This window comes from Schistocerca piceifrons, chromosome 1 (assembly GCF_021461385.2).
Source record: "Schistocerca piceifrons isolate TAMUIC-IGC-003096 chromosome 1, iqSchPice1.1, whole genome shotgun sequence".
Taxonomy (NCBI): Eukaryota; Metazoa; Arthropoda; class Insecta; order Orthoptera; family Acrididae; genus Schistocerca; species Schistocerca piceifrons.
This window is the reverse complement of record NC_060138.1, coordinates 93,421,433-93,493,521: the sequence shown is the minus strand read 5'-3', so window position 1 is coordinate 93,493,521 and position 72,089 is coordinate 93,421,433.

Genomic DNA, 72,089 nt, shown 5'->3' with positions numbered 1-72,089 from the left:
CCTGTAGACCAACGTCTGTGCACTCTCATAGCCGAATGCTTCACAAATCTGGATACTGCGCTATCCGACCAGCTGGCCAAGTGGAGGCCCACAACGAGGTCCCAAAATTGTAAGTTTCTGACTGCACTGTTTCACAAGAGTAATCGGCATCTCCGTGTCCTTCACCGTTATCAATCAACATCTGACACTGATGACGCCCCTTATATACTTTACCAGGCCTGGTAACTATACTGCACATGAACAACACTAATGCGGTCAGGTGGCAGTTCTACTTTTCACCGACAACTGCAAATCTGTTCATTTACATACCCGCCGTTGGAGTACGCTTGTATGAAGTTAGATTTTCATCTGACAGTGTATTGTATGTGCTGAACTTTTCTGTCAGTCTATGTGTTAAATATATACAGCAAAATTGTGCTACCTTATTACCAGAAAAATATAGAAATTAAAAAGCATAAGAAGAGTGAAGTTAAAGAAAACCCACAGCTACAATATCCTCTGTGCCTCTTCTATTACAATGATGATTAACAGTCACGGAATTGGTCATGGTTGCAGACCATACAGTTCTCTGGATTTAGATCTTTGCAGCCACACTAAACTGCTGCAAGGTGATGCTGTGTCACACAGCAGCACTCCAATCTTCGCAGTATCATGTGGGTCTCTTTGTTTAAATTTGTTTTCTGTGCAGTTTAAGCAGTTGCGTACTGGAAATAAACATTTTACACCCATAATTGACCGACTCATGAGTATTCCACTTTGACTTACCATCATCATCTCTGTGCAAACTTAGTATATTGTGTGAGCTTTCCATTCATTGATACTTTGTTGAACTCCTCCTCAAGGTGTATCTGCTGCTGATTTTCGTCTTTCACGCATATCTTCTAAACGTATTTGATCTTCACTCTTTTGATAACAGGATATATTGCATTGTACTTCCGCATTGATATCCCTATATTCTTTATTGCAAAATTCATACGGGATGGCTCTTGATATTCTACCAGCCGCAGAGCTAAGTAACTTTCATCCTTCGGTGTCCTGACCAGTTCTGTACAAGTTCAACTAATCCACCAGCTTTCCATTTCGTGTAAATTACAATGAAGCACCACACATTCGGATGTCTGTGTTTCTCCGTTTCCCTATTATGTGGAGGTGGATGGGTAAGAGGCGTGTCTAGTAATGAAATACCACATTCCTTCATTTGGCTGAAGCGTTGTATATCTTTGACACTCGGAAAAAATTATACACAAGCTTAGCTGTGGTACTATCACTCCTGTCGCCATTCAGTCGTTTCCCAGGACCAGAGTTGTAATTTGTTGTTGACATTTACGCCTGCCATAGCTTGCGCTCGGTTGAGTCTGCCTTGTCTTAACTAGCAGCACACTAGTATAATTCGTACTAAACGTCGGCCGCGCGAGATTAGCCGAGCGGTCCAGGGCGCGGTAGTCATGGACTGTGCGGATGGTCCCGGCGGAGTTTCGAGTCCTCCCTCGGGCATGGGTGTGTGTGTCTGTACTTAGAATAATTTAGGTTGGGTAGCGTGTAAGCTTAGGGACTGATGACCTTAGCAGTTAAGTCCCATAAGATTTCAAAACTTTTTTTTTTTTAGCTAAATGTCGACGAGGCAGATCCCAACAATACCAGTATAGCCTCGACAAGTGTTCTAAGTTACCGAAGGCTCCTGTCGGCGTTAGAAGCGCGCTGCTCTGCATTCGTCTGAGGATGGATCTGCAGTTCTCGGCTCGCAGGTGAGGCACCAAAACACTGGCTATGAAGCCAACTATGGCATAGGAGATAGCATTGTCGCATGAACCAATGGCAAGCGACGGTAGCTTGCGCTTCATACTATCAGCTCTTAATAAACCTATGCCGAATTTCACTGCTTTTTTCTACTGATAATTTAATTTGTGTCATGAAATTCGTCTTTTCATCCCACTGGACTTCAAAATATCTGCAGACTTTACCACTAGGTGCCATTAATTTGAATTGTGACGTATTCTCTCTGAGGTGGTTTGTCTTTGACTAATATGTACGCACTTCTGTGTGCTGCTTTGCCCGAACACACCACTAACCCTCTCCTTCACGTACGACCGAGGGTCTTCAGATAGCAACATGAGGGCGTCATCTACCTACGCCACTACCCCATCGACAGTGTTCTTTCCGTTAAGGAGGCACAAAAGAGGTCCAGTAGTTAGGTAAATGGGAACAGGACCACATATAAGGCCTTGCGGGTAACCACATATGCAGCATTGTGGGTATCCTCTTGTTATCTTTCTAATTATTTAGAGTCATTCAAAGAGATGGACACAATTCAATTTATTTAAGTTTCATGAAGTACAAATTCTACATGAACATTATGTATACCAATGAAATGAGGAAGTTCCAAAGACTTTTTCTTTTATAACACAGGTTATAAATGTTCAGTGACTCTCCCTTTTCTGCATGACAAACATCTGAGCGGTAGCCAGGCTCGTCCACAGCTGAAAATGTGTTTCTTGTATTACGGAGTTAACCGCAACAGTGACACGGTTCCGCAGGTGGTACAGAGTTGATGGCAGAGATGGGACATAAACGGCTTCCTTAACATAGCCCCACAAGGAAAAGTCACAGTGCATGAGGTCAGATCTCGGTCGCAAGTCTAGTTTTCCCATACGATCTATTCATCGTAGAGGGAGGTATTGATTTAAAAATCCTCGGGTATCGTATAATAGTCTCCTTGACTATTGTAAAGACAGAATAGTAAACTGGCATGCAAGACATCTCAAGGTTATGAAGAAAAATCACTAACGGATGTCCTTAGGGCTCTATCTGTGGAACATTTTTCTGAAAAATTGCCTCTGAATCGCTGCTACAACTGGTAGAGGAAAGCGAACACGCCAGTGGAGTCGTTGATTATGCAGGCGATTTACTGACTATAGCTGCGGTTGAATCAAGAGCATATATAGAAAATAAATCGAATAACATATTAAAATAGACAAACAATTGGGATAAAAACAATAAAGGAACCACAGCAGCCAACAAAATAATCTACATAATGCTAAAAGACAAACTAAAAAGTTACCTTGTGATCAAACCAGATAACACTTCCATAACACATAACAGAATAACACCATACCTGGGCATACACGCTGAGGAATGACTAAAGTTCCGTAACCACAAGTAAATAGTTTCTACAAGGCCAAACGACTATTACACTAACTAGGCAGGGAAAGCTCAGAACACTTTCAGATTCACACATAAGTAATAGGCTATATTGAGTCACTGAGGTTGGGCTAGTCTTCTGAATGATTTATTAGTAGCCATCATCATCTTTCCGCAGTGTTAAAATGCTATTCCTTTAATTTGGTACAGCATGACATCGTCCAGACTGTACATAACTTAGGTGCGTGTACCAAATAAGTTTCTTGACAAACACTTCGGGCACACACAGCTCAAAACGTGCCTCCTGGATTAATTCTTATGAACAGAACTCCATTGATTAGAAAGTAGTATTGATGGGCACATGTTTGTTCCTGTTCTCATCTTCACCTGCTATAGAACTGGGTACCTATTCTGTTCGTGTGTGATGTCCATGGGAGTCCCACCAATGAAATTCCTAAACCTGACTTGCTTCACATACATTATAATGAAATTGATTTTGCTCAAGTCGTTATCACTGCCATGGGTTCAATCAACAGCTGCTCAAGACAACAGTGTTATCCTTTCCAAGCTCATAGTCCATCCTAAATCTGGACTTCTCCAATTGCAGTGACCAGTCGTCTAATGGCCTGTGCATAAACTTTGTTGTCATTAAAATCTCTGAGGTCTTGTGATTTGTGTAAACCTCGGTGGTCCCGTCAAACATGAAGCATGTAAATTTAGAGAAATCCTGTACCGATCAGTGGTTCTTCTAGTTCCATCATAAAATAAACCCTTTTCAACTAATTAAAAATTCTGCTATCGAGAAAATGATTGTGAGTTGAACTATGAAATCAGATTGTTCGTCTTCTTGTAAAATGTGAACTCCCAGGCCACTCCAAAATGTATCGGAAGACAGGCACATTTGTTTTTCTAACTTAGGGTGTTTCGGCATTGGAGCAGTCAGTAGCACGTCTTTCAGTACATCAAATCCTACTGTGCCTGTTCATTCTATTCCCAGGTCACGTTCTTCCCTGTTAACTGGCACATCTTTGAATATGTAATTGACTTCTCGATAAAACGTTTCTAGAATTTAGTCTGCACCAAAAACAAGCTAATTTGTCATATGGTGGGAAGTTAGGCTAAATCTGTAGTAGTCTGGAATTTACTGGGGCAGCGGGAAATCCCGCCTGATGAAATAACATGTCCCAGAAAACTCTTTGCTTCTGAGTTTAGATTTCAATAACTTCTCATCACACCGTGCTTCCCTAATGTTCGAAACAAACGACCCAATGTTGCTTTGTGTGCTCCCCATGATTCTTCCGTGATCAGCACGTCATCGTCGTAGTGTGTTACTTTCCATCTCAGTTCCTCTGGTATTACAGTATTTAGTCATCTGATATGTGATGTCGTCAGTCATACGATCACACCGCCGGCTGAGAGATTGATCCGCCGAATGTGATTCTCTCGATAAATGGAACAGAAGAACGGCCGTGTTAGGCAAAGAGTACACAGCCAGTCGCGGTACGTATGTTCGCAACGAGGCACCGCTAGGCCACTTCATGTGCTGCAGGAGAGTAGTGCAGTTGTGCCAGTCTACAGTTCGTTCGTATCCGCGCTCATTGGTCAGCCAGCGCTGATGTTAGTTCTCGTCCGCAGCTCAGTCATTGCTGCCATCAAGTTTTTGTAGCTCTGTTCCATGTTAGTCTTCAAATTCACCCTATTCGACATTCAAGATTACGAGACATTAATTCGTCACTGCAAGATTTGTGACTTGTAAATTATATCGTTCTACAGACGCTTAGTCTAGTCACGTCTTCTATAATTGTCAACCAACTGATCATGGACTACAGAAAAGTAACAAATACTTTCTTATTTTGTGTTCCTGCTAATTAATTGTGTTTTCCTGTTGTGGCTACCAAGCAGTCTTGGCATAGTAGAACCCACATTTCCACCTCCTTGGCTACCTCGATTCTGGTGGAAGATCGAGAGCCTTCATAAATAAATGTGGATGAAGTTACGTTTAAACCAAATGGCGGTTTTCGACATTGATAACAGCAGCCATACATAGAAAGGCATGCACAGTTCGCAAAGTGGATGCTGTTCCATCCACCAGTAACGTGCACGGTGGTTAGTGTATGCGAATACACTTACGAGAGGTAACCTTTGTTAGAGTTAATTGAATCTCTCTGGCTTCTGTGTCTCTGTCAACATTAAAGTGTTGATTTGTCCTGAATAGAGAACTAATCGGACCGACCTGTCCCATTTAGAGACACACAGATGACCGCTTCAGTAACACCCTGCCTGAGCACTGATGATATCTCATCCTCATCTTCCTCATAATAACCCAGAAGTATCAGGTATAGCCTCATGAAAAAAATTCAGCGTCCATTTACATTTTACAGTAGACGAAATTTCAGAAGGGTGTAGGGTGTTTCAGAGAATACCCACGTGGAGGAATTTGAAATAACCTTCAATTGGTTCCTCCCACTGGGTGACCCATGTGGGTTCGTATGTTACGATCACTTCACTTACCTTCTCCGTACCGCCCTTTTAAATTTGTTCACACATTTCCAGTCCAGATGCATTCACAAGATATTAAGGTCGGAGCATTTACCCGAAATTCTCACATATATAATCGTTGAACTCTAACCAAATATCGTTGCTTTCTACTTTTGCCATGGCAAATCTCTTAGTTAAATGTGTCACCACGTGGCACTGATTCAGGAAGTCCACACCCAGGATTTCCTCAACCGTTAGCGAGGGGACAATAAGAAAACCTGCGTGTAATACGTGAGACTGGTGCACAAATTCACTTCTAGCCTGTTTCTTTATCTGTTTGACCTCGTACCATGCATAGGTAAGGCAGGTCATTTTCTTTCCTTGTTAGTGTGCTGCAGGCAGATAATGATACAGCGTTTTCGAACCAAGGTCTAAATGAGCTAAATAACATGTGGCCTGAACTGAAATTGATACATGGACAAGCCAGACATAGCCAAAACCAAGATTCCATCCAACGGGTCAAACCAGCATGTACAGAATATGATAATGACGTGGATGCAAATAACTCAGTACATTGGACTGAGAGTTTTCGATTCGTCCAATTAATGAAACACCGTTCTTTTTCGAATTTAGCAATCACCATTCGAGGCAATGTTTGGTTGTGTTGTGTTCTGCCCACTCGTTTGATGTAGGATGTCTAAGAAAGCTGCTTTCTCGGATCCTTACCAGATATGAGTGACGGAGTACATCGAAAAAGTTCAAAGAAGGGCAGCACGTTTTTTATTATCGCGAAATATGGGAGACAGTGTCACAGAAATTATAATGCATTTGGGCTGGACATTGCTAAAAGAATGGCGTTGTTCGTTGCGACGGGATCTTCTCACGAAATTCCAAGCACCAACTTTCTCCTCAGAATGCGAAAATATTTTCTTGACACCGACCTACATAGGGGGAAACAATCAACACGATAAAATAAGGGAGATCAAAGCTCATACGGGATGATATAGGTGTTTGTTCCTTCCGCGCGCTGTACTAGATTGGATTAATAGAGGACTGTGAAGGTGGTTCGATGAACCCTCTGCCACGCACTTAAATGTGATTTCCAGAGTATCCATGCAGGTATAGATGGACTAATTGCCGGAATCAGCGCCTGCATTTCCGCCCGTGGAGGCTTCAACACGTACCAGTATGGGTGTTTGAACATAGATCGATACCTGGTACCACTGAGCTGATTATGTCACTGATCTGTAAATGTAGCAATTCCATGTACTCCATATGAACATTGTGGCGTGGCAGTTGAATATAGCCAAACGAATGCCTAAGTTTTAAATCAAACCTCCAAGAAATCGTTCACACGGTAAATCGTACAAAAATACCGTCGTTTCACCATCGGACAGACTCCCGTTTGATGGACATAGTAACAGGCATCCCTGGCGTACAGAAACAAGTGACGGATTTGAAATCAAATAAGTCACGATGTCCGGATGAAATCCCAATTCGGTTTTACAAAAAGTACACTACTGCATTTGCCCCTTGCCAAGCTTGCATTTATCGCGAATCTCTCAACCAGCAGAATGTCCTAAGTGACTGGATAAAAGCGTAGGTGACTCCTGTATGTAAGAAGGGTTAAAGAATGAACCAGCAGTATTACAGACCAATGTCCCTAAACTCGGTTTGCTGCAGACTCGAACACGTTCTCAGATCGAACATAATAAACTTTCTTGAAACTGAGAAGCTTATGTCCACGAATAATCACAATTTTAGAGAAAATCAATTGTGAGAAATTCTGCTTGCCCTTTGCGCTCATGACATACTGCGAACTGTGGATGAAGGGCAACAGGCAGATTCCATATTTCTAGTCTTCCGCAAAGCATTTGACACAGTGTCCCATTGCAGGCTGTCAAAGAATGTACGAGCATATGGAATAAGTTTACAGAAATATGAGTGGCTTGAAGACTTCTTAAATAATCGAACCCAGTATGTTGTCCTTGACGGCGAGTGTTCATCAGGGGCGAGTGCCCCAGGGAAGTGTGACAGGACCGCTGTTATTTTTTATATTGATTGATTTTCATTCTTTCTACTGGTTTTTATATTGATGTGCACGATGGGATGGGCATCAATCTGCGTTTGTATGCTGATTATGCTGTGGTGTGCAATCAGGTGTCGAAGTTGAGTAACTAAAGGAAGGTACAAGATGACTTTGAAAAAATTTCTAATTGGTGTGATGAATGGCAGACAGCTATAAATTTGGGAATGTGTAAGTTAATGCAGATGAGTAGAAAAACCAAACCTGTAATGTTCGGATACAGCATTAATAGTGTCCTTCTTGACACAATCGCTTCGTTTAATTACCTTTGCGTAACGTTAAGGCCTGCCGGTGTGGCCGGGCGGTTCTAGGCGCTTGAGTCTGGAACCGCGCGACCGCTACGGTTGCAGGTTCGAATCCTGCCTCGGGCATGTATGTGTGTGATGTTCTTAGTTTAGTTAGGTTTAATTAGTTCTAAGTTCTAGGGGACTGATGACCTCAGACGTTAAGTCCCATAGTGCTCAGAGCCATTTGAACCCATTTGGTAACGTTACAAAGCAATATACTCGTAAAATAGAACGAGCATGCAAGAACTGTAGTAGAGATGTTGAATGGTCGACTGTGGTTGTTTATTAGGGGGGGGGGGATTTAGGAAAATGTGAACCATCTCTAAAGGAGAACGCGTATAGATCATTAGGTGAGATATTCTTGATGCTGCTTGAGTATTTGCGATGCGTAGCAGGTCGGACTGAAGGACATCGAAGCAAGCTAGAGGCGGACTGCTAGATTTGTGGCCGGTCTGTGAGACCGAGCGGTTCTAGGCGCTACAGTCTGGAACCGGGTGACCGCTACTGTCGCAGGTTCGAATCCTGCCTCGGGCATGGATGTGTGTGATGTCCTTAGGTTAGTTAGGTTTAAGTAGTTCTAAGTTCTAAGGGACTGATGACCTCATAAGTTAAGTCCCATAGTGCTCAGAGCCATTCGAAATATTTTTTGATAGATTTGTTACCAATAGGTGCGAACAACACGTAAGGGTTACGGAAATGCTTCGGGAACTAAAATAGGAAATTGAATCCGTGGAAAAAGGAGACGTTCTTTCCCAAGAACACTATTGACAAAATTTAGAGAATCGGCATCTGAAGCTGACTGCCGTATGATTCTATTGCCGCCAACGCACATGGCACGCAAGGACCATGAAGATAAGATACGAGTAATCAGGGCTCATGCGGACGCATATAGACAGTTGTTTTCTTGTTTGTCTGTCTGCAAGTGGAACAGGAAAGGAAATGACTAATACTAGGACTGCGCATCCTAAGCCACGCAACGACATTAAAGGAAATGACTAGTAGTGGGACAGCACTCCCTCCACCACGCACCGTACGGTGCCTTGCAGAGTATCTATGTAGACGTAGATGTAAATTTATGCACTATTGTACCATTAAATCCTGAATGAATTGGAAAACACTAAAAATGTGTACTAAAATTTTTTTACAGCAGTGCATTTATAAACAAACTCCTAGGAGAGGCAGGGGCCGTACCTGGCCCACGGAACATACACATAAGTGTAGTGGCCGATGTATGCAGGGGCCAGCCCTAGATATACCACAGAAACCCCGAATTCGAGGAGTTCATCCACATTTGGAGCACCCTTTTCCTTCAGCATGAGAACACCACACCACACACGAGCGCAGTGACGCACTGGGTTCACTGTCGTCGGTTATTTTCAATACGGCCCCGACTTGGCCCCATCTCACTTTCATGTTGTTGTGGCCTTCAGACCGTAGACTGGTTTGATGCAGCTCTCCATGATACTCTATCCTGTGCAAGCTTCTTCATCTCCCAGTACCTACTGCAACCTACAGCCTTCTGAATCTGCTTAGTGTATTCATCTCTTGGTCTCCCTCTGTGATTTTCACCCTCCACGCTGCCCTCCAATACTAAATTACTGATATCTTGATTCCTCAGAATATGTCATACCAAGCGATCCCTTCTTCTAGTTAAGTTGTGCCGCGAATTTCTCTTCTCCCCAATTCTACTCAATACCTCCTCATTAGTTATGTGACCTACCCATCTAATCTTCAGCATTCTTCTCTACCACCACATTTCGGAAGTTTCTATTCTCGTCTTGTCTAAACTATTTATCGTCCATGTTTCACTTCCATACATGGCTACATTCCATACACATACTTTCAGAAACGACTTCTTGACACTTAAATCTATACTCGATGTTAACAAATTTCTCCTCTTCAGAAACGCTTTCCTTGCCATTGCCAATCTACATTTTATATCCTCCCTACTTCGACCATCATCAGTTATTTTGCTCCCCAAATAGCAAAACTCATTTACTACTTTAATTGTCTCATTTCCCAGTCTACTTCCCGCCCCATCACCCGATTTAATTCCACGACATTCCATTATCTTCGTTTTGCCTTTGTTCATGTTCATCTTATATCCTACTTTTTAGACACTGTCCATTCCGCTCAGCTGCTCTTCCAGGTCCTTTGCTGTCTCTGACAGAATTACAATGTCATCGGCGAACCTCAAAGTTTTTATTTCTTCTCACTTTGATCTGTAGTCAAAGCTCAAAGAACACCTTCATGGATCTCACTTTCATAATGATGAACAGGTGCAAGCACAGGTGGGATTGCGTCTACAGTGATCGTATCGACAAACTGGTCTCTAGCTGGCAGCAAAGTGTTGGTCACCAATGCGACTATGTTCAGAAATAAAATGCAGTAATGAAGAATAAAGTTGTAGAATGCTAATAAAGTAGATTTTCTTTAAAAAAGGCTTTGAGAGATTTCATGGTAGAAAATTTGGACACATTACTTTTCAGCAGGCCCTCGTACTTACTTCACAATTTTTAACTTAAGGAAGTACATCCAGAAGGTAACACCATCTCTGATCAATTAACACATTCGTAATGTTATTACCATTTTATTCCTCAATAACTAAAAATTGATATCTCTAGAATGATGCGTTATTATGATCTCTTGTGAGCTACTATGTACGTATACTGTGTCTGCTGGCACGATTTTCTTTTACTGTCACATTCGCCACTTGTTTAATATTACGCCGGCTGCATAGGAATGGCACCACATGACATTTAATAAATAAACGGATAAGAGTGTACAGTGAAATAAAGTTAAGACAAAGAACTGTTAGGATATGAACGTCGTCACTTACGTAGAACATCTTATTCCAGCAGCTATTACTTGGGAGCCTGCAAGTAGACAGAGCCTGACGTAGGTAATTAGCAGATGAGCAGGAACAGTTTTGTTTTCATTCATGCTCAAACAGCTATTCGTTACTTCACGTTTTTTTCGTTTCTGAAGCATGCAACCGACTTTAACGGCTATGTTTGTAAATAATTTATCAGATTTTAGTGCCTGATTATTTCTCTTTGTTCGTCGCTGAGTAGTTACCCATACAGACGATATGAAGACCCTGATGGCTGTGCTGCGAGCATTCTGAGCTGTTGATCACATAATTATGACGGCGAACCTCTGAGAACCTCGACCATGTAACCCAGCGTTTACAGAGACGACTGTGAGCTGCTAAGTGGGAATATTGCACAGCGGTACCATTCACAGCCCGGAGAGCTTTTCACAAACGCAAGAGAAAAGCAAGAAAACGTAGCCAAGATGCAAACAGGTCATTACGAGAACATAACCATTAAGATGCGAGGTGAATACGACGTCTTAGTCGAAGTATCATTTCTGCTTTTTCCAACTGTTTTTAGCAGACAAAACGAGCCTTTTAATGCCGCAGTAAATCTAACGCTAACGTCATTCTTAACGGAAGATATTAGATATGACCACGGCAACAACATCCCGCCGATGAAAGGAAAATTCACCGTTGGCGTCCTGGGCATGACATGTTGTCCACTAGAGCATAACCGAATTACGTATGTGATTCTATTTTAATGAACTACGCGAGAAAACACAGATACAGGCTGAAACAATTGTAGTTTATCTTGTGATGTAATCGATTGCCTAAGTAATAAAAGGTAACACGTCTACAGGAGACCTCAGCAATCCTTGAATTCCCGTATTCTCTCACTGTAATGATATTTCACTAAGAAGAGAGTTAATGAGACTCGCTTCTGTCTGAGAACTGTAAAAAGTTGGCCAATGTATCAAGGCTAGATTCCTTTGCGTGATGTAACCATTGCGGACAGCCGCCATTATAGAAATTTTCAATTCATATACCATTAGATTAATTGCGACCATTCATTTAGCAAAGTATTTGCGTTGACATACAGGGAAAAGTTTACTGTTCATTCGATAATATGCTTAACTGAACAGGTACGTTTGTGTTTTTATTTACCCATATGCAGACTCATGGTCACAACATTCTGATAGATCGCGAGGTTCGATGGTTAGTGGATGTATAGTAAAACATGCACCAACGGTCATATGATATTTCCTTTCGAAAAATTTTATTCTGTGCTGATGTTTTATTGGCTACAATCATTTAACGACTACTAGCCACTGTTTATCGAACATTCTGGACTAGTATGCGGTGTGATTCGGGGCTGTCTATGAAGCTCTATTAATGTATTGAATTAGATTCCACCTTCCGAACAAAACTGCAGCACCATCGCCGAGAATAACAAGAGACTTCCTCAGAAAAAGTATACGGCAACTCCGGCAAAATTTAAGTATATCTGCATGTGAATTTACTAGGAATAAAGCAAATGAAACAACGCTGAAAAACATTTGTAACGTGTGCTCTAATCAAAGAAAATATCTGATCACTTACTAGTACTGATATGTTTTGCAACACTGAATTTCTTCAGACGGGTGCATAGATATATTTTACATTGTGTCTCGGGAGTCGATTGTATGATGAATCTAACTGCCTGGCAGATTAACAATTTATCTCCCGTTGGAGCTGGAATCACGTCTCAACTGCTGACATACGAGACTTTCGGGCGAAGACACAAGGAATGATCGCATAACTATGTTGGCGAGACCATCGTCCATTAAAGGTGAGGGTCAGAGATGCAGCCTTGGTCGTAAATATCGTTTTAATCCATCAGTAAGTTTCATCAACAGTAATATTTCTGGTTTTATCGAAGCAGTGAAAAGTGACCGTCTCACCTCCCGGCTTCTCATAATTGCCCGCAACCTGCCGTTATGCATAAAAAAAGAAAGATAAATTTCTATCAGCCTGAGAATGCGGCATCTAGGTTGTTGGCGTACGAACTTTTTTGGTGCGAAAGTGCTTCTTGATATTAAGGCTTTCTTTAGGGTGTTTCTTGCGCCGTAATCTCTAAGGGCAGTATGAGGTTTGGCATTCGTTTCTAGAGATGAGTGGGTTCTGCGTTACACGGCACGTACATCTGAAGAATTCTGCGGGCTGGCAAGTGTCGCATAGAAAGCTGATTTACTTTGCTAATGTTATTGTTTATATTTGGACAAACAGCAATTTAATTTCAATTCAGTCGAATGTTCTAAACTGTGTTCAACCAAATAAAAATGTATTACATGCGTGTTAACTTGGGAATGAAGAGTTTCTCGTAGCGTAACCGAAGGAGAAATCCATTAGCATGCATGCGTTCTGTAATTAGGGACTCTACTACTCAAGCAGCGTCAGCAGAATGTCTTTGGTGACTTTGGATCAAAGGAGGAGATCTACGGTGACTTTGGATCAAACTTTCGTACCTGACATATTTAAATGACTTCAGTAATAGCTCTTCGAAAGTCACCATTTCTGGGGAGAAAATGATAATGCATTATGTTCTACAGTAGAAAAAAATGCAATTGTCTCTGTTTTGTGCCAAATATTGGTCGTTAGTCGCCTTTTGTTGGTTTACATTTTGAAGCTTAAGTATATGAAACGTTAGACCATGACCACTTGCGATACGATTTTACTGACTTATTTTCCTAGAATTTCTGTTTCCTTTGTAGCTGTTGTGGGCAGTATATGCCTAAGCTTGTGTGTTGACCTTCTGAGTGTCGGCAACAGATGGTGGCATTATACTCTAATAAGTTTTATTTCGTTTACTGATTTTTTTTAGAAAAGTATTTGAAGTTACAGGCATTTTCACAGCTAAATCATTAACTAATACTTGTTCGTTAACAGTGTTGCCTTATTTTAAAGTAAGTTTCATATTTGCGAGCGGAACGTAAAGCAAGTAGTCTATTTACTAACTGCACTATTAACTCACTATATTTCAAGTAAAACGCCTGCACATTTCACCTAAACACTTCAGTATCACAGTGTTTGATTGTGTTTTTTTTTAACTGTTTATAGTATTATCAACTGTCGCTGTATGTATTTTAATCTTGTTTTGTTTTAGTGCGGTGTGTTTAGGCATTTGGATATTCCTTTTATTCTTATGTAGGTGCGCATGGTCGGGGGTATGCTCTGGGACACAGTGCGGCAAATGAGTGAATGAGATCGTAATTTGTTTAGTGTAAGGGTCAGAGTTGTAGGCCCTTAGTAGATTGTTATTATTTAATTTCGTTTCTTTCTACTTGTCATTTTGTTATTGTTTTTGTGTTTATCATGGTAAGTCAGTTTCACTTGTGTTAACTTGCAAATTTATAACTTGATTGTTCATTGGAAGGGCTCTTTGCATGTGAAAATTTTCATGTTACGTTAGGAGTTTTCTGTGGCGATTGTTCATTCTCATAATTTTTCTATCCTGTACCATGTTATTTCGTTGCTTCTTATGTGTTCTTTGTATCTAGTTTTAAAATTTCTACCAGTCTCCCCTAGGGAACTAATTTTCAATCTATGCATTCTAACTGGTGTATAACAGCTCCTTGTTTTCTGTCTGTTTTTTATTACTTACGGATATGTGACTGGAGTGCTCTTCTTGTTCTATAAGTTATGCGTAATCCTTATTTCTTCATTACAAACACTGACGGATCTGCTGCATTTTGTTGTCAGATCCATTGTCAGGATTTTTAATTACTTCAGTCTTTCCTGCTGAACTATATGAAAACTCCACAGGCCTCGGAAGCAGATTCATATTTGATCATTTTCCTAACATACATTCGCACGTCTTGCCATCGTTCCTTTCGTAGCATAAAGAACTCTGTAGTGCGCCAATACTTTACACGTCAGCGTAGCCTCGCTATACACAAAGGTGTGATTGTTGTTCAAAATGACGATGGACAGTCACGTGTGTTGATCCCCAAAGCTTTACAAAAAGAAGTGTTGCAGTTACTTCACCAAGGACAAGGGGGGATTGTTTGTAGGAAATAGTCAGCATGTCGACACTGTACTTGGTAGCATATGGACCCCCAAATACAACAGATCACGTCACAGTGTCACCTATGTGCGGAAAATCAGTCCGCCACAATCTTTCTCTGCTTGGCCTAAGTCGCAATCAACATGGCAATGTGTGCACATAGAGTTTGCGTAACCTTTTTGGAACACTTGTTGGTTGATTGTGATTGACTGACATAGCATGTTTCCTTTTGCTTTGCCAAAGAACTCGACAACATTTCGTATCACAATTTTTGGAACACTTGTTGCTTGATTGTGGTTGACTGACATAGCGTGTTTCCTTTTGCTTTGCCAATGAACTCGACAACATTTCGTATCACAATTCAGGTGTTGCCTTCTATCTTTTGCCTTGATGGCATACCTAATGTCATAGAGTCAGACAACGGCCTGCAGTTCACGTCAAATGAATTTGAAACATTCTGTGAATGCAGTGGCTTACAGCATCTAACTAGTCGATTGTTACATACACAGCTAAACGGTGAAGCGGAACGTATTGTCAGAACCTTCAAGCAGCAGATGGCCAAACTTCGCACCGCACACACCAGGGATCAAGCCTTGCAACTGTTTCTCACCTCCTATCGTTCGCACCCACGAGACGGACCATCGTCGGCGAAATTCCTTCACGGCCACCGCCATCGTACGCTGTTGCACCTGCTCCACCCTATTCAGCATCCAGAGCCGAAGGAAGGCGGCAAGTATCGCTTCGCGCAGCATGATATTGCCTTATACAGGGTTTTTATCGGCGGCAGACGGTGAGCGGGAGATCGTCCGTCTACTTGGTGCTTGCATGTATCTCGTTTCAGGTCCAGACGGCCTGCGGCGCTGACGTTACAATGAGCTTCGCCACTGTCATGTACAGGGTGATTCTTTAGTGTCTCTTTCCCCAGATTGACGGATCCCGAGGACACCTCGGCCACGGCAGCTGCCAGAGGGTGTCATCACGACACCGCAGGACGACCCCGTGGAGACCGAGCCTTCGCCTCCTCCGCCTGCTCTCGCCCTACTGATGGAGCTGGACCTGCCCACACCTCAGCAGCCGACGTTTCCTGCATCTGGTTATTGGCCTCCGGAGGTGGGCGCATACCCTTCTGGCCGTTTTCCGAATGGCAGGGTACGACCGGAAGCTTTATGTCCCCTGCAGCCACAGCTTCCGGTCCAGCGAAGTGCCCACACTCCTGCTTCCCCCGCTTTTGTCGCGCTCCTACACGACGACGGTCCGTCGCTTTGGGGGCGAGGAATGTTCCTGGTAACTACAAGCGCCGGCACGACGATGAAGGACAGAAGAGCAGAGACGGCTGTGAGACGACGTCAGCCAGGGGTACGCTTACTATGACGACACCATGACAGGAACGGCCAAGAGAATATTAGCGCCGCTCTGTCTAGCCACAGGCAGTGGAATACGAGCTGTCATACAAACGCTACAGCAGTGACGTGTGAACTGAATTGTTATGCTTGCACTGACATTGTATATACCGAATTCATTGATTTTTTTGCATGTCGCCATTTGCATACAACATACCTTTACGAATACGAAAAGTTAAGTATTGTCAATTCAAGTTACTGTAATAAACTCCATTAATATGATTTGCTTGAATTGCTGTCTAGCGATCTGGGAAAACAGCTTCCTAGGCACCCTATATTAGACGAGTGGGCAGGATATTATAGATTTTGTGTAGGTTTTGGTGGCATGATGAACTGTCGGTGGTTCCATCCGTGGTGGTATCTTTTCTATAGATACTAGATTGACATTAGTTGTTATTATTATAAATTATAAGACCAATGAACTTTATGCACTGATTTGTTTCAAATCAACTGTGAATTTAATATTTTTATGAGTTTTGCTGTCATCTACTACCAGTGCATTCACTTCACAATTTGTACCCCCAAAAAAGAAAACTGTATCATCTTCTGTAAAAGATAATTTTGTTTGTGACATTTTAATTAGCTGAGAAGTATTTCTGTTCTATAAGATTGATGTAAATATCCGATAACATCCTAGCCAAGCTATTTATCTTGCTAAGGCACCATGATGTTTCCTGAACTTGTTGTTGAAGCTAAGTTAATTGTATCCAGATAAGTGTAAGTATTTGTATAAGTTCTCATGGCCCTGCAATACTAGTTTTCTTATATCCAAGAAGACTTTTTCTTGTACTGTTAGATTTACAATATCCAGCGATGCAAATTTATCTTTATGTGGGGTATAGATGATTTTAATGTAGTCTATGCCTTCATGTGTATCAAGTATGAGGTAGCTATTTTCGAGAGTATAGTATTTGGCAAACAGATATTTTAGTTGATGACTTATAAAATATTCAGGGCTGTTTCTTGACTTAGATGGCAAATGGGCAGTTTTCATGTTTCGTTGTGTATGTAGTTTTAGGGGTAAAAGAGTTATTGTTACAAAGTTGTCTGCATCATATATGCTGAATAGAATGTTGCAGTTATATAATAGTTTATAACATTCACTTTGGAATTACATTGAGGGATAAGACTTTATTTCGGTTATGTAGAAAATTATAAGGCTTTTTCTGTACATACTTTTTCATGTATTGTAAATATAGAATACCTTGTATCACCCTTCACTATGAATGCTTTGCTTTCAGACAATTTGTTCTTATTATTTTTCAAATCTTTTATTTCAGTGTAGGTATTATTTATTTTTATCTGTCTTATTATCAAATTATTTTACTTCATGTTTAAAAGCCAGTGTATTTTTCCCAGATGGTTCTAATTTGCTGTGTAACAAGCAAGTTTTGTACATTTGTAGTCCCCACCTCCCCACCATCTGCTCTTCTAACCACAGATGTGTCTTCGAGGCCTGACCAACTGCCATGTCATCCATCAGTCAATGGCGTCATGTAGATGTGTTATTATAGAGCGGCATGTGGTCAGCACACTGCTCTCTTGGTCATTATCAGATTAGCATACCATGGAGCAGCTACTTGTCAGTTAAAATCACAAGATTGTGTGAAAACTGTTCTAGTCGTTAAAAAAAATCCGGGCATTACAAGGGATCGACTGACATCCCATGCATGGCAACCATCCACACTGGCTACCTGGCTATGGATCTGGACCTCGTGTTCATGGTAGGATCATGCATTTATCCTGACATATTTAAGAGGCGATGAGATGGTGCATTGCCTTGCTCAACATACGGTCTACCTGGGGATACAAATTATAGAATCTGCACAGTCATGGTAATGCTGTGATACTGTTACTGTAGGCTTGAATGTGACTGATGATGGCTCGAATATGTCACGTGAACTAAACCCCAGAAGATGGAATGAATCTTGATGGAAAAATTACAAACACAACATACTGAATGAGCTCGAAGGAAAACCTAACATGTGACCAGTGGGAGTGAGTGACAATTGAGCACAGAGGAACAGAGTTCTGCATGAGGCTAAATCTTCGTCCAGCAGGCACTGAAATATGCATTAGACCAGCAGGCCAAACCAATTAGTGCTGGCAGGTACAAATCTAGGTCATGGCTCTCGTCATTCCATGACTCACACATGCCCTCTGTGTCGGCATTGTATACCATTCCATTGTTATACCCTCCTCTACATCCATCTCCGTGTCCGCTGGTGGTGATACTAAACACATGATTGAACAGTGGGTTCCTATGTTGTAACAGGTCACTCCATTCAGACATACCCATGCATCACTACCTCCATCAGCTGTCTGATTAGTGACCTGTAGGCAATCAGAATTTATCACCTTACGTAATTCTGAAGTGTCTACAATCTCTCCCTGTCACATGTATCTTGAGTCAACAGCATACGCCACTGTGTAGGACCCCCCTTCCCTGTGATGATAGGTCTCATGACAGCATAGCGGAGCCGTTATAAAACAAAAAGTAACAGCCACTGCATAAAAACCATGGACATTGATCAGAGCTGAAACCAGGAGCTGTCTGTCGCACTGCATGACAATCGACAAGTGAGATCACGTACCTTGTAAGGGGAAGGGCAAGGTGGGGGATGGGGGATAAGGGGGGGGAGGTTCACAAAAAGCCTCCTGCTCGTAGACCGTTCATAAAATCACTATTATTTAAGAAAATGGTGTGCCACAGCTCGTAAATATTTGAAGCAAGTCATGATTTAGCGATAAGAGATGATGAGAAAATTTCTTTATTAAACAGCTAATATCGATACTGTCAGTTATAAATTAACTAACGTATTTAAGACATCATATTTGGCGGTATAAAATTAATGATGTCGAATAATAAAATCCATAAGTTCGTCATTGTTGTCAAATAGTAATACAAATTACGTCATCAACCACAAAAATGTACCAACAGTACATTCATTTAACATATTTCATGACTGGTACCACCATCAGTAGCAAGGAATTAAGGGAGTGGAATGCTGGGTTTTATATCGAGGATAGGAGGATAGGTCGGCTTCATTCACATTTATTTTATATTTAGATTCTCAGTACTCGGCGAGGTTTAGCCGCTTATGTCTAGTTAGATACTAGCTCAGTCAACACTAGCTGGCCTCCGCTTTTAAGGCGATAGGTTGCCGATAGGCCTAATTGATCACCAGCTTACAATTCGTAGTTAGGACCCACGCCGATCAAGGTGGTGAGCACAGTTATTATGCATTAGGAGGACATAAAACAGCACTGTAGCGTTCCACTCATGCAGCTATGGTTGAATATGGAAAAACCATTCTATGCCCTAAAGCCACCTGAGGTACGCAACCTTCTTTTCCTCAGGCATTCAGACAGAAACATATAGTCTCCACAGTACGAATTAGTACAACAATATCACTGGGCACGCCAATAGCCCGTCCTTTCACAACCATTCTAGTGATTTAAGATCAAGCAACAAATAGCTCCGTTGTAGTGCCTCAGAAAGTTCGCTAGGCTTCCGTACAGTCACAGCTCACGTTATCGGCCAATACAACGAAGAGTGACACACGTCAGACAAGTTACCATTACGTCGTCCACCAATCTTTTGCAATAGCAATGAACCAACCATTGGAAATAATAGAAGAAAGCAGACTTACATAGTCCGTCCTTTTGGCGAGTAACTGACTTCACTCACCGTCATTTGACTGCCTGGCCGGATAGGGTCGTACTCTCACAAGTAAGCCAATGCCTTTCTCGGCGTAATTCAGCGATACTAAACTCAAAAATACCATTGACAGAATAGGGTATTAAACCAACAGCCATAACTCGTGGACTGCACGCACACCCCAAACGAGTGTCTCGCAACTAGCAACAACACGTTAATGTGGACAGACGCAGGAGCGGAATTCAATTTCCGATTGGTGTCATCAAGTGCTCAGGAGTGCGCTCTATCAACACACGAAACTATGCAATGTCTGAACGGTCAGCATCAAACTGTTTGAGCCAGCAAACTAAGCATATCTGCCTATTACGAAGTACTGTAATGATATATCACAGGACTCTCCTGTAAAAATCGACCGCGATCGAAAAGCTGCCTCAGCATCCTCTAGATAAAATAACTTCACGTCTTACGTGCACCAGACAACAATAAGCATTACACGAATACTTGTTGTTAGTGTTTCCAGTGAGCTCTGTTGTGTCTAGACAAGACAGCCTAGACACAATGAGAGGGAGCCGAAAGACACGCGCTTAAACTCACGTAGGCTGCCGTGAGGTCTGAAACAGGATACGTAATGAATGCTATAAAGAAAAGTACGTAGCTTCTGGAATACTTAACTTTAATCCATAATTGTATAACATCGGTCTTGTTGATACAGTATTATCATCTCAATATAACTTGGTGATGGCGCCTTGCTAGGTCGTAGCAAATGTAGCTGAAGGCTATGCTAACTATCGTCTCGGCAAATGAGAGCGTAGTTGTCGGTGAACCTTTCCTTGCCAAGTCGGCTGTACAACTGGGGCGAGTGCCAGTACGTCTCTCTAGACCTGCCGTGTGGTGGCGCTCGGTCTGCTATCACTGACAGTGGCGACACGCGGGTCCGGCGTATACTAATGGACCGCGGCCGGTTTGAAGGCTACCACCTACGTAGCAAGTGTGGTGTCTGGCGGTGACACCACAAGCTCCGCACTGTTCATTGCCACAAACCAAAAATATCAAAACCACGTTGGCAGACCCCGACAGGTAATAATGTATTATGACCAACTACTCAACTTTGGTGGACATACTTATAATAGCGGAACAGTCACAATAGAACAGACGCAATTCCACAACGAGATATCAAAACAGAGTCACAGCGACAAGTCTCCGCGTTGCTCAGAAATCATAGTCCACTGTTAGGACGACGACGAACGAATCGTCGCCAGTGTGAATGACTGCTGGCCAATGCTAAACAGAAACAAACCAACCTCTTCTTTGCATATACAGCAGGTTAGTCAGTGAAGTAGATAAGGAGCTGGCTGCATGGTCTGGGTCTACAACGACTAAAATAATTAGAAGTCGTTGGTAAAAAATATTATATTGTACTTAAGTGGTGGTACAGGAGTCTTCATTATCAGGAGGAATATAATTAAAAACAGAGGCCATACTTTAACTAAGCGCCTTGTTAGAGGTTGCTTCCCAACAGCTGAAGGCTATACTACTTACCTATTTGACGTTCCGAGCAAGAGTGGCCGAGTGCACGCTAGAGACTTGTTGCAAGCTGCGGAGCGGCGCTGGTCTCGACTCGCGGGTCCAGCGATACTAATACGGACGGCGGTCGATACCTGCAACCCCTAGCAAGTGCGATATCGAAAGTTGATACCACATCCACAACACAAACACCAACGCCGTATATCAACACCGAATCTGGGCCTGCCTACCAGCCCGAACTGCGCTCTTTGCCAGTCGCCCAAAAACCTTTGTCCCTTAGTCGTAACGCGGGCAAATTCGCAGTCGTCGGTGCAGAGAGCCGCACCGAGCACAGCACAGCTAGCTAAGATCCGGCGCGGTGGGAGTTCAAGCTACCGCGGCGGACACACAACCAGCATATGATTTACAATGTAATTTTATGTTAGTTTTTACAGCAGTGAGGAGTTCGTGGATTTTATTGTTTAACGCCACTGATTTTATGTCGTCCAATATGATTTTGTGTTGTTACTTGCCAAGACAGCCAAGCCACTATGAGGTAGCTGAAGGCACGCGTTTAAGCTCACGTAGGCTGGCGTGAGGTCTGGAACAGTTAAAGGAGTTGAGTCTAGTAAAAAAAGTACGTAGCTTCTGGAATACTTAACTATAATCCATAATTGGTGAACATCGGTCTAACGGTACAAGCATCACAAGATAAATAGCAATTGATAATGGCGCCTTGCTAGGTCGTAGCAAATGACGTAGCTGAAGGCTATGCTAACTATCGTCTCGGCAAATGAGAGCGTAATTTGTCAGTGAACCATCGCTAGCAAAGTCGGCTGTACAACTGGGGCGAGTGCTTGGACGTCTCTCTAGACCTGCCGTGTGGCGGCGCTCGGTCTGTAATCACTGACAGTGGCGACACGCGGGTCCGACGTATACTAATGGACCGCGGCCGATTTAAAGGCTACCACCTAGCAAGTGTGGTGTCTGGCGGTGACACCACATTTTGTACACACTTTATGTACCTTATGAAGGTCTGTGGCGTGCTGCTGATCATCCAATATAAAATTTTAGCAGAAGATCTTGGTTGTTAATCCTCACATTCTTCATAAACTAGTTCTGACACCTTTCAGGGACAATGAGGTGGTGCATTGTCTTGCTGATGTTAACGTTCAACTCTGGGATGCACATAACCAACAGTGCGTGGTTCTGGTCTTAATCGGTGGAAGACTCACCGTGTCATCACACTCAAACAGCCCCGACAGATAAATATCTTGATCAACTGCCTGAACTGTGACCTATTGCCTGGAGGAATGCGTCGTCTTATATAATTATTGACATACCTATTAACTGGCATTATTATACGAGGTTTGACTGAAACCTTCTGAACTCTTCAATAGTTGGCAGCATTGGTATGCAGCAGGTACTGGATTGTTCCGTAGCCTCTTCTCTGCAGCTCCAGTTGGCGGGAAGCCTTAGCATTGAACGGTTGTGTTGTTACAGTGTAAATATGGAACTCTGCGCAGACGGTACTGAAGTCATTGAATTCTTGACAGCAGAAGATGTCATCCCAGAGCAGATTCATCAGAAAATGAAAGCAGTTTATGGTGATTGTGTTGATATGCGTTACTGTGCGTCGTTGGGCAAGTATGTTTAAAGATGTTGAGGTGGAAATATCTGACCTACGTGACCAGATTTGGATGTCCTGTGACAGCAACCTCGAAGTTTCACAAGAAAAATGTTGACAGATTGATTCAGGACGATCGTCGTTTCACTTAGAGAGAAATTGCAAGCACAATTGGCATTTCACAGTAACGTGTGAGTTACATTACTGCTTTGCCTATCATAAGTATCTGTCCATGATGGGTTCCCCGGCCGCTGAGTCCTGAAATGAAAGCGCACAGACTTGAAATTTGCCAGAAACTCCTCTCGCGTTACGAGAATGTAGGTGATGCCTTTCTCCATTCAATTCTGACAGGAGACGGAACATGGGTACACCATTACGACTCGGTGACGAAACGTCAGTCTATGAAATACCCACGCAAAGACTCGCCCCAGAAAAAGAAATTCAAGACGCAGCCCTCAGGTGGAAAAATCATTGCCACAGTGTTCTGGGACGCAGATGGTGTTATCCATGTTGATTTACTTGATCGTGGAGTAACAATAAATTCAGAGCGTTACATCACAAACCTACGAACTCTGGAACGACGGCTAACAAGGGTCCGAAAGGAAAAGGGAAATGTTTTCCTGCAGCATGACAATGCCAAACCACACATTTCACGTGCTACCACAGCAGAACTTCAGAGACTGAATCTCACCACCGTACGGCATCCTCCATACAGTCCAGATTTAGCACCGACTTTCTTTCATCTGTTCCCGATAAAGAAAGACGATCTGCGGGGATATCTTTACGCTTCTGATGAAGACGTTGTGAGAACTGTGAGACTGTGGTTGCGGAAACAGAGTGTCGACTTCTTCCGTGACAGCTTCTGAAAACTCGTTCATCGCTGGCAGAAATCGATCCAACTGGCAGGTGATTATGTGGAAAAGTGAATATTAGTAACTAAAGATCTTATTTTAAGTTTTATTTCTGCGTTTTTAACCCTCGTATAATAATTTCACATCGTGTCCAATGCAGACGAATTTTCTCTGTGTCTCGGGCATTCAATGGTGATACTGCTGCATGAGTTTTTATCAGAGTGTCCTGCAGAATTGTAGTGAGCAGAGGTATACATATGGGACTGTTGCGTCCTTAGCTCAGACTGTCTAGCTGGTCCTGGGTTGTGTGGCCTGAAATACAAATGGTTTCTAGTAAAGAATGTGCTACGTATTTTTAATTCACTACGTGATCCAGTATACTTTTTCACAAAACACATTTTTCTTTATTTTACCGCTGTTAACGCATTATTTGCTTACGCAAAAATATAAAAATAGACACAAATAATTCATTTTCAAGGAGATATTGGAATTCTAAAATTGGCATAGGCCTTCATATTTTTATTTTATTGTAGGATTAAGTGGTGCTGTTATTATTATTATTTTTAATAATTAGTAATGAAATAACAAATCATAATAGTTGTACACGAAATTGCTTTTATCTGTGCCGCAGTCGGTATAAATGTAAAGTGATTTCTTTCATCATCATTGCCTCTTGAGTGAAATGTGTAGTAGACTGACAGAAGTTGTAATCGGACTCCAATTGTAGTCGTACATGTAGTGTTAGTTGTATCCACTGAACGTATTTTGAGAAAAAAAGATCTTAAAATGGCTTATTAAAAAGTAAAATGTGGGAAGAAAAACTATAGAATTCTTCATTTATATATTGAATCCTGAAATGTCTTGTAACAGATGGAATATGTTACCTTCAAAAATGGCTCTGAGTACTATGGGACTTAACATCTGTGGTCATCAGTCCCCTAGAACTTAGAACTACTTAAACCTAACTAACCTAAGGACATCAAACACATCCATGCCTGAGGCAGGATTCGAACCTGCGACCGTAGCAGTCGCGCGGTTCCGGACTGAGCGCCTAGAACCGCTAGACCACCGCAGCCGGCTATGTTACCTTCAGATACACTATGTGAGCAAAAGTATTCTGACACCTGGCTGAAAATGACTTACAAGCTCGTGGCGTCCTCCATCGGTAATGCTGGAATTCAACATGGACCACCCTTAATCTTCATGACAGCTTCCACTCTCACAGGCATACGTTCAATCACGTGCCGGAAGGTGAGGCCTGGCACGAAGTCTGTGTTCCAAAACATCCCAAAGGTGTTCTGTGAGATTCAAATCAGGCCTCTGTGCAGGCCAGTCCATTACAGGGACGTTACTGTCTTGTAACCACTCCACAATATGCCGTGAATTCTGAAGAGGTACTCGATCGTGTTGAAAGATGCAATCGCCATCGCCGAATTGCCCTTCAACAGTGGGAAGCAAGAACGTACTTAAAACAACACTGTATGTCTGTGCTGTGATAGAGCCACGCAAAACAATAAGGGCTGCAAGCCCCCTCGAAGACAAACATATACCACACCACAGCATTACCGCCTCCGTATCTTACTGTTGCCACTATACACGCTGGCAGATGACGTTCACTGGGAATTCGCCATACCCACACCCTGCTATCGGATCGACACATTGTGTACCGTTATTTGTCACTCCACAAAACGTCTTTCCACTGTTCAATCGTCCAATGTTTACGCTCGTTACTCCAAGTAAGGCGTTTACCGGCGTGATGTGAAGGTCATGAGCAGCCGCTCGGCCATGATATCCACGTTTTGTCACCTCCCGCCTAATTGTCATAGTTCTTGCAGTGGATCCTGATATAGTTTGGAATTCCAGTATGATGATCTAGATAAATGTACATTACGACCCTCTTCAACTGTCGGCGGTCTCTGTCAGTGAACAGACGAGGTCGGCTTGTACGCTTTTGTGCTGTACGTATCCCTTCATGTCTCCACTTCAGTATCACGTTCTAAACAGTGGACATAGGAATGTTTAGGATTGTGGAAATCTCACGTACAGACATATGACACAAGTGACACCCAGTCACCTGACCATGTTCGAAGTCCGTGAGTTCCACGGAGCGCCCCATTCCGCTCTCTCACGATGTCTGACTACTCAGGTCGCTGAGATGGAATACATGGGGGCTGGTGGCAGCACAGTCCACCTAATATGAAAAACGTATGTTTTTGGGGGTGTCCGGATACTTTTGATCACATAGTGTAACTGTAAAACTGCAGGAACATTCAGTAACAGACATCGAGAAGAAATAAGTAAAAAAAGGAAAGTTATAAATTATCGAAGTCCACTTGAAGGAAATTCTTTTTTCTCTTCTTGACTCTGAAGCTGTTAAGAAATGTTTGCTGATCGTAATTTCCTTTATATGTCTTACTAACCTCGTTCTTGTCAGAGACGGGCTAGAGGCCGCACGAAGGTATTTCTCCTACACTGACTTGATCTGTGATTGGCTCTACAATCGCCCGCTATCAGAAGCTACATCCCGAGTCACCTCTGCCTTCGGCGCGTTGCTGCTAGCGGCAGTTGGCTATTCCGTTGGCTGTTTCAAACAGCTCACCGTTACACCTCTAACGCGGCAACACGTGTGGATCGCAGTCCTTGCACGAACTCGGAGTGTTCCACGCGTCGGGCAACCTCGATCTGGACGCGATCACGTGACCTGATATCGCGCGCCGTGCCCACCCAAAGCTTCACAGTCACGCCGAGGGCGAGTGTAAGCTCTGACATCCGTGACACACGACACACCTAACTGTTCCGATCCCCGTGGCGACGGAGGCGACCTCCAGCCAGCACAGTGCTGTGTCACCTACCTGCTGAGCAATGCCATTCCTAGCAGTCTGAAGAGTCTGAAGCCGACTTTTAATGGTAGAATGGTATGCTCCTTATCTATCACATGGTGGGCAGCCCGATACACGTCTGGGAACAATACCTGCGCGAACATAGCATAAATGGGACGTTCTTGGGCACAGTCGGATCGACCGCCGGCAATTTCTTTCTTAATTTACGTCATGACTCCAGATATGTCTGTGTAGAGGTGTTATTTGCTGCTTTGCAGTCAGAAGTACAGTGGTGATGAAAGAAGGAGAAATAGTTAAATATTCACCCGTGGTGAAAAAAATACGTACTCATACAGGACGGTTCTGCTGCGCCTACCCATGAGTTTTATGCTACCCACAACGCCTTCAAATACCATGCACAAGATTTTCATATTCTCTCGCTCGCTGCACGCGAGTTATTATTACTACAGAACAAATTGTTTTCGAAGGTTTGGCTAAACAGTTTGAGGGCTTAAAGCCCACATTATTTAGTTCAAGCGAAATTATTAAATTGGCGATCTGCCTTTTAAATGCATTCTTTTGCAGCAATCCATTGTGTAACTGTAGTCTATATCATCAAAGTTTACTAATTCCACATATTTCAGCCCCGCATCGTGCTAAGACGTAACTGTCTTCCAAATTTCAGTCTGCCCAGCCATATCACGACGCCTCCTAGTAATAGCGAAAATTTTTATTTGAATTTCGGCAATTAATTTTCTAGTTGACAAAATACCAACCATCATTCTTCTGTGGTTCAGCGATCTTCAAGAAAGAGCAGGATCCCAACTTCAGCAAAGACTCCGTCCACTGCAACACATCTCCAGGTGAGCCATACCTATGATTAAGCGATTCCCATGCTCCCGTCATTTTTGTTGGTATATCGCGTGGAGAACGGTACTCTGAATAATTATTACATAGATGTGAGCAAAGACAGGGTAGCACTGTTAACATACCCTTCAGAAAATAATTAATAGCATCCCACATAACATCAATTACATTAAAAGTAACGGAATTTTCTCTCGCAGTTAAGAATTTACAATAGAAGACTATATTTAGGATCTAAATGTGTTATGTAGTGTTGAACAATAGATTCCTGCCAGTGGAACAAGAGACTTGTTTCTCTATGTGTTAGGAAGCGCAGTGGGGCGGAGCGTACCATTTATGTTTCTTGCGTAATGAGCGCGTCAGACATTTGTGAGATACATGTCCGCGTAACCAGTTACAATTGCAAACAGTTAATTTCTAAGTAACCAACTGTAACTGGTATATGTATGTTTGTATCATGTCTGTACTCGTATATATTGGTATCTGTCACCTGTAAGAGTGAGAGCTAGTGCAGTCGGGCAGGTGTAAGAGGAAAGCTAACCACCAGACAATTTCAGGGACTCTATTTAGTAAGATTTAAAGCGTCCTGTTTTAAGCCAAGTCTCCCAGAGGAGCTTGGTACTTCAAGTTATATTTTGTCAGGCAGGTGTTGTGTAGTAAGTGCCGCGCTGTTTGAGGCGCCATGTAACGGATTGCGCGGCCCCTCCTGCCAGAGGTTCGAGTCCTCCCTCGGGCATGGGTGTGTGTGGTGTTCTCAGCATAAGTTAGGTTAAATAGTGTGTAAGGCTAGGGACCGATGATCTCAGCAGCTTGGTCCTTGGTCCCTTAGGACATTTGAATTTTTTTTTTTTTTTTTTTTTTTTTTTTTTTTTTTTTTTTTTTTGGTACCAAGTTGTGATGGCACAGTGAACTTGTGGTATCGGATCACTTTAGATAGCGTGCAGTAAAAGTTGTGGGTTAACTCATACTTACCAGTTACAGTAAGAGATATTGTGAATTACGTCAGCGGATTCATACATAATATAAAATTTGTAAAATTTTCTTAACATGCAGTAATAATCAATCCAGTAGCCTAATAGTAACGACAGCTTGGGTTAATCCGAAGAGTCAGGGAAGAAAGGGCTGTTTCACTTTCTCTCAAACTGTTCCTTGTAGCGGTCCATTGGCTGTTTGGTGTCGTCAGTTAAAGAATGGCTCTGAGCACTAAGGAACTTAACATCTGAGGTCATCAGTCCCCTAGAACTCAGAACTTCTTAAACCTAACTAACCTAAGAACATCACACACATCCATGTCCGAGGCAGGATTCGAACCTGCGACCGCAGCGGTCGGATGGTTCCGGACTGAAGCGCCTAGAACCGCTCGGCCACTTCGGCCAGCTGTCGTCAGTTAGTCCTGGTATAAGGCCTATAGAAGCTCTTGGGGTTGTCCTTCTTGAAACACTGTGGATGCGTTTGATGACTTTCTCATACATATAGCTTTTTGTAGGATCTTGGTACATTCTATATCGAACTCGTCAGTGAACCTTTCCCAAGTCGGCCATATGAAAAAGAATCCTCCGCATGAAAGACACTCCTCTGGCACTACTACGGCATTCTGCACCTTACAGGTCACATTGCGTAGACGGCAAAGAATTACCCATCATCTTCACGGAACTTCCAGCAACTTTGGATGACAGGAAGATGGTATCGAGTTTGTGACCTCTGTTCCAACGACGGCTGTTGAAGGATATTGGCAGCTTTGGATTGTTAGATAACTGCAGATTGTGAGTTTTTCCTCAGTCACCAGTTTTTCACCTTGGGTATCAGAATCTAGGTATCCCCAAGATGTAGTTCACAGCCTTAGTCACAAAGGATGAGGTTCGCGCCTGGCAGTTGAAGTGCGTGGGTCCTTCAAACGCAAAGTATCTATTGGGAGGCTTGTATTAGAAGTTGCGCAAAAAATTGGCGTACAGACTGAAAGGATTACCATGATATTCTTTTCAGTCAGAGAAGCTGATGTGATACTCGGGTTTGGTCTAATCTTTTTTTTTTATTTTATCACGGAACTTTTCGAGAACAGGCTCACGCCTAAATTACGGCCAATGATGTTGTAGCGTCGGTATCCTTGGCATGCGAAAGTGCCTCGACATTTAACGAGACCGTAATTAGTGATCTTAAAAATGTAGCCTTTACGTTGCTTACTACTTCTGTGTTAACCGGTGCTGGAAAAATCAGCTGCTGCTGGTAAGCATCGCTGCCCAGAATGCGCCCGACTGTACTGGTTTTTCGTGGTGTGGTTTGCTCCATCTTCCTGGAGGCTTCTTCCGTGCGATGGCGGAGCCTGAGCGTTGTAGTATAAGGTAAAAGCAGCCTCGCGCATATGTAGTATTGTTAAATCAAGTCCCATGTAAATGTTTTAAAAAAAATCTCGTAATAATAATCTTTCTCATAAAAAGTAATTTTTGACAATTATTCATTTCAATTTCAATAATTTACTAATTTCTCCAATCCATGGTCATCCCGATTATTGCAAAGAAAAATCAGTTGTTCATTTTATACATGACAAATCTATCGGCCAGCATTGCACTCGGCTGAACCAGAATAATTTCTTATAGGAGCAGATATATATGCGTTATCCGGCGACCTTAATGAGGTAAGGATTTTCAATTTTTTCAGAATGATCTTTCAGGGCCATGACGCAGCACTGCTGACGTCCAAAATTTACCAGTTTAAATTCACAGTCATTATTGAAAGGTTATAAGTGAGCGACAATTTTTTTATTGAGAGATTAGTCACATTTTATTATTGATAGGTTACGCAATTTTCTTGTTGGTAGGTTATAGTGAATGTGAACGACATAATTATATTTTTCACTGTTGAGAGGTTTAGGAATTTTTCTGTTTTGAGGTTACACTAAACGTGAATGATTACTGTTGGGAGGTTACACTGAATGTGAATGAATATTGTGGGGAGGTTACAACACTAAAGGAAAGAAAAACAGACTTTGTTGGATAACGCATGCGCTTTTTAACGTTGCAATGAGAAAAAATGTTTAATGAGCTGTGTTGCAGTTTTAACACTTACAGCAATCTATCAGAAAACATGAGATTTCTCTGTTTCGGTTTACGATTCAAAATACTTTCGAATTTTTTTCTAAGCATAGTAGTGCTCATCTTTGTGCGCTCTGAGTACACCAAAAGTACCGTGTGATTATAATGAAAGTGCTGTTACCCTCGGACGTCTACTGTGGCCGTAATTATCGTATGGCTCTGAGCACTATGGGACCTAACATCTATGGTCATCAGTCCCCTAGAACTTAGAACTACTTAAACCTAACTAACCTAAGGACATCACACAACACCCAGCCATCACGAGGCAGAGAAAATCCCTGACCCCGCCGGGAATCGAACCCGGGAACCCGGGCGTGGGAAGCGAGAACGCTACCGCACGACCACGAGCTGCGGGAAATTATCGTATGGCAGCGAAACTTGGTAGATATCGTAATGCGTTAATGTGGAACCGATTTATGCTGGAAAAAAATTAGTTCCAATAGTAGTCACCGGGTGCAAATCTGGCGCTGTACACTGTCTGTTTAAGAGTAGTCGAATCATAGCTGATAAGGAAAAGCTGAACGAAGCGAAAAAGAGCGTGAAGAGAGCAATGAGAGAAGCATTCAACGAATTCGAACATAAAACATTGGCAAACAATCTAAACAAGAACACTAAAAAGTTTTGGTCATATGTAAAATCGGTAAGCGGATCTAAATCCCCTATTCAGTCACTCGTTGACCACGATGGCACCGAAACAGAGGACGACCGAAGAAAGGCAGAAATACTGAATTCAGTGTTCCGAAACTGTTTCACTGCGGAAAATCGTAACACGGTCCCTGACTTCAGCCGTCGCACGGACGCCAAAATGGAAAATATTGAAATAAACGATATCGGAATTGAAAAACAACTGCTATCACTTAGTAGCGGAAAAGCATCCGGACCAGACGAAATACCCTTAAGATTCTACAGTGATTATGCTAAAGAACTTGCCCCCTTTCTATCAGCAATTTATCGTAGATCGCTGGAAGAACGTAAAGTACCTAGCGACTGGAAGAAAGCGCAGGTCGTTCCCATTTTCAAGAAGGATCATAAATCAGATGCGAATAATTATAGGCCTATTTCGCTTACGTCAATCTGTTGTAGAATAATGGAACATGTTTTGTGTTCTCGTATTATGACGTTCTTAGATAATACAAATCTCCTTCATCATAACCAACATGGATTCCGCAAACAGAGATCATGTGAAACTCAGCTCGCCCTATTTGCCCAAGAAATTCACAGTGCCGTAGACACTGGCGAGCAGATTGATGCCGTATTCCTGGACTTCAGGAAGGCATTTGATACGGTTCCGCACTTACGTTTAGTGAAAAAAATACGAGCTTACGGAATATCGGACCAGGTTTGCGATTGGATTCAGGATTTCCTAGAAGAAAGAACACAACATGTCATTCTTAACGGTTCAAAATCTGCAGATGTAGAGGTAATTTCGGGAGTACCGCAGGGAAGCGTGATAGGACCTTTATTGTTTACAATATACATAAATGACTTAGTTGACAACATCGGTAGCTCCGTGAGGCTATTTGCAGATGACACGGTTGTCTACAAGAAAGTAGCAACATCAGAAGACTCGTACGTACTCCAGGAGGACCTGCAGAGGATTAATGCATGGTGCGACAGCTGGCAGCTTTCCCTAAACGTAGATAAAAGTAATATAATGCGCATACATAGGGGCAGAAATCCATTCCAGTACGATTATGCCATAGGTGGTAAATCATTGGAAGCGGTAACGACCGTAAAATACTTAGGAGTTACTATCCGGAGTGATCTGAAGTGGAATGATCACATAAAACAAATAGTGGGAAAAGCAGGCGCCAGGTTGAGATTCATAGGAAGAATTCTAAGAAAATGTGACTCATCGACGAAAGAAGTAGCTTACAAAACGCTTGTTCGTCCTATTCTTGAGTATTGCTCATCAGTATGGGACCCTTACCAGGTTGGATTAATAGAAGAGATAGACATGATCCAGCGAAAAGCAGCGCGATTCGTCATGGGGACATTTAGTCAGCGCGAGAGCGTTACGGAGATGCTGAACAAGCTCCAGTGGCGGACACTTCAAGAAAGGCGTTACGCAATACGGAGAGGTTTATTATCGAAATTACGAGAGAGCACATTCCGGGAAGAGATGGGCAACATATTACTACCGCCCACATATATCTCGCGTAATGATCACAACGAAAAGATCCGAGAAATTAGAGCAAATACGGAGACTTACAAGCAGTCGTTCTTCCCACGCACAATTCGTGAATGGAACAGGGAAGGGGGGATCAGATAGTGGTACAATAAGTACCCTCCGCCACACACCGTAAGGTGGCTCGCGGAGTATAGATGTAGATGTAGATGTATGACGGTATGACATCCACGTTGTCACTGGACAAGCCATAACGTGAGTGAAAAGTACGGCTATTGAGAAGAGAGACCTTACGATGGTAATGAAACTGTTTTATGTGTACGTCAGCAATTACAGTACTGCATTGAGAGAGTAGCGCCGATGGAAAGGTCCAAGAACAGGCCCGATGTCATGAAATGATAATGAGACTCGAAAACGCGTGTCAGCTCGATGAGGAAGGCGTCCTATCCCGATGGAAGTTATTGAGATTGCTGCCGCCGTCACTGATCAAGACGAACGTGCATGGTGCCAACGCTCATGCCGTGCCACCATGGCCAATATTACCGAACGTTTGCGGTCTACTTTATGCTGATACACACACTAGATCCAGACGGTGCAGCAAATGAAACTCCATAATTCGCAGCAGCGTTCTGAATTTGCTCATCGGTTTCTGGCACGGATCAAAGTTGATGGCATTAGGCCGGGAAATATTCTATGAAGTGAGGAGCTACATTTTACACTACAGGCTGCAGTGAATACACGAACTGCAGAATTTGGGATACTGTTCAACCCCGTGCTGGGAGCGAAGAGCCACTGCACTAGCCGTGTGTGACTGTGGGTGGATTCACAAGCACCTTTGATATCGGTCCGTTCTTCATTAAAGAGAATACACACGAAGGGCCTGCCAGGCGAACCGTGACGTCTGCACAACACCGAGGTCTCATTGTACGGCATGTGATTCCTCGCTTTGGAAGAGCGCAGCTGTGTGGGAAGTACTGTTTCCATGCAAGATTGGCAGCACCTCATTTCGTTCGCCCAGTGAAAGATCTGCTTAATGCAACCTTCCACGAACGTGTTACCTCCAAAGGGTTCCTAGATGCATAGCTGCAAGATCAAATCCATTAACTATTGGCTCTGGAGATATCTGAAATAGTCAGACAATCTCCACTCCTTCCAAATTAATGATATAAGTGTATACCAGATGTGGCTTGAGTTGAGAGAAGTAGAATCGGCAGCAATGGAGAGATTTATACCAAAAAAATTAACAAACGATGGAGCATAACCTCCTTAGTACACAAAACCGGTCAGAACACTGTTGCAGAATCAACGAAACAAATATGCCGAATTTAAGCAGACGCAAAATTCACAAGATTGGCGATCTTTTACGGAACCTCAAAATTTATCGCAGACATCTATGCGAGATGCTTATGACAGTTACCACAACGAAACTTTCTCTCGAAACCTGGCAGACAATCCAAAGAGATTCTGGTCGTATGTGAAGTATGTTAGCGGCAAGAAACAATCAATGCCTTCTCTGCGCGATAGCAATGGAGATACTATCGAAGACAGTGCTGCCAAAGCAGACTTATTAAACACAGCCTTCCGAAATGCCTTCACAAAAGAAGACGAAGTAAATATTCCAGAATTCGAATCAAGAACAGCTGCCATATCCTCGGAGTAGTGAAGCAACTTAAATCACTTAACAAAAGCAAGTCTTTTCTGGTCCAGATTCCTTTCAGATTATGGTGATGCATTAGCTCCATATTGACAATCATATACAACAGTTCGCTCGACAGAAGATCCGTAACCAAAGATTGGAAAGTAGCACAGGTCACACCATGGAGTAATCCACTTAATTACAGGCCCACATTACTAACGTCGATATGCAGCAGGATTACCACAGAGAAAGCGGCCTATTGACACACAGTCAACATGGGTTTAGAAAACGTCGTTCTTGTGAAACACAACTAGATCTTTATTCACATGAAATGTTGAGTGTTATTGACAAGGGATTTCAGGTCGGCTCCGTATTTCTGGGTTTCCAGAACGCTTTTTATACTGTACCACACAAGCGGCTTATTGTGAAATTGCGTGCTTATGGAATATCGCCTCAGTTATGTGACTGGATTTGTGGCTTCCTGTCTGAGATGTCACAGTTCGTAGTAATCGACGGAAAGTCATCAAGTAAAACAGAAGTGAGTTCTGACGTTTCTCAAGGTAATGTTAAAGGCCCTTTGCTGTTCCTTACCTATATAACCGATTTGGAAAACAATCTGAGCAGCCGTCTCAGGTTGTTTGCAAATGACGCTTATCGGTTATAGACCAATAAAGTCATTAGAAACCAAAACAAACTGCAAAACGATTTAGAAAATATATCTGAATGGTGCGAAAATTGGCAGTTGACCCCAAATAACGAAAAGTGTTAGGTCATGCGCATGAGTGCTAAAAGGAAACTTCGGTTACACGATAAATCAGTCAAATATAAAGGCCGTAAATTCAACTAAAAACCTAGGAATTACCATTACAAACAACTTAAATTGGAAGGAACACATAGAAAGTGTTGTAGGGAAGGCTAACCAAAGACTGCTTTTATTGGCAGGACACACAGAAAATGTAACAGATCAGCTAAGGAGACTGCCTACACTACGCTTGTCCGTCCTCCTTTAGAATAGTGCTACGCGGTGTGGGACCCTTACCAGATGGGACTCACGGAGTACATCGAAAAAGTTCAAAGAAGGGCAGCACGTTTTGTATTATCGCGAAATATGGGAGAGAGTGACACTGAAATGATACAGGATTTGGGCTGGACATCATTAAAAGAAAGGCGTTTTTCGTTGCGACGCAATCTTCTCACGAAATTCCAATCACCAACCTTCTCCTCCGAATGCAAAGATATTTTGCTGACACCGACCTACAAAGGGAGAAGCGTTCACTACGATAAAATGAGGGAAATCAGAGGTCGCACGGAAAGATATAGGTGTTTGTTCTTTCCGCGCGCTTTACGAGATTGGAATAATAGAGAACTGTGAAGGTGGTTCGATGAACCCTCTGCCAGGCACTTAAATGTGATTTGCAGAGTATCCATGTAGATGTAGATGTAGATGAGCGCGTTTACAGGAACATGTTCGGTCTCTTACTGATCTGAAGGCCACGGGAACTTCTGCGATCAATTGTGGATAACGTATTTTACCGCCACTGCATTTCGTCGATGTCTCCTGTGCTCATATTGAACAGATTGTGTTAGTGGCGGTTAATAATGAAATCAGCATTATGCGTTTCTCATTTGTTTGACTTTTTCTGCCCAAGTTCCGTTCCTAATTCATTATATGGAAACGTTGCTATACATATTTCATGCATTCACAGTGCCAGATTTTCAACTGACCGCCCAAACTGTAATTAATGTTCTTCCAGCTTAAACTGATTCCGTGTTAAAGCATTATAATATATACCGATTTTCGCAGACATACGATAATTACAGCCCACACTGGATCTCAGTGAGTAGGTGCACTTTCTTTATAATCTCCCAGTATTTCTGGACCTTGGAATGACAATCATGCTACATCAGTTTTATTCTTCGTATTACATCGCCTTGTACAACCCCACTCATGCAATATGTATCCGACGCGTCCTCCCAAGATATAATCAAGGAGTGTTCACTATGATCGACTGGGCTCACCAACTCACTGGCACCCATCTGCCAATCCATCATGCACGAAATAATTTATTTTAGGCACATCTTGTCATCAACAAGAAAACTGCAAGAATCCAGTCTTGCTGAAATCGCACTACTACAATCGTGTCGACAGTGAAACATCTCCCAGTACGAGGTGCATTCAAGTTCTAAGGCCTCCGATTTTTTTTCTAATTAACTACTCACCCGAAATCGATGAAACTGGTGTTACTTCTCAACATAATCGCCCTGCAGACGTACACATTTTTCACAACGCTGACGCCATGATTCCATGGCAGCGGCGAAGGCTTCTTTAGGAGTCGGTTTTGACCACTGGAAAATCGCTGAGGCAATAGCAGCATGGCTGGTGAATGTGCGGCCACGGAGAGTGTCTTTCATTGTTGGAAAAAGTCAAAAGTCACTAGGAGCCAGGTCAGGTGAGTAGGGAGCATGAGGAATCACTTCAAAGTTGTTATCACGAAGAAACTGTTGCGTAACGTTAGCTCGATGTGCGGGTACGTTGTCTTGGTAAAACAGCACACGCGCAGCCCTTCCGGGACGTTTTTGTTGCAGTGCAGGAAGGAATTTGTTCTTCAAAACATTTTCGTAGGATGCACCTGTTACCGTAGTGCCCTTTGGAATGCAATGGGTAAGGATTACGCCCTCGCTGTCCCAGAACATGGACACCATCATTTTTTCAGCACTGGCGGTTACCCGAAATTTTTTTGGTGGCGGTGAATCTGTGTGCTTCCATTGAGATGACTGGCGCTTTGTTTCTGGATTGAAAAATGCCATCCACGTCTCATCCATTGTCACAACCGACGAAAAGAAAGTCCCATTCATGCTGTCGTTGCGCGTCAACATTGCTTGGCAACATGCCACACGGGCAGCCATGTGATCGTCCGTCAGCATTCGTGGCACCCACCTGGATGACACTTTTCGCATTTTCACGTCATCATGCAGGATTGTGTGCACAGAACCCACGGAAATTCCAACTCTGGAGGCGATCTGTTCAACAGTCATTCGGCGATCACCCAAAACAATTCTCTCCACTTTCTCGATCATGTCGTCAGACCGGCTTGTGCGAGCCCGTGGTTGTTTCGGTTTGTTGTCACACGATGTTCTACCTTCATTAAACTGTCGCACCCACAAACATACTTTCGACACATCCATAACTCCATCACCACGTCTCCTTCAACTGTCGATGAATTTAAATTAGTTTCACACCACACAAATTCAGAAAACGAATGATTGCACGCTGTTCAAGTACGGAAAACGTCGCCATTTTAAGTGTTTAAAACAGTTCTCATTCTCGCCGCTGGCAGTAAAATTCCATCTGCCGTACGGTGCTGCCAGGTCTGGGACATATTGAGAATGAACGCGGCCTCATTTTAAAACAATGCGCATGTTTCTATCTCTTTCCAGTCCGGAGAAAAAAAATCAGAGGCCTTAGAACTTGAATTCACCTCGTATATAGGTCAGTGTATGTTACAGAAGTTGAGATTACCGCTCAAGGCACCAGTCCTTTCCGCAGCAGTGGGGTTCGAGCCACTGACGCAGACTGGTTCACATCGTTTTCAGTATTCCATCGTCGAGACAATGCTGTTGGCGAAGCTGTACTATCCGTTACCGCCGCGTGGACAACGAGGCGATCACCTAGGGCCGTGGTCGCATTACGTTGTGCTGCACCGGTTCGTCGCTGAGCACGATTTCCTTCCGTCCATTGTTTAATGCACGTATCCCAGAAACAGCATTCCCAGTAGCATCCTAAATGTCGCTTCATGAGGGATCCATCTCCCAGAGGCCGGGCACCGTGCAGAATTTCAACTCATTTGTATGGCAATGTTGACACATTTGCCGCCAGTGAGGTTCACTAGCAGTTGCTTTATACTGACCGTTACGAAGGCCTTTCTTGTCGGCTAATAATTCAAAACCCGTTCATATTTACAACTTGTGGCACACGTTGGACGCACTTTGGTTAACTGTTCGCAATCGCAAACACGCACCGCTTTCGCGATATTCTACATTTAATGTAAATGGGGACTGGGTAGTACAACTTACACAGATATATGCATTATAAAACTTTAAGGGTGCGTGAATTTACGGGTTAATTTCCAATAATGATTCCCTATCGAAGTCGCGGGGTCCAAACTGCACATATCGAACGTACAGTTGAAGGGCTTATTCAACAGTGGTACAAGTCCATTACCTCCCCTTTTCTCCCTATATTACTTCTGAAATTAATGATCCAAACAAACAGAAAGAAAGGTTCGTCTCTAGCAAGAAGCCATATGGTTGAATATTTTTGGTGTCTCAAATGCAGATTTTTGAGCGCTCATTTAACTTTAGGGCTCTGTATCTGAAAATGAACAAAAATGGACTTGTACTACTGTTGAAATAAGCCCTTCAATTGTTAATCGATCATGCAACTCTCGTCGGGGACGTTATGAGTATGTTTACGGTGGTCACTACAACAACGACAAAAAAAGAGCGTTGAAAAAATACGTGTAATTACAAAGGAGTCTACTTACCTTACCCGTCGTCGGTGTTGTCGTGATGTGAAAGTCCATGTGATGTGTACGCTACTGGTACACTTCCCTTTTTCAAATGGTTCAAATGGCTCTGAGCACTATCGGACTTAACTGCCGTGGTCATCAATCCCCTACAACTTAGAACTACTTAAACCTAACTAACCTAAAGACATCACACACATCCATGCCCGAGGCAGGATTCGAACCTGCGACCGTCGCGGTCTCGCGGTTCCAGACTGCAGCGCCTACAACCGCACGGTCACTTCGTCCGGCACTTCCCTTTTTGCCATAGTCTGGGTAAACTCTGCCAAAATCACGCAAGAATATCGGAAACGTGTCACATGCGTCAACTTTCCCCTGCAAACGCAAGTTGTGGAAACAGAGATACTGAAACAAGTACAGTTCGTCTCTTTGTCCTTGACGCCCTTCTCTTTTAATGGAAGACTTCACAGATTACCATAGCCGCTGGTTATTATGCGTGTGCACACTAGCATCATCCAAAGACACGAACTCTACAGAGTGGTTGACGAACTTGGAGTACCTTGTAGGACTGAAACCCGTCTGTAATGATTTTAGAACCAGGCAGCACGAAGTGCTGTATCAGACCCACTAAAGTGACCTTGTCTCGGGACTATACTCTCACAACGAAACACTGCCAGGACTCTCTTCCTACTCCACCGAATACTCAAATATGATCGATTTCACTCTTTGAAGATCGTCCTCTCTGGTTCTTCCTTCTGGCTATATGAGATTCGCCCACTTCCACAACTTCACTCGCTCCACCAATTAGGACACTGTCGTTCGTCACTACCACATAACAGACTTCCCTGCAAAACCCGAAATAGTCACACACGGTATTAGCACACAACTCAGTTTCAGATGCTGTTGCTTGCAACGTGTAGTCTCGAAACCAGCAACGTGGAAGAATTATGCTGGTCTGTCTGAATAATTGGAAGAGTCGAACCACGTATTCTTCCTGAAACTCGTTCGTTTCCCGCACTGTCCTCAATGAAATTGAAACGGTATTTCAGCACTGAAACTGCTCTTACTAAGTTTTACACACTTCGCATCACCACAGTCCCTCCTTTCGTCGTCCGTTAGTACTCCACATTTGCGACAGAAAGTCAATTTTCTACACTAGATAAGCATGGAATTAGATTTTTTCACGTGAGAGAATCCGCCTAAGAAACGTCAGGAACACCAGACATCACACGCACTATCGACAGAAATCGTTTGGATTTCCCAAGAAAATGATTCAAATAGCTCTGAGCACTATGGGACTTAACTGCTGAGGTCATCAGTCCCCTAGAACTTAGAACTACTTAAACGTAACTAACATAAGGACATCACACACATCCTTGCCCGAGGCGGGATTCTAACCTGCGACCGTAGCGGTCGCGCGGTTCTAGACTGTAGCGCCTAGAACCGCTCGGCCATCCCGGTCGACTTTCCCAAGCAACTCACAAATAATTCGCGGAGGAATGTAATTTAGAGCAACTAAAGGAACGACGTAAAACAGGTAAAAATGACGATCACAAATAATTGATCATAACGCCCGCCTGGAGTCTCGCATCATCGATTTACAGTCGCACGTTCGGTATGTGTCGTTTGCACCGCGCGACTTCGATAGGCAATGATTCTTGGAAATTACCAATTACGGGACTGATAGCATCATTAACGAAAAATACCTCTCCTTAATTTTTTGTGTTTGTCCCAAGCTGCCGAAATGTGAAAATTACATCATGTAACGGTGAGATCTATCCGGCACAGTGACAACAATAACAAATTCTTCTGGTTTCTTTTGCCCCTTTTTTTATTCCGTAGACGCTGCAGCTACGCTGAGACCACAAAAGACAATAAGCGATGATGATTACTATAATGACATACGATTACCAAGCACATTCCATTACAGCGCCGGAGTCCAACTGTCGCTGTGACGCACAAAAACGACGCAGCAGCGGCAACGACGTGCTTCTTTTGCTGGCGGGTGCAGGCGACACTGCTGCCGACGGCAGGCAACATGGCCGCGTCTCCTCGCGCACCCACCCACGGCGTGCCGACCTGTTGGCAGGCATGCGAATAGGAGCATCGGCCGTATTTTCCAAAACACACGTTGCCAGCGATGACATCCGCCGGATCACCTGTCCAGCCCATATATTTTCGCCTCGGACTTCAAGAAGAATATAATAATTCCAATATCAAAGAAAGCAGGTGTTGAAAGATGTGAAAATTACCGAACTATCAGTTTAATAAGTCACAGCTGCAAAATACTAACGCAAATTCTTTACAGACGATTGGAAAAACTGGTAGAAGCCGACCTCGGTGACGATCAGTTTGGATTCCGTAGAAATGTTGTAACACGTGAGGCAATACTTACCTTACGACGTATCTTAAAAGAAAGATTAAGGAAAGGCAAACCTACGTTTCTAAAATTTGTAGGCTTAAAGAAAGCTTTTGGCAATGTTGACTGGAATACTCTCTTTCAAATTCTGAAGGTGGCAGGGGTAAAATGCAGGGAGCGAAAGGCTATTTACAATTTGTACAGAAACCAGATGGCAGTAATAAGGGTCGAGGGGCATGAAAGGGAAGCAGTGGTTGGGAAGGGAGTGAGACAGGGTTGTAGCCTCTCCCCGATGTTATTCAATCTGTATATTGACCAAGCAGTAAAGGAAACAAAAGAAAAGTTCGGAGTAGGTATTAAAATCCATGGAGAAGAAATAAAAACTTTGAGGTTCGCCAATGACATTGTAATTCTGCTAGAGACAGTAAAGGACTTGGAAGAGCAGTTGAACGGAACGGACAGTGTCTTGAAAGGAGGATATAAGATGAACATCAACAAAAGAAAAGCGAGGATAACGGAATGTAGTCGAATTAAGTCGGGTGATGCTGAGGGAATTAGATTAGGAAGTGAGACACTTAAAATAGTTAAGGAGTTTTGCTATTTAGGGGGCAAAATAACTGATGATGGTCGAAGTAGAGAGCATATGAAATGTAGACTGGCAATGGCAAGGAAAGCGTTTCTGAAGAAGAAAAATTTGTTAACATCGAGTATAGATTTAAGAGTCAGGAAGTCGTTTCTGAAAGTATTTGTATGGAGTGTAGCCATGTATGGAAGTGAAACATGGACGATAACTAGTTTAGACAAGAAGAGAATAGAAGCTTTCGAAATGTGATGCTACAGATGAATGCTGAAGATTAGATGGGTAGATCACATAACTAATGAGGAGGTATTGAATAGAATTGGGGAGAAGAGGAGTTTGTGGCACAACTTGACTAGAAGAAGGGATCGGTTGGTAGGAGATGTCCTGAGGCATCAAGGGATCACCATTAGAATTGGGGAGAAGTGGAGTTTGTGGCACAACTTGACTAGAAGAAGGGATCGGTTGGTAGGACATGTTCTGAGGCATCAAGGGATCACCAATTTAGTACTGGAGGGTAGCGTGGAGGGTAAAACTCGTACAGGAAGATCAAGAGATGAATACACCAAGCAGACTCAGAAGGATGTAGGCTGCACTAGGTGCTGCGAGATGAAGAAGCTTGCACAGGATAGAGTAGCATGGAGAGCTGCATCAAACCAGTCTCAGGACTGAAGATCACAACAACAAAAACAAACTTAATATGTAACCATACCGAAGAAAATAATGACTTCTAATCTCCGCGCGTAGTGTCTTACACATTTCACTCCACACTCCCACATTTGTTGATTATTTGGCTGCCTTCTAGTAAGAGTACTGGGTAAATGTAATAGTCGTATCTCATCTGCGCATTTCATATTGCAGCGCTTTTGCGTCGCAATTTTCTAAAACACAGGTAACCAAATTTGAACTTTTTGGTAAGGCCTTATGGGACCAAACTACATCTACATCTATACTCCGCAAGCCACCTGACGGTATGTGGCGGAGGGTACCTTGAGTACCTCTATCGGTTCTCCCTTCTATTCCAGTCTCGTACTGTTCGTGGAAAAGAAAGGTAGTCGGTATGCCTCTGTGTGGGCTCTAACCTCTCCGATTTCATTCTCATAGTCTCTTCGCGAGATATTCGTAGGAGGGAGCAATATACTGCTTGACTCCTCGGTGAATGTATGGTCTCGAATCTTCAACAAAAGCCCGTACCGAGCTACTGAACGTCTCTTCCACTGGAGTTTATCTATCATCTCCGTAACGCTTTCGCGATTACTAAATGATCCTGAAGCGCGCTGCTCTCTGTTGGATCTTCTCTATCTCTTTTGTCAACCCTATCTGATACGGATCCCACACTGGTGAGCAGTATTCAAGCAGTGGGCGAACAAGTGTACTGTAACATGCTTCCTTTGTTTTCGGACTGCATTTCTTCAGGATTCTTCCAATGAATCACTCCAAATATCTACTCCCAGATAGTTTATGGAATTAACTGCTTCCAGTTGCTGACCTGCTATATTGTACCTAAATGATAAATGATCTTTCTTTCTATGTATTCGCAGCACATTACACTTGTCTACATTGAGATTCAATTGCCATTCCCTGCACCATGCGTCAATTCGTTGCAGATCCTACTTAGGTCATCGGTCCCTAAGCCTACACACTACTGAATCTAACTGAAACTAACTTACGCTATGGGTAACACACACACCCATGCCCGAGGGAGGAGTCGAACCAAGGACGGGGGGAGCCGCACGGTCTGTGACAAGGTGCCTTAGACCACGCGGCACAGGTAACAAAATGATTACTAAAGGGTAGAGAAATTCATAGAGTTTCTTCTTCATTATAACGAATATTGCGTCTTCATAGAGCAGCGAAGGCTGAGAGTTTAGTCAGAGGAGTAAAATGACCTTCTAGACAGTCAGGGCACCATTTGGGCAAGAGTTGAACGCGCGGCCAGTCACTAAACTACTGGGAAGCTAAGGACTACGCAGGGACTTAATACAGTCTTTTATTTGTAAGATACGTCAACAGAGATACCGATGAACGATGTATTCATTAAATTCCTGATTAGACTCTCCTCCTTAAACTTGGGATGAACCAAACAGACAATAGTTTTGACACATTTTTCAGCACCCTACTTCATAAAAAAAGTAACCAGATGAAACTAGACAGAATCATGAAAACTGAATGAGACACTGTTGGTAGGCTTTCATTTCCTTAGGGTGGCCTACCGCACAGCAGTTGCACTTCTATATGGCTGTTCTCAACTCCACAGCCTTCGTTCACCCCTGTCATCTGTGGTATATGGTGCACCACTATTTTGCCATGCACGGTATCCTTTAGCCTCGGCGATACGTCAACAATTTACAAACTTAGCCATTTCGGAAATACTTCTTCTCTTGGCCCGAAAGCCAGTGATCATGTCCCTCTGGACATCAGATATCACATGCAACAACCCAAGCAGTGAAACTCGTTCCTTGCTCCGCGAATCTCAACAGATGGGTCACGCAAACACCAGTTCCTCCCGTCTTCCGATTCTCCCAAATCCGCTTCGGCACCCACGGTGCTTAATCTTCGGTACAACGAAGCTTCTCGTGGATTATACGGTGCTCAGTTCCTTTGATTGATGACAGTTCAACAGCAGTGTCACGTGTGTTGATTCGTCCGTATGAGCTGATCCACAGCGAAATCGTGGGACTTGCGGCGACAACCTGCGTCTGCTCATGGCGCTGCAGTACTTGATGTTTGCACGCCCGACTCACAACGCTGACACCACCGGAATTGTGTGCACCGTGCGAGGCACTGCTCTACATTCATATCTCTCATCCTGAGATAAATCCGTGAAGCTTGCTCCTCTTCTGCGTGAATAAACTGGGTAACCGCTCTTTTTGGTGATCTCGAGGAATCCGTCATCCAACCAATTACGGAAACAACTCTCCAGAAATCGCTGCGAAGCCATTAACTCTGCTTGGGAATACCACCACACCCTCTCTGGGCAAACACATTCACTCACCAGACACAACGCTGCTATATCGAACTTCTCCTTTTCAATTGGGCATACTGTAAGGGGACTGCTTCTGTGTTGGCAGCGCTGTGTAGCGCTTTGCACCGGATCTCTGACTGCGCCTTTTTTTGTAAGAGACTCTGTGGCTGGTTGGACTTGTTGGAAGTTAATCGCCAGTAGTGTTGGACAGTTGGAAGTTAGTCGCCAGCAGTGATGGAAGTACTGTTGGGCAGCTGGAGGTGAACAGCCAGCAGTGATTCATATTAGGTGTGAGAATCTAGTATTGATGGAGACATAGCGTAGGCTAACGATCTGTACATGTTCGACTTGGAGACTGAATATTATTCATGATTACATACCTTTGTACCAGAAGTCAATGACGATTTATATTCGTGTCTCAACTGGATGTCACATTATTACGGTAAAAAATACATTATTTGGTTTGCAACAAAATCTTTTCTTTGCTAACCATATCCCTATTAGAAGTTAGTGCCTTCAGTAATTGGAATCCTATATTTAGCTGGCAGTATTTGCGCTTGCTGTATTGCAGTAGTTCTTGTAATGAAAATTTTTGTGACGAAAGTGCTTAATGAAATGTATAGCTTATTGTTAACATTTCTTTTTAGTCAGGGCCATTCTTTTGAATTAACTATTTGAAGTCAGGTTGTAATTTTTTTTTGAACAGTCAGACTGCATTGCGATAGAATATTGTGGGTCAGTGTTGACATGATAAGAAAAAGTAAAGAAAAGTAGGCTCAGTACGTTCAGTTTCACTCAGCTATTTCAGAATTAAATAACGTAGAAGCTTCAACTTCCCATTTCATTCAGCAATAGAAGGAGAAACGAATTTTAATAAAGAAGTTAAATATTTAACGCTTCAGCGGGTAATTTTCATGCGCATTCCTCTGCCTCAGTGCGTAATTTTCCCTAGCGCTGGGTAGCGCAATCGCGCCAAGTGTCTATCTTATGCCGCAAAACATTTGTTTGTTGATTTGAGTTTATAAACGAAATATAAAGTGGATTAGGATCGAATGGAATGTATTAAAGAAGAGAACGAAATTTTATGTAAACCTAGTTACAGGTATCTTTTGTGTGACGTGTGACATATTTTAAATCATGGTGCTGCATCGACGGAAACTTCAGTACATCAACAAGATGCCACGGTTTTCGAAGGCCTCTTTTGGTACATACTCTGCACCTTGTTGACCTTTACTTCGCTATAATTTTAAAACATTCTGGAAAATGCATATTCACAACAGAAGAAGACTCTAACAATTACAAAAGTCTCTCATTACAAAAAAAACTACATCAATGAAGCAAACAATAGTCTGCAGCTCGTGGTCGTGCGGTAGCGTTCTCGCTTCCTACGCCCGGGTTCCCGGATTCGATTCCCGGCGGGGTCAGGGATTTTCTCTGCCTCGTGATGACTGAGTGTTGTGTGATGTCCTTAGGTTAGTTAGGTTTAAGTAGTTCTAAGTTCTAGGGGACTGATTACCACAGATGTTAAGTCCCATTGTGCTCAGAGCCATTTGAACCAAAGTATAATAAATGAGTTTTCATCTCCATGATAAAGAATTCCAAATAGCTTTTTCCGGATTCACAAATAACATATCGCATTCTCCGAAAAACTCAACTGCTCGTTACGATGCCTCAAATAAGACTGCCACAGCGCTGTTCATCAGACCACAGATAAAACTAAACACAGAGTGAAGAATCTTATTTACTACTCGAGCAGTGCTCCCTTCATCTTTGCCCACGTACAGTAAAGGTTAATTATTTACAATAGCAGAAGAAGTATGAGAACCCTACAAAATCTGCTCTTTCTTTTCGAATCATCCTGTATCTGACGCAGTGATGGTGTGTGCAGAACATTTTTATTTTTTATTATTTATTTATTTCTCAAGTAAATACGCACTTCTTGTTGTTGTATAGCTCGTCGTACATTTCGTGATTTTACATATTATATCATACAAATTCATTTTCATTACTACGACATTTTTTGAAAATTTTACAAAATGCTAAAATAAAAAATATCAAATAAAACATATCAAAGGTACAAATGCATACATACAATTTTGTTTAATCTTGTTGCTAACTTAGATAATGATAATAAAAGAAATACTTAATAGGGTGTCGATGTATTTTAAATTAAAATTAAAAGTGTATTAATTGAAGAAAAAGAGATGGCAGTTTAACTTAGATTTGATGAGACATTTCTTACCTGTATACCTTGTATACGTATGGCAACAATAGAGATTGGGATTTGACTTAATGTGTCACAATCAGCTGCAGGCTCAGTAAAACTTAAGCCAGTCACACCTGATGCAGCGAAAGAAGAAAATATGTCACATCTTCAGATACTATTACATGCTGTGAAATGATGTAACAACCAACTACATAGAGAGTTACATTTTCAGACTGATTCGGTGTCGTGCTAGAGAACCTTGGCTTACTTTTATGTTGTGTGTATATCTGTATCTCGTTTTCACTTCCTCTGAGTGGCATAGCATTCTAGTCAGTGTCTGTATTTGGATCTATGTGTTGTTTACTATGTATTCCTGATCTGTCACATGCAGAGTCTGTCTTATTCTAGCGTACGGTCTCTCCTGTTTGTATGTCGCATGTACTGCTCGCGATAGTTCGCCTGCGATGTTGTTGGCAGAGTTCCAGTCATCTTATCTGCTTGTTAACTGTCCTATGTTGTCGTTCCCTAACCTCGGTCTCGGAGATGAGTACTATGAGTTCAGGTGCGCCATTCTTTTCTAGGCCAAGCTGTGAGATGCACAGGATACGGGCCTCGGCCCGTGAGAAAGTGCACCATGCCGCGTGTTGAGTTTATGTACTTCAGATTCATCCTCCCTCTGATACTGGGGAAGAAAGAGTAGATCCATTACCCCTATCACTTGTGTACCAATTTGTCTGAGATATATCAATTCTCTTTCGTTTGTCGGTTATGTCTTGTCCAGTTATTTCTCTGACTTCGTTGCGTCTTCCCCTCTTCAGCCATTAGGCCGCTGCTCTGTGGAGAATTGTTATATCCATAGGAGAAACCCCCAGTACCGCACACGGTGCCTCAATCGAGGTCGTGCCGAAAGCCCCCCAGATTTTGAATAGAACACTCCTCTGACCCAACCTCAAAATGGTTTATGAGTACTTACGCATAATCAACGTGCCCGAGCACTGGCCGCAAAACAAGTTATTTACTGCTTTGTAATGCTGTGTAATACGTCCTCGTTGTCTGTTGGGGTAGTCTGTATCTTACAGAGCTCAGTCTTGCAAGCTCAAGCCTAAATATCGTCGCTTTGTCAATTGTTAGTCTGGCATGTCAGTTGAAGTATAAATGTTCGTCATTATAGAGGATGATTTTTGATTTTTTCCAACGTGTGCAAATTCTAGGGATTGCTCGATGAAAGGATACGGAACAAAAAAGTCTAATTAACTTATTTCCGGAAATGCATCGTTTCCATGACAGAGACCATTTATTCAACCATACTGTTTTACAGAGACTGCAGCTACAGTTACACTATGCGTGGTTTCCTCCTATAGGGTGCCACTGTTATTCGTACGTCATGCCGTAGCGCTCTCTCCTACCATAGTAATTGGTAACGTTGCGTCCGGTTCACTCCTCTTGCTGTGGCTCATGTTGTAGTGTACGTGATACATCGTTGCACACAATGGTTCCGTATTCGAATCGACAGCCTACCGACATGGCGTTTACTTACCGCAAGGTAAATGCCAATGGGTGGCGAGTAGCCACGTTGTATCAGGAGACGTATTCGCCGGCCGGGGTGGCCGAGCAGTTCTAGGCGCTACAGTCTGGAACTGCGCGACAGCTACTGTCGCAGGTTCGAATCCTGCCTCGGGCATGGATGTGTGTGATGTCCTTAGGATAGTTAGGTTTAAGTTAAAAAAAATGGCTCTGAGCACTATACGACTTAACTTCTGAGGTCATCAGTCGCCTAGAACTAAGAACTAATTAAACCTAACTAACCTAAGGACATCACACACATCCATGCCCGAGGCAAGATTCTAACCTGCGACCGTAGCGGTTGCTCGGCTCCATACTGCAGCGCCTAGAACCACACGGCCACTCCGGCCGGCTAGGTTTAAGTAGTTCTAAGTTCTAGGGGTCTGATGACCTCAGAAGTTGAGTCCCATAGTGGTCAGAGCCATTTTTTGAGACGTATTCCCGCCGACAACAACCACAGCATTCAATGTCTACAACAGTGTGTCTGTTTGTCTGAGAGAGAATCATTTCAGGATGCAGGAAATCATGAAGGACGTACCCGAAATGTTCGGACGCCAGATTTGGAGGAAAATGTGATTAACACTGTGGAAGGCGACCGCCGTGTCACTACTCGGCAGTTACCGTGCCAGTACAGGGTAAGCCAGTCGACCGTGTGGAATATTTTCTATGGCAATTACTATTACCCTTATCACTTACAGCCCGTGCAGGGCTTACTAGCGACGGAGTTCCCACTTCGGTAGCAGTTTTGTCACTGGTTTCTTCACCAGGCAACCGCGATCCCGAGATTTGTGTCATACATCCTATTCACAGATGAGGCCACACTTACGCGCAGTGAGACAGTATACAGTATGCAGAATCCCCATGGTACGGAGACAGTGAATCATGAGCATCGACCGGCCGGTGTGGCCGAGCGGTTCTAGGCGCTATAGTCTGGAACCGCGCGACCGCTACGGTCGCAGGTTCGAATCCTGCCTCGGGCATGGATGTGTGTGATGTCCTTAGGTTAGTTAGGTTTAAGTAGTTCTAAGTTCTAGAGGACTGATGATCTCAGAAGTTGAGTCCCATAGTTCTCAGAGCCATTTGAACCATGAGCATCGGTGCATCTGGAATGTGTGGGCCGGGATAACTGGTGACCGTGTTTTGGGACCAGTCTCTCTTCTACACTCATGCTCATAAATTAAGGATAATGCTGATACATGATGAAACAACGCTCTGGTGGGCGGTTTTCGGGTTCAAATCACCTCGACGTGTGACCAAGCGGTGCATTTGACCTGCGGTCGTCGCACGGTGGCGCTGGCAGCAGTCCACATACGAAGAGGTTTGTCGGTGTATGTCAGAGTTCGGTGCAGCGAGTAAGTGTACAGACGTTTTCAGATGTGCTAATGGTGACTGTGTGTTGAAAATGTCTCAAACGACACATATTGATGACGTTATGAGGGGCAGAATACTAGGGCGACTGGAGGCTGGTCAAATACAGCAGCTCGTAGGACGGGCCCTCATTGTGCCACAAAGGGTGATCTCAAGATTATGGCAACGATTCCAGCAGACAGGAAACGTGTCGAGGCGCTACAGTACAGGATGTCCATAGTGTACAACACGAGATGAAGACCGATATCTCACCATCTGTGCCTACAGACGGCCGCGGAGTACTGCAAGTAGCCGTGCTCGGTACCTTACCGCAGCCACTCGAACAGTTGTCTCCAGACACACAGTCTACAGACGACTGAACGGGCATAGTTTATTCGCCCGGAGACCTGGAAGGTGCATTCCACAGCAGAGCCCGTAAAGCCTGGTGTCAAGAACACAGGTCATTGGAACAGTGGTCCCAGGTTATGTTCACGGAAGAGTCCAGGTATAGTCTGAACAGTGATTCTCGCGAGGTTTTCATCTGGCGTGAACCAGGAACCAGATACCAACCCCTTGAAAGGGACCTGTATGGAGATCATTGTTTGATGGTGTAGGGTGGTATTATGATTGGTGCACGTACGCCCCTGCATGTCTTTGACAGAGGTTCAAATGGCTCTGAGCACTATGGGACTCAACTGCTGAGGTCATTAGTCCCCTAGAACGTAGAACTACTTAAACCTAACTAACCTAAGGACATCACAAACATCCATGCCCGAGGCAGGATTCGAACCTGCGACCGTAGCGGTCTTGCGGTTCCAGACTGCAGCGCCTTTAACCGCACGGCCACTTCGGCCGGCTTTGACAGAGGAAATGTAGCAGGTCAGGTATATAGGGACGTCATTTTTCACCAGTATGTCCGCCTTTTTAGGGGTGCAGTGGGTCCCACCTTCCTCCTGATGGATGATAGCGCACGGCCCCACAGAACTGCCATCGTGGAGGAGTGCCTTGAAACAGAAGATATCAGGTGAATGGAGTGGCCTACCTCTTCTCCAGACCTAAGCCCCATCGAGCACGTCTGGGATGCTCTCGGTCGACGTATCGCTGCACGTCTTCAAAGCCCTAAGACACTTCAGGAGCTCCGACAGGCACTGGTGCAAGAATGGGAGGCTGTACCCCAGCAGCTGCTCCACCTCCTGATCCAGGGTATGCCAAGCCGTAGTGCGGCCTGTGTACGTGTGCATGGTGATCTTGTCCGATATTGATGTCGGGGTACATGGGCAGGAAACAGAGGCGTTTTGTAGGACATGTGTTTCCGGACGGTATTCTCATCTTATCACCAATGTAGCGCACTTACAGATCTGTGTCGTGTGTGTTCCCTATGTGCCTCTGCTATTAGCGCCAGTTTTGTATAGTGCCAAGTTGTGTGGCACCACATTCTACAATTATCCTTAATTTATGAGCATGAGAGTACATCACCTGAAAGCCCAGAATTACCGGTGTTTCTTGCACTTGACTTTGCCTCCCCTGCTGTAAGAAATGGCATTAATGATACGTGATGATTTTAACGTCCGAACGAATCTCAATCGTGTTTTCCCTGGTCTATGAATCGGATGATGGAGTCCAGTTGCATGGCCTCCTTGTTCACCGGAACTCAACCAGTGCGATTTCTGGTTACGGGGCCATCTCAAAAGTATTGTATGTGCAGAGCACATTCCAGACGTGGAGACTCTGCACCAGCGTATTCTTGGTGCCTTTGACGCTTTCGGATGCAGCCTGGCCGATGTGAACGTGTAAGACCAAATATGCTACTGTGCGTACACACATGCGTTGAGGCACATGGAAACCATTTTCAGCACATACTGCAACAGTGGCTGCATGGTACAGTGCGAATTAGTCCGCTGTCTCTGTAACAATTTATTACAGAATAATTGATCGACAGCGTGGAAATCACGCATTTTCTGACATAAGCTCATTAGACCTTCTTGTTCCGTAGCCTCTCGTCGATCAATCCCTAGAGTTCGTACACGGTGGAAAAAATCACCCTGTAAACGTCGAGGCACCTTGTCATAGCTTTCCTTTTTATGGGTACGTTGTCTAGGACAGCGGAGCGGCTGTCGTCTACGGGACGGGCCGCTCTGAGGCGGCGACACGGCGGTCCAGAAGGTGAGGAGCGGCGGCCCTCAGGAGCGACGGACAGTTCCATTAGGCGCGAGTCGCGACCGCTCGCCGCTGCCGCCGGCGTGCCGTCCGCGCGCCGATTATGTGCCGTCCGCCTGCGGACGTTAATCTCGGCCGATGTGCTCCCTGCCTGCTGACGTTTCATTAGGATGGAAATCAGCCGAGATACATATGCCCACGTGGCCGCACCGACATGCAGATTATACGCTCTGGGGCGCGCCACTACTTGTTGTGCAAACAAGTTCCTGCACTTCTAGCGTCGAGTGTGCTCAATGGGCGGACGACCAACGGTGTGGTCTCGGCTTTTAGAGCCCCCTCGAAGGTAACGACCTGTGATGAACTCTCCATTTAAAAGCGCTTCTAGGCAGACAGGCCCGGACGAGGAAGACCGTATGCCACTCGTACGTACACCTTGTGACGTGTTACAGTGGGAGAAACTTGCTTCCCATTACGGAGAGCTGTGGTTTAAATCTCCGTGTGGCCGTACTGATTTGCGTTGCATGCGTTTCCTTTAATCACTCCAGCCAGATGCCACCGTCCTGTTGTGTTACTTGCGTAAGTAATGTGATTTAGACCTAATACAAACCGGAAACATACATGTTTACGAATAACACAATTCTCGGATGGTCCCATAAAATATTCAAATATTCATGAATCATATTAGTTCTTTCAGAATTAAATTTTCACTTTGAGCGGAGCGTGCGCTGATATGAAACTTTCTGGCAGATTAAAACTGTGTGCTGGACCGAGCATCGAATTCGGGACCTTCGCCTTTCGCGGAAAGTGCTCTATCTACTTTTTTACTCATTCTTTGTATTTTTTTGTAATTTTGAAAGTTTAAATCTCCTCTCCTGAGAAATGTACAAAGTGTGGCTTACCCCGTTTTTTCCATGGGCTCTTCTTTTGTTCTCCTGAAGGTAGGACTTCAGCACATCAATCAAAAAATTTGTTCAAGCGGTTGCTAACTTTCCCAGGTTTTGATTATTTACGGTGTAAGTAACGTGAAAATTGAAAATAAAAATCTTTCCAAATGGGGATTCGACCTCACGACACTTTTTTTGTGTGCAATAATCTTCATTAAACAACGTAACAGTATATATACACACAATGCAACACTTCCTTAAGGTACCATTTAAACATATACAAATGATTGTTAGTTTAAAAAATATTAGAAAAACATTAAATACAACAAAATATAACATAATCTGTCTTCTTCCTTCTTTTTTTTTTTTTTTTTTTTTTTTTTTTTTTTTTTTTTTTTTTTTTTTTGAGTCGATGCATGAGAACGTGGATAAGGGTGTTGCATCATGTAACGGGTAGGCATGGCACAACCCAACTTTGAGGGGGTCAAGGAAGACGCTGTGGAGATAACCGGCAAATATTTGTCGGTAAGATGGTTTACAGGTGAAGGTGCTATGCGCGGTCACAACTTTGTACTAGAAGTCAAGGACTGTATGCGGACCACTCTGAAAGAGGTATTCTAAAGCCTGTCCTCGAAACCAGATGAGTGTATGATAGTTAGCAAGAGGGTAGTGAAATGTCTGGGGCAACAACAAGAAATCTGGGGTTACCGTCGTTGGCGGGGCACGGAGGTAAAAGCCCACGTTTCGTTGGATGAGGAGCCATACTTTTCGTTTGAGGGAGCACGTAAGACGGTGCCCGTCGGTCTCTTCGAGCTGACAGTCATGGCAGAGTGGGGATTTAGCCAGTCCTATGCGATAAAGTCGACTATTAGTCTGGAATTTGTCATAGACTAAGACATACCAGAGTGCAGACACAGACGACGGTAAAAAGGGTGCATGCACTCATCCCCAAACCGTTCGCCAGTTAATGTCAGGGTGCTGTAGCACCATGGGGTCGCAAGGGTTGGACAGCATAAACAAACGATAATAATCTTTAGTATGGGGAGGACGAGTGACTGGAAGATCGGCCCGTACGTAGCTGAGTTCTATGAAACAACTGGCGACGTGGTACAATAATGGAGAAATTGGTGCCATATTGAGCGGTGGATCGAGAGAAGCTGGTCGGAGGATATCTAAGAGACTGCGTGTTAAGGACGGGACCGGCCCCTGCCAGTGCCGCAACATAGTATGGACGAAGAGTGCCGAAGATCGTGCCCGCACGTTGAACCTACTGAGCTACCCAGCCACGACTCACGACCCGTCCTCACAGCTTTATTTCCGCCAGTACCTCGTCTCCTACCTTCCAAACTTAGTAGGTAGAGCACTTGCTGCGAAAGGCAAAGGTCCCGAGTTCGAGGATCGGTCCGGCACACAGTTTTAATCTGCCAGGAAGTTTCATATCAGTTCATTTTCGAATATTCCTTTCGTTAAAAACGTCAACAAGTGCAGCATGTGTATGGCTTTGATTGATAGTTGCATACAGAAGCTAGGCAGTGCGGTTGATGATAATTTTGGGAAAGGAGGGAAGGAAGATGTAATTTTAAAACCCCATCAGCCACAAGCTCATAAGTGACGGAGTAGACGTTCGAACTGAGAAAATATGTTGAAGTAAACCGGGTTTGGCCATTTTTCAGAGATACATGCTGTCATCTGCTTTAATATGTACAGAGAAACTATGAAACCTCCGTCTAGATGGGTGGACAGTGATTCCTCTACAACAGAAGTCTAGTGACATAACCACTGCGAAAACACACCTCCGTTTCAAATTTTTTATGAAATTATTCGCTTCACCACAATAGTTCACGGCTACAAAAAAACGAGTTCGTGATAAAATTATCCTTTTTCTGTTGTCGTAATTCACGTATATATGATACTTTCGATTTGTTGAGTTTAATTGTGGGTGTTGGCTCATTATTCGGTTCATGTGGACTTATAAACCGAAATGGCAGAATATAATGTAGAAAATGACATCAGCATAGCAATATCAAATGAAATAAAGACGTTCAAAAGAGTGAGCATTGACAGAGACCGCTTAAAATTAAATACTAGAAGCTAAGAATTGTGGAGACGTTTGTGCGAAAGTGGTCACTGCATATGACCCACAATAAAAAGAATGCAGAGCAATCCTAGAAGAATAATTTGTAGAATACAAAAGATAATCTCATTTAACGTATATGACCGTGGTGAGGGACTCGTTTTGTAAGTGGCCTGTTTATGTGTCCGTGTGTTGGCAGCGCGATAAAATGCATTAATAATTGTGACAGCGCTGTGCGCCCTCTGTAAGAAACTCTCTGTGTCTGGTCCCACTCGCAGTTGGAGGTGATGGAAGCTGGAAATTAATAGTTAGCAGTGATGAAGGCTAGACGTCTGAAGTGTTAGTGCAAGCGGACGAGCTGCACGTGTGTCCATCATGGAAATATAATATTGATAAATTATATAATTTTTGGAAATGGATGTCACAGACGATTATATAATTTTTGGAACTCTATGTCACATTATTAAGGTAAAATTTGCTAAATACACTGTCTGCTCTGCAACAAAATCTTTCCTTGCTAACCACACGCCTATTAGTAGTCACAGCCGACAGTAGTTAGAATCTTTTATTTAGCTGGCTGTATTGGTGCTTACTGTATGGCTGTAGTTTGTGTAATGAAAATTTTCTGTGAGTTAAGTGACTTATGAAACGTATGGTTTACTATCAGGATTTCTTCTCATTCAAAGCCATTCTTTTGTGTTAATTATTACCAGTCAGATTGCATTGTGCTTGTATACTGTCAGTCGTAAATAAATAGGATAAGTTTGACTTATATTTGTCAGGGAAAGTTCTGTAGGTCGATGTTGAAATAATAAAGGCAAGTAAAGTGTCAGTACGTTCAATTTTACTCAGCAGTTTCAGAATTAAATTTAGATGTTATTTCAGTCCAAAAAATTTTAAATAAAGAAGTTTCACCTGGCAACCCGGCCAGGATACTTAACTGGAATCTTCTGATTTTTCTTGCCATTTGAATAATGAATGATTAGAAATTAGTTATTGTTTACTGCTATTGTGTAATTGTGTATGGCATTTCCTTTGTAGTAGTAGTCTCTCATTGTTGTACTGTATGAGCAAAGCAGTTGCGGCATGGATGTGGATTTTCACCACGTGTCTCACAGTCATGTTTGCAACTAATTGGATATTTATTATTTTCAATGTTATTTTAGTGTGTCTTCTTATTTTTTCCTTTGAAATTGTTCCAGTGTGTTATCGTGTGAAATTCTGTGATAATCATGGCTTGAGAAAAACGTAACACTAGGCTGCAAAAAAAATTGAGAAATGACAGTGAAGACGAGCGTAGCTTGTTAGCACCACCCAGAAAAGGACTGACAATTGTTCAAGACAGTAATTTGGTAGCCGCGTATAGGGACATCGACCAAGCAGTAACTAACAGTGTAGACAGTGAAACAATCAGTGAGCGAGGTAGTATTGTCGATCGATCGGTCGGTAACTGTTCGCCTCAGGAATGCGAAATAACAGAACAAAATCTTGTAAATACCGTAGATTGAGGTTTTGTGTCATTACACTTTCCTCAATTAAGTCAAGACACATTGTCTGCTTTTCAAAATACGAATATTGACGGTGCAAATGCACTGCTGAAAAGCATAGAGGAACATGTTTCAGTCACTGATACATTGTTATTGCAATTAATGCAACAAATGAAACTCTGCATACTAAATAAGAAAGAAACACAACAACAAGGGGAACAAAATCAGGAACAAGCAGAGCAACAAATCGAATGAACACAGCAAGAGCTTCAAATGTTAGACAAAACGGAACAAAATCTTCAAAAGTTAGACACTATGGAAGAAAATCAAAAACAAACACAGAAACAACTTCAAAAGTTAGACATAATTGGGCAAACGCTTGAACAAACACGTGAAGCTTTAACTGCTGAGTTACTTGAAATCGAATCGAAATATCAAAAAAAAATTTAAAGATGTAGAAACACAAATTTGTGAGCATTTTCAGCCTATTTTTTCGCGACATGACAGCACATTACAGAATCATGAAGCAGGCATGAAAGAACTGCAGATTATTCCTCAGGAAAATCACGACTACTTGTAGGCCAAAACTGACTCAGTTGCATCTGCCGACACGGTTACGCAACTTGTAAAAAATCAGGAAAACTTACAGGACACAGTAGATAATCTAAAACTTAGTTCAGAAAAACACTGAGGAAATCAGCACATTATCGGAAAAAATAGGCGAACTTTCGGATCAGGTAATAAATTTATCTACGAAAGTAGATGATGATTTCAATAATACCAGACCGGTAGCCCTTATTGACCCAGAGGAGTACGAAGAAATTAGGAAATTCAAACAAAATCAGATCCAAATTAATCCACGACACAAAAGAGAAATGCGGGAAGTACAAGATCAATTGGCACAGGTAATACAAGCGTTACATATTTCAGAGAGTGCTCGCGCTACGGCACGGGAAGAGGGGTTTAGAACTACAGAAAAGTCACAAAGTAATGACACAGGGTATTTTGGAGATTTTGAAAAGAGTTGGCAAGATGCACCGAATCTTGGGATGGAACCGCCGACACGACCTAAGAATAACCGATTTGCGACTCGGCGTCACGTGGACTTTGACAATAAGCTCTTCATCACAACGCGTAAATTTAAAACATTCAAGAGTTACAGTAATGATATACATCAACAAGCTTGGCTCCATCAATTTTCTCATTGTTTTCCTCCTAAATGGTCATCAGAACACAGATTACAATTTATATGTGGCTATCTAGATAATGAACCAGCTGTAAGGATGCGATCGGTTATTCGCGACTGTCACAGTGGAGGAGATTTCTATCATGCCTTCCTTTCTGCATACTCGTCTCAGGCTACTCAAGATCGAATAAAACACAGCATTATAATGATGAAACACTTCGAACAGTCTGAATTTTCCTGTCCTGTAAAATATTTTGAAGATATGTTGCACAAAAATCAGTACTTGTCAAACCCACCCAGCCCCTCAGATCTCATTCGCATTTGCTTAATTAAGTTGCCTGAACATTTAAGACATGTTATTTTGGCTGGACGTTGTATGGATGATACCGAGCCATTTTAGGGATTTTTACAAGAATTGAAAATCGTCACAGACAGTCGCGTGGTGCGAAACCAGGAAAACACCAACAAGTACAGGTCACATCCATCACAATTTCGTGATGACAGAAATAATAACTGGACACGACAAGGATATTTTGATAACGAAAATCGTGACCAAAAGAGACACCACCCGCACGACAGCCGTTCGCAGAATAACAATAGTCAAAGGGAAAGATCAGCTTTCCCTGGTAATGAATATGACGGAGATAACTGTAGAAACAGACAGTATAGGAACCAGAACAATTAATATCAAGGGAGACAAAATAACTTCCGACGCAACGGTTCACCTCGCAACTATGTTTCCGTGAGAAATTCTTCGCCACTTAACCGACAAGACCTGAATTAACAGATTTGGCGTGATTCAAATAGGGAAGGGCCCTCTCGTCAAGTTGAAATAGTAGAAATTAGACCTATAAATCCCAAAAACGACGCGCGACGACAAAGAGATAATAGACAATGACTCATAACGCATGCAACCACAAAACGTACTTATGCAGCTGATGATGTAGTTGCTGTGGCTATCAATTACGTGAAAATGGAAGAGATTAGGGACGTCTTACTCCAGGAAGATGACATGAAACAGAACAATATTGCATATCTTGTAATTCACACCACAGAAAATGACATAAAATTTACGGCAGCACTTGACTCTGGCAGTCCTGTTTCAGTAATTAGTGAAACAGCTTTCAGTCAATGCAACAAATCGAACAATTGTTCCACACTTCCTTTACGTAAGATTAAATTACCATCTACCATCACACTTCGTGCTCCATTGTTTCTTATCATTCATACTAGATTAAAAGCATTTGCTGATGTTGATCATTGGGACCCTTTGTCAAAACATTGAATGGATTTTCGCACGTTCTAGTCACTGTTGAACTTACATCAAAATTTGTTTATTTCACATAGCTACTCAAAACCACTGGTCGGACTGTATCCAACGCCTTTGTTAAAAATTTCTTACTTGAAGTTGGACACATTGCCAAATAATGGATCACAATTCAGATCTGCTGTTTGGTCACGCATGCTTCGGAATCATAAAATCAAGACTGTTTTTATTTCATTGTACTCGCAACATTGCAGCCCGTCTGAACGGATTATGAAAGAAATAATAAGGTTTGCTGACTTTGTTGTCACAGGAAGCATCAGTATTGAGGTAGATACATACACTTATTTCAAATGAAATGCCTAATGGCTGGACTGCTTTGTCACCTATTCTTGTACTGAAGAATGAGGAACCACTGAACAGAATCAGAGAGCTTGTACCTTTCCCGAATACACATAAACTTCGACATAAAGACATAATTGATTTGGCTATTAAAAATATAAATTCTGCTGCAGGCAAAAGGGGAAAACTACACCGTAAGACAAATGGAAAGAAACTACATATCGATCAGAAAGTTCTCATTAAAGCCCATTCATTGTCACATAATAAGAAACATTTGAGTCACAAATTCTTTCTGATTTACAATGGATTTTACAGCTTCGACGTATATTGCGTGATAATTGCGTTGAAGTTGAAACTCTGCGTACTAAGAAAAGTAATGGACTACACCACATTTCTCATATAAAACCGTTTATTGAGAAATAATTTGCTTTCTTACTTAGTCATTGCTATAAAATTTTTCACTTCAAGTTACTATTACGCTTTGTCACATTTAGCACACAGCGATGTTTTAAGTGAACTATCTAGTCAAGAACCTATGGAATTTATTAAGACAGTAATTTTACGACTCCACGTTTACTGGGAACAGAGGTCACAGTCTTACTCTGTATACATATTTGCTTGTTATTTGCACGATTACGTCACATTCTTGGAACATATACTGATAAAGAGGTTTTACTGCAACATTTTGGATTACTTGAAAATACATCTTTATTTAAAGTACTTTCTGAGAGATCTAAGATGACACATTTGGTTATATCCAGTCAGATTGCATTGTGCTTGTATACTGGGTGTCGTAAATAAGTAGGATATGTGTGAGTTATATTTGTCCGGGAATATCCTGCAGGTCAGTGTTGAAATGAAAAAGCAAGCATAGTGTCAGTACGTTCAAATTTACACAGCAGTTTCAGAATTAAATTTAGAAGTTTCATCTTCCCAATTATATTAGTCCAAGTAAAAAAATTTTAAATGAAGAACGTTCAGCTTTTACGCCAAAACAATTTAGCTGGCGCAGGGTTTAGCTAACAGAACTCTCTTCGCTGTAGTCGATGAACTAGCGATTGACAATTTAACATAAAAGGGTGATGCCAAGCGAATGGCTGGCAAACCTAACATTATATGCGATTTATTATACAGTGGAGAGACTGAAGTAACAAATATAGGCTCCAGCCCTCGAGGGTATTTTTGTTGTGCGTTGCAACTACAAAAATGCTTGTTTCTTTCGTCACCAGACGCGTTTCTCTTTACTGGGGTAAAACATCATCAGTGGTGGTGATTTTCGCTTGATGTCTCGCTTACATAGGAAAATGCCATCTGCCAAGACGTCATTGATGATTTTCTTCTTTAGACACTGACAGTTGTGGTTTAAATTTCAGTTACCCTGCGGCACTATGAACCTCTTAAGTTTTTCACACCACCCTTTTTCGCACACCTCTGTTTTCTGTTTGTTGTTATACTTGTAAGTCTTAGAAGTATAAAAACAAACAGAAAACAGCGGTGTGCGAAAAAGTTTAGAGTGAGAGAAAATAAGAAATTCATAGTGTTGCAGAGCAACTGAAATTTAGAGCACAACTCTCAGTGTCTAAAGAAGAAAAACCTCAACGATGCGTTAGCTGACGGCATTTTCCGATGTAGACGAGAAATCTAGTGAAAATCAGCAGCACTCACGATACATTACCCCAGTAAAGCTGAACACGTCTGGTGACAAAAAAACACGCATTTTTGAAGTTGCCGCAACAGAACAAATATAGCCCCAAGAAGTTTAAAGCAGTTGCGGACAATACAGGCACACAAATGAAGAATTTAGTCTCCAGTCGACTCTGAGATTATTAAGGATAGAGAGATACACAATGTGATCCAGAGTATCCGGTCACCTGGCTGAAAATTACTTACAAGTTCGTGGCGCCCTCCATCGGTAATGCTGGAATTCAGTATATTGATGGCCCACCCTTAGCCTTTATGGCAGCTTCCACTCTCGCACGGATACGTTCAATCAGGTGCTAGATTTCTTGGGGAATGGTAGCCCATTCTTCACGGAGTGCTGCACTGAGGAGGGGTATCGATGTTGGTCGTTGAAGCCTGGCACGAAGTCGGCTTTCCAAAACATCCCAGGTGCCCTATAGGATTCAGGTCAGGACTCTGTGCAGGTCGCTCCATAGCAGGGACGTTATTGTAGCGTAACGACTACGCCACAGGCCGTGCATTATGACCAGGCGCTCGATCGCGTTGAAACATGCAGTCGCCATCCCTGAATTGCTCTTCAACAGTGGGAAGTAAGAACGTGCTTAAAACATCAATGCAGTCCTGTGGTGTGATAGTGCCACGCAAAACAAGGGGTGCAAGCTCCCTCCATGAAAAACACACCATAACACCACTGCCTCCGAATTTTGCCGTTGGCACTACACACGCTGACAGATGACTTTCTGCGAGCATTCGCCATACCCACACCCTGCCATTGGATCGCCACATTGTGTACCGTGAATCGTCACTCCACACAACATAAAATGATTACGCTCTTTAGGCCAAGCGAGGCGTCGTTTGGCATTTACCGGCGTGATGTTTGGCTTACGAGCAGCCGCTCGACCATGAAATCCAAGTTCTCACACCTCCCGCCTAACTGTCATAGTACTCGCAGTGGATTCTGATGCAGTTTGGAATTCCTGTGTGATGGTCTGGACAGACGTCTACCTATTACACATTGCGACTCTCTTCAACTGTCGTCGGTCTCTGTCAGTCAACAGACGAGGTCGGCCTGTACACTTTTGTGCTGTGTGTGTCCCTTTCCTTTTCCACTTCACTATCGCACCGGAAACAGTGGACCTAAGGATGTTTAGGCGTGTGGAAATCAGGCGTGCAGACGTATGGCATATGTGACACCCAATCACCTGACCACGTTCTAAGTCCGTGAGTCCCGTCGAGCACCCCATTTTGCTCTCTCACGATGTCTAATAACTACTGAGGCAGCTGTCATCTACATCTACATCTACATCTATACTCCGCGAGCCACCTTACGGTGTGTGGCGGAGGGTACTTATTGTACCACTATCTGATCCCCCCTTCCCTGTTCCATTCACGAATTGTGCGTGGGAAGAACGACTGCTTGTAAGTCTCCGTATTTGCTCTAATTTCTCGGATCTTTTCGTTGTGATCATTACGCGAGATATATGTGGGCGCTAGTAATATGTTGCCCATCTCTTCCCGGAATGTGCTCTCTCGTAATTTCGATAATAAACCTCTCCGTATTGCGTAACGCCTTTCTTGAAGTGTCCGCCACTGGAGCTTGTTCAGCATCTCCGTAACGCTCTCGCGCTGACTAAATGTCCCCATGACGAATCGCGCTGCTTCTCGCTGGATCATGTCTATCTCTTCTATTAATCCAACCTGGTAAGGGTCCCATACTGATGAGCAATACTCAAGAATCGGACGAACAAGCGTTTTGTAAGCTACTTCTTTCGTCGATGAGTCACATTTTTTTAGAATTCTTCCTATGAATCTCAACCTGGCACCTGCTTTTCCCACTATTTGTTTTATGTGATCATTCCACTTCAGATCGCTCCGGATAGTAACTCCTAAGTATTTTACGGTCGTTACCGCTTCCAATGATTTACCACCTATGGCATAATCGTACTGGAATGGATTTCTGCCCCTATGTATGCGCATTATATTACATTTATCTACGTTTAGGGAGAGCTGCCAGCTGTCGCACCATGCATTAATCCTCTGCAGGTCCTCCTGGAGTACGTACGAGTCTTCTGATGTTGCTACTTTCTTGTAGACAACCGTGTCATCTGCAAATAGCCTCACGGAGCTACCGATGTTGTCAACTAAGTCATTTATGTATATTGTAAACAATAAAGGTCCTATCACGCTTCCCTGCGGTACTCCCGAAATTACCTCTACATCTGCAGATTTTGAACCGTTAAGAATGACATGTTGTGTTCTTTCTTCTAGGAAATCCTGAATCCAATCACAAACCTGGTCCGATATTCCGTAAGCTCGTATTTTTTTCACTAAACGTAAGTGCGGAACCGTATCAAATGCCTTCCTGAAGTCCAGGAATACGGCATCAATCTGCTCGCCAGTGTCTACGGCACTGTGAATTTCTTGGGCAAATAGGGCGAGCTGAGTTTCACATGATCTCTGTTTGCTGTCATGGAGTACCTGGCAGTAGGTGACAGGGAAATGCACCTAATATGAAAAACGTATGTTTTTGGGGATGTCCGGATACTTTTGATCACATAATGTTGCTCATTTGGAGAACCGGTGTAGCCGTTTCAAGTAACCGTCCAGGATTACGCCTACAGCGGACGGGGATCTGCACCCAGACGCTGCCGAGAAAGGTACCAGGATTTGATCCACTGCCTCAGTTCGACACAAATGGTACCCGTAATTTACTGTTTTGAAGAAGCAGCACGTCGTGTCGTCTTATTGTGTCAAACGACTGTCGGGTTCTTTGTTAAGTGTTGTATGTCAACATGAAAACAGGTTGTAGGATGGCGCGAGATTACAAAACTTTTTCTTGTGCCACCCTGCGTTGTGATCTTACCGTGAAGTATTCGGAGATGTTAAAAATTAATTTGGTGCTTACAGGTAGCACCACAAGTCCAGGGCCATGGAAATGTGATCCATCGAACGGCGAGAGGGTGGTTTATGGAGTCTGAGAGTACTCGACGTAATGAATGTTTTTCATAGCGCTCACATTCGCCAAATTTCGAGCGTAGAACAATAATTGCAACTGATTGTTTGCTCTTCATAACAATCAAGGCACCTCTTGAACTGCTACAAGTCCAAAACAAGATATGTTGGTTGCCCATAATACAAGAATAGCACAAGTAGCCTGTGTACATGTGCGCGTTTCGAATGAGTATCGTAACACAGAACCGTGACTCGGTCGCAGTCGTTCATTAGTGCTGGCTGAGTCGTCGGTTCAACAACTTTCGTTTCAAACGGGGTCCGACATGCTACAAAATAACTTGCTCCTTGCGAACCATTGTATTCCTCCCTCTGTTTCATAGAGCTCACATTGGCACCTATCTATATTTAGAGCTTAGTCGAACCTCTGACGTCATCATATTAGGACGTTGCATATACAACGTGGTCACAAACAGTTAAGATAAGTCTTGTAAGGGTGTTGCAGGGTAAGCTGTGCCGAGAAATAATGGTCAAAAAATAAATTCGATACTTTACGCCATTTCCAAGTCAGTTACCATCGAAGTTAGCAAAGCAGGCCGTTGCAAGCGCAAATTCAAGCGGCCGCCCAGATACAATTAGCGTCAGTTGTTCTCACAGCATACACTGTAGTGCACGAGACTGTTCAACCTTTTGCTCTGGTTCGATTCTCACTGCCGTCCCAAATCCAAATTCTGTATCCTTCTCTTGTTCGGTTTTAGGAAATCAAACGAAAAACACGTCTTTTGGTGACACCGTTTCTGGCAGGCCGCTTGAATTTGCGCGCACAAGGACCCGACCAGCTAACGTCACTGTTAATTAACTCGCAAACGGCACAACATATCGAATTTTTTCCTTAACAATTATTTCACAGCACAGTCTCCCCTGCAACGCACTTATACGCTTTTCATACTGTTTCTGACCACCCTCTCTTAGCAATATGTTGCAATAAGGATGTGGAGGATTCGAAAATACTCTCGATGGTATTGATCTCCATGTTCCTCTTATAACAATTATCGTGCGTCGGACCATTTTAAACCGCCCTTTGACAACGTTTCGTTAAATGGCTAGACTCCGCACATCATTTGTACCTAATGCTTCTTACCTGTTAATACATTATTTTCACAGGCCGCCGAACAGAAACGGACTAGACGGGGCCATTCACCCATTTTACTGCCAGTGGACTCTATAATCAGACTGAATGAGAAGTGGACCAACTTCAAAAGAGCCTTTCCAATGTTTCCTACGACTCGTACGAAAGAAAGTAGCGTATTGAATTGGTGTATTTGCGTAATATACGTTTCGTCACTTCGTAGTTTCGAAATAGCTGCTTCAGTACGGATCGTACTACAGGGTCGTTCCCAAAGATTTTAATTATAGCTCAGCTATTGTGACTCGAAAGTGGGTGCTATATCTTTTTCAGCTTAATGTTGTTGCAAAATGTCAATTACAATTCTACGTGGTAGTAAGGTAGTTTATATTGTTTCTGTATTGACCAAAGACGCTATTATACCGCATCACTCATGCCCCACTTCAGTTAGCGCTACTCTCTGTATGCAGAGAAGCTTATCTGAAAGACTGCCATGTTGTAATTTTGAAGAACTTGTTTTAAATCACTGTTGGTATTAACAGATCACGATTTTTTTTTCAAATTAGAACAGTTGTTGTTGTCTTTCATTCGGGAAAATATCTATTAATGGGTGACAATGTACTTTCATTGTAATTTTGGTTCTTCCAAAATGTTACTGAAATTGCACTTCTTGAGCATTCACTATCTCCACGTTTCTTTATCTGTTAAATAAATTCTCTTTCAGATGTTCATGGTAGCTTAAGCGTTATAAATACGTAAATATGCAGGATACTATATGTGCTTTCATAAAAGACACGAACACTACAAATACTTTTCTTCACAAACTACTTCATACCGCTGTTCCATCCATTTTCGAGAGTGCATCTCGGATATTATTAACTCTTGTAGCGATATTTCAGCTGAAAACCATTCAGACATTCTCAACACCAGTCGCTTGCAGGAATCTTAAATCACTTTTCTCTGTCAAGTAAACTCGCATGCGTCAAACATAACGCTACTGGTAACAAGAGAGTCAGTCATACACAAAACTTCACGCCTCTAAGAGTAAAATAATAAAATCGCAGAGTAAGCAAATTCATGACGAAGTCCCGAAAAATTATGGAATTTCCTTCCGTCAGGACAACTTCCAGGAAGACTTCACACTGGTTTATTGTTCATAATTTGCAGTAAATGCCAAGTATTTGCATATCACTGGTGTCCAAAATTAAAGCAACAAATGATTATTTTGCAAGGCTGCGTTTATTTTGCCCCAAAACAGTTTAAACAGTGATAGTAAAGTAGAAACAATGTAAAGATAACAGAGTGTAAACAACTGCAGCTTGCATAACGGTAGACAAAAATGTTCTACCTTTTTTTTCCAACTTAGGGAATTTACACGCACATTCCGACAACAGGTTAATGTGCTCAGTTTGGGATGTTACCACGTACGGCAGCAGTACAGGCCTCACAACGACGGATCATGCTGTGAATGACGTCATCAGACTCATGCTGAGGCAATAACGCCCATTCTTCCTGGAGAGGTGTTCACAAGTATTGGAGAGTGCTTGGTCGACCCTGACGTGATGAAATCTGTCTTCCTGGCGAATCCCAGACATGCTCTATGAGATTCAAATCGGGAGAGCGGTCAGGCCACGCCATGCATTCATTATCTTCCCTTTCCAAGAAAACATCAACCATTCGTGCTCTGTGAAGTCGAGCATTATCGTCCATCAATACGAAGTCTGGGACCACACCACCTCGCAACAACCGCACATGACATCCCAAGATATTGTCGCGGTACCTGACGGGAGTTAAACCTTGGCGATTGACGCATACAATTTCTTGAAGAGGCGTTCGAGTGGTCCGTTAAGGACACTCCTCGACATCGGTCTCTTTCCACAATGTTTGGATTCCGAAATGGTGCTCCACGTTCCCTCCAGGTGTGAATGCGTCTAGAGTCTCGGTCCAAACCAAATCGGGACTGCTCGACCGTACAAGTGGCAGACTGAAGACTCCACTGTAGACGTTCCTTTCTGTGAAGACGCATAAGATGTTCATATAGAGAAGGTCTCCGACAGTAAAGGCCACTGCCAAAGCCTTCTGAACGTTTGTCTCGATACATCACGTCCAGTGGATGCTGCGAGGACAGATGCCAGTTACTAAGACCGTACCGTCGTGCCCTTACGACAAAATAATAGTCCTCTCTTCTTGATATCACACGTGGTGGGCCCTGCTCTAGTGTTTGGGATACTGTTTCGGTCTATATAAATTGTCGCCACATCTCAGAAACAACTGAATGATTCAAATTAAGCCTTCGACTCACATCGGTCTGCGACTTTCCTTCGTCTATTCTTCTTATGGCCCTCCACCGCAGAGAATGGTAGGCGTCTTCTTTGTGCCATACTGTACCGCCTGTGACTGTGTACACAGCGACTGTGGATGAAGGGCTACCCAGCAAACACTACACCGTTTGACAGGTGCCATGACGTCATAGTTGACGTGGCTGTTCGTTGATCGGAATGCCATCTTCCGTGTAGAAGACTACTGTACGGACAGCTGTTCACATTTCGTATGAACATACCGTGAATTAGACACAACAAGGAGATGTAGCGGCATGTTGCTTTTAATTTGGACACCAGTATATGTTAATTCATTCGTGGCTAGTCATGCAACTGACCGTAGATTCCCAATTATGTACAACATTTTGATAGTCTTATAATAATACGCAACGGAATCTTCATTTTGATAGTCTTATAACAATATATAACGGCATCCTGACCAGGCTCGAAGCATTTTGGCGGTGCGTGGCTCATATTTGTCTGGCATCTCAGTGCCACCAAACAGCACCAGAAGACTCCGTGTGTTACACGAAAGAAATAGAAAACCATTCATATTTTGCTGCAATTGCTAAATGTATTTAATGCAGTAAATTTTTAAGTATTAATGGAGCAAAAGACAGTAACATACTCTACCATGTACTGTGACGGCAGCTTAATTCGTAGTGAAACAGCTTCAAGGCTGAAACACTACGCCTTGTCGGGATGGTTCCTTTGAAAGGGCACGGCCGATTTCCTTCCCATTTCCTTCCCTAACCCGAGCTTGCGCTCCGTCTCTAATGACCTCGTTGTCGACGGGACGTTAAACACTAACCACCACCACCACTACGCCTTGTAGGTAATCTCTCATCAGTAAGTGAATGCCTCACCCTTATCACATCTTGACGCAAAAAATGCTACACTACTCTTCAAGTTGAGCTTACAAATTCATAGTTTCCTGGCACTGATCTAACCAAATCAGTCTAAAACTTTAATAGCAGCTGCGAATTTAGAGTATGACGAATCGTACGTTTGTCGAATGATTCCGCCTTTCATAGCAACGTATTTGTAAAGCAAGAAATCAAAAAGCAAACGTGATTTATTTGTACTATCTGCATAAACGTAACAGATGCATATTGTGCTTGGACAAGAATACCCCGCCTTTCTCGAACGTGAATAGGTTCAGCAGCTGTAACTAATATTCGTTCCGAAATGACACTGAATACTACTTGTGACGCAGAATTCCTATTACAGCTACCGGGGTGCATGCTGTATCCTCGTTCTTCAACTATTCGAGGAAGTCCATCCGGTTCTACTCGGCTCCAAGCAGTCACGTTTCGCCGTAATTACGACAACTGCTGGAAATGACTGTCGCCATTTCGTCTACAAGAGATACGTTGAACGACTACGCCTTGCAACTATAATTTCACTTTCCTATTCCCCACTATTTCTGGTCGACTGTAAGCTGTTTGAAAAAATAGTTTCTTCGTACAGCGCAGCAGTGGACAACAGCTTATAACGACTTCACTAATGCACAGTGCCAAATTATGTTTAGGGCCAATGCGATTTGAGCGAGTGAGATCTGTATCAAATTATATACATTTGGGATTTCAGTTTTGTTATTATAGTGTACGGCAGCTTATCCGTCCTACTTGTCATATGTGAAAACTACTCCTATTGGATGCACCAACTCCATCTGGAACGTCTATAAGCCAAATATAAGTACAGAATTTATACTACATTTACAACACGTTACGGTGTGTGGCGGTGGGTGACTTGAGTACCGCTTTAATTTTGTCCCTGCCACATTGTGACGTGCGGCACGGATTCAAAGAATATCAGTAAGCCTCTGTATGATCTCGAATTCCTATTTTCCTCAATTATGTATGTATGTGTCAGAGGAATTAATGTGTTACTTGACACTACTTGGGCCATGTGATCTTTGAATTTTAACAGTAATCCCACCCGCGCTGCACAACACCCCTCTTGTTGTATCTGTCACTAGTTAGCTGAGCAGTATGGCATTGGTTTCATAAAAAAATTTAGTTTTGTCGCTCCTGTTCCCAGTGATCTATCGACATTTGTGTAATCGAACAGTAATGGGTCTCTCCGTCAATGTATGTGCGGAATTTACATTTATTTACGTTCATTGTTAGCTACGAGTGCCTGCACCAAAGATAGTACCTACAGTAGTCCAGAAATTGCTTCATTACTCGCTGAGAAACAGGTAAGTGAATTAATTGACAACACAACACAGCAATAACTATATAACGGCTACTATAGTGCTGAACACGGTTTTATTACTATTATTATAATTATTATTGTTAGAGTGGTTGGACACAAAGCATTAACGGCCCGAAGTCGTCCAGTTTCTGCCAGATCAGAAGTAAGGAGTGCAGCAATGAAGTGATTTACGAAGAGTAAGTACACTGCGCACTTGTTTGATTTTAAATGGGGTTGCAGTACGCAGATCAAGCAAGTGCCACAATGGACAGGAGTAATTCAGGGCAAGTATGCTTTGTAACAAGTGTGTACCCTCACTGTGGGTAGTTATCGTTCTTTTCTGAGAAGGTTTAGTGGTTAGCAGTTGTGATGCACCACAAATTCCTCCTTCATTCATTCTAACACACACACACACACACACACACACACACACACACATACACACATAAAACGTTCACACAAACTAAATAATTCGTGTTTCATCATTTTACAAATAAAAGTGTTCCAAGACAAGTCCTTCATTCTACGATTTAGTTAGGTGCTAAAATTGGTGATGATATATGGGAGGGGCCAACAGAATGCTGGGGTGGGGGTGAGGCCGAGGGTACTAGCTAATGTCTGATTGCATTCAAGGATAATGGTCTAAGAAAGCTTGGTAACCACTGCCCTAAAGCGATGACAGCTTGCAGCAGGATAATTGGTGGTCAGAATTGTGCTACAGTGGTTTGAGGGGCAATACAGTGAACTAACATTGATGTCTCGGCCAGCAAATGAGCCTGATCTGTACCCATTGGATCATATATCTGGCACCAGCTGCTTCATCGTAAACCACCATCCCGTGGTTTGCAGGAACTGCTTGACATGTGCGACCACATGTGGTATCACATACTTGTGGACTTCTATCAAGGACTTGCAGACTCCATGCCAACCTGAATTTCTTTGTAATGTGTTTGAAGAGTGGAAAAACACGCTGTTAAACAGATGGTCATAATGTTTTAGGGCGGCCGTTTTGGCCGAGCGGTTCTAGGCGCTTCAGTCTGGAACCGCACGACCGCTACGTTCGCAGGTTCGAATCCTGCCTCGGGCATGGATGTGTGTGATGTCCTTAGGTTAGTTAGGTTTAAGTAGTTCTAGGTTCTAGGGGACTGATGACCTTAGATGTTAAGTCCCATAGTGCTCAGAGCCATTTGAACCATTAAAGTTTTGGCTCATCGGCGTGGATTAGGACTGTTGACGTTTTTAAAAATTTCACAAATTCGATATGTCGATACATAAAAAAGTATCATTATTGTCCCACGATTCATCGCACATCGATATGTAAATGAAAAAAAAAATAACGGTATCCCAGCCTATAAAAACATCGGCTGCACATCGTAAATGTACTGCCGAACTTAGATCTGTATATTTAAGAACTGATTTATCATTAGATACTCTGTACATCAGCAAGCTCCCTACTTATCCCCCTTAGAGAAAGTGCTGAAAGGAAATGATGCAGATTCAAGCTTGACGATAAGCACTTTGCTAACAATGGTTACTGCATGTAAGAGGCATAATAAAAGGTATGCGATGGGTTCGTCGTTGACTTTCGTCACACTGTCTGGAACACTTTACGTCGACTTTCCTGTTTTCTCATTTCTGCAAACGCCAGCGGCCTAGCAGTTGTAGTGCCAAAATTGCGTGCTGATGCTAAAAGTTGCAGTTTCTGCAGGTAGCGCCGAGCGCCAATTACGTCAGCATATCCTTTCACACGTTTCCACCCACCTTAAAGACCAGTCCTGCCATTTAGATTTTCGTTCATCATTTTCAGTAACTGTTTTTGATGAATGCCGATGTGAAGAAATAGCACGTTAATTGCGTTAAAAATTGTTTGTAACCGAACTGGTGTGCTATTTCTCCACATAGGCCATCTTGTTATTCCATTCACACCGCAACCCCAAGTGCAATCGGACTTCTTCTTTGTGCCACTTATACTTGCTTCATACAGTCAAAGACTGGAGGTGATGGGAACTCAAAAAGTAGTAAAATCATGTTCTGCTACAATTCCAAAAGAACTTTTTCACATATTGCAAAAATTGCGAATAAATATAAGATAAAATAAAAATATCGGAATCTTTGCTGCCATCTCGATATCGGTATATCGACGTATCGGGAAATGATTCACCAATAGATATCGTGTTTTGGGAAACTGTCGGTATATCAATGTATCGATATTTTATTGACAGCCTCAACGTGGATGGGCAGATCGATACCGCTAAGAAGCGAGATAGCCAATTTAAACCCTGACACAGAAAGAGTATTTTGTCGTAAGTACTTTTCCGAAAACGGGCGGCGATGTCGCATAATTTATTGCCAGGATTCCCGAGTGGGCTCTCTGATCATCGGGGAAGGACCCATCGGGCGAATCATCCTAGGAAACGTTGCAGAGAGACGTGGCGGATTTCTTTCTTTTCCGC